The 56,985-nt window shown below is 31.2% G+C and overlaps 2 protein-coding genes and 3 pseudogenes across 3 annotated transcripts; 4 read left to right on the top strand and 1 right to left on the bottom strand.

The window, feature by feature from the left end:
* The first annotated feature begins 14,239 nt into the window (after positions 1-14,239).
* LOC114177078 (ethylene-responsive transcription factor ESR2-like) lies at positions 14,240-15,670 on the top strand. The gene has a single exon (XM_028062312.2). It carries the CDS (start codon positions 14,240-14,242, stop codon positions 15,338-15,340), a length of 1,101 nt encoding a protein of 366 aa, XP_027918113.1. The 3' UTR covers positions 15,341-15,670.
* A 2,357-nt stretch (positions 15,671-18,027) lies between these two features.
* On the top strand, positions 18,028-21,916 carry LOC146887873 (uncharacterized; annotated as a pseudogene).
* Positions 21,917-22,123: 207 nt separating this feature from the next.
* LOC114175423 (uncharacterized) lies at positions 22,124-23,180 on the top strand (annotated as a pseudogene).
* A 312-nt stretch (positions 23,181-23,492) lies between these two features.
* LOC146887872 (uncharacterized) lies at positions 23,493-24,593 on the top strand. Its single transcript, XM_085670447.1, has one exon. The coding sequence runs from the start codon at positions 23,493-23,495 to the stop codon at positions 24,591-24,593; it is 1,101 nt and encodes a 366-aa protein (XP_085526573.1).
* A 24,588-nt stretch (positions 24,594-49,181) lies between these two features.
* Positions 49,182-50,542, bottom strand: LOC114178866 (flavanone 3-dioxygenase 2-like; annotated as a pseudogene). The gene is made up of 3 exons (XR_014993657.1): positions 50,040-50,542; positions 49,618-49,945; positions 49,182-49,510 (listed from the first exon to the last, which is right to left on the bottom strand). The product of XR_014993657.1 is annotated as a flavanone 3-dioxygenase 2-like (transcript).
* Positions 50,543-56,985: the final 6,443 nt, after the last annotated feature.

The raw sequence follows: 56,985 nt of genomic DNA, 5'->3' as shown, positions 1-56,985 counted from the left end.
GTACTTTTGTAGTAATCTTTTGTTTTCTCTCATGGGTGTTATGAATGAAAACTTTAATGTTTCATACTCCTTGTTTATTTATTTTCTTTAACAGCAATAATAAATAAACTAAAGAGACAATACAAGTATCCCAATCCATATACAAAAGTCAAAAGAAGGAAAAAGAAAAGTTAAGAAAAAGAAAAAGAAGGTAAAAAAACCAACATTTTCATGGAAACCTTTCCTACAAAGTCAATAAAAATAAAATCCCGAGAGAGATATTGCCTGTATATACCTCCATAAGCAAATACAGAACCTAAATTCTGACAAACCTAACAAAATTATGAATACAATTAAATAAGATAATACGAAAATAAGTATGAAGGCGTTGTCTTAGTGTATCCTTTTCTCATCAAATATTCTTCCACTTCCACTAAAAGCCTGTAATAGGTGAACAATTGCATAAAGCAAAAAAAAAAGTGTTGTTTTGTGACAACCTATGAGTATTAGTGAAAACCAAAAAAAATAATTTGATAAAGCACCATAAGCTATGTTTTGCCTGTTTTAAATGCACAATATACATGAAAAAGGACATAAACACCAATTTGAATAAGAAAAAGTTATTGGGTAATTATTTGTGATCCAGCCTCATGTTCTAATATGGGCTAACATAAAATCCTTCTTTGTGCCAAAATAACATATTTTTGTGTGTCAAAATACCTAAAATGATAGCCACCTACATAGGATTATTACGTTAGTTACTAATCCTATTAAGTCAAAATTGCTAAAATGTATTTCTGCACTATTGTGATAAATAGATGATCGTCCTATCCATGAGTCACAAATATGCAAATGTGTGTTGCTGCCTTGCAATTAAAAAAGAGATGACTTGTAGGTTCAATAATATTATCACATAAAATACATGTATTACTTCCAAAGAGTATTTCCCTACTAAATAAATTATCTCTAGTGACCACTTTATTAATGAGTAGTTTGCACGCCGAAAACTAAGCAGATGGTAATGTTTTAGTTTTCCAACACTTCATATTTAAATTCACCAAGAACACAATTTTGAAAGTTTAGTTTTCTGTAAACCGATTTAACTGTGTATTCTTGTGTTTCAACATCCCTCCAAACCCAATCATCTTCCTTTCCTTTGCATAAATTTATCATTACAAACTCTTTTGTCAACTCAGTGACCATAGATTTCTCTCATTCAAATCACTCTCTTCTCTAAAGTATAGACCACTGCCACTGGTCATCTTTCCAAATACCAAAATCACCTAATGTGTCTTCCTTTAAGATTGTATTTGAATATAACCTTAGCTATTTCTCCTTTAACGCCATTTCACCTATCCACACATCTTTCGAAACCTTAGTTTATTACCTTCGCCTATGCTTAATTTCAAATTTCTACCAAACCAATTATCACTTTGTCCCCTCTCCCCCTCCCCAACACACACATATTCTCCTAATATATCTCCACCACCAAAACTCATGATTTGATTCCTTTATCTCTCATCTAAGACTCTCCAGGATCTATACTTTGAATCAAGAATTTCTTTCCATAACCCCCTATCATCCTTTCCAAGTCTCCACTTCCATTTCCCAATGCAACCATGTTAAACAATCTCAAATATTTTACTCCAAAACCACCCTCTTCCTTGGTTTTATAGCTAGAATCTCATTTCAACCATGCAATCTTCCTTCCTTCTTGACCCTATCGTCGTAAGAAGTCCTTTTTTATTTTCTTAATTGTTTTTTCCACACTAACAGGCAACTTGAACAAAGATAAGTAATGTAGTGGAATGGTAGATAAAACTGATTTCATGAGAATAACTCTACCAGTAAAAAATATATGCTTACCTATCCATAAAGATAGTCTCTTTCTAATTTTGGTGATGATATCTTGCCAAAAATCTATCCTTCTACGATTTGTCCCCTCAGGTAAACCCAAATATTTGAAGGCTACTTTCATTATACCACAATTCAAAATAATTTTGGATATTATTTTGTACATGGTCCCTACTAAAGATATTGGTTTGTACACTTCTAGGCCTTGTAGATTATCAACCTTAGGGATGAAATTAACAAAAGAAGCATTACATCCTTTTGGCCACCTTCCACAACTATGAAAATAATTTGTAATCATTAGTACATCAATTTTGATGACATCCAAAGATAAAACATGATATTTTAATTTTGTTAAAGACTTTGACACAATACCTTGTTTGACAAACTTCTAGGAGATTGAAGAATCACCAAGGAAAACACAAAAATCAGTGATTGATTTTCTAGTATCTAAACAATTTCCCCAGTCTCCATCAATATATGCTCAAAGATGAAGTTTGTTGTTGGCCAGGAAAAAAATCTCAGCCTAAAGTGGATTTCAAGTACTATAATAAGTGATGAACTACAACTAAATGAGTTGTTAATGGATTATGCATATATTAACTAAGCTTGTGAGTTGCAAAGGTAATGTTTAGTCTAGAACCGATTAAATACATAAGTCTTTCAATTAATCTTCTAGACGTAGAGGGATCATCAATAGGATTACCATCATTGAAGCTAAGTTTTAAATTGGCATCCATAAGTAATGTAGTTGGTTTGCTACCTAAAAAACCAACATCTCAAGCAAAATACCCTTGTTGGATTTGAAATTTTCAAAGCCTATGAAGCATTTAAGAGAACCAAGATTCTTTAGTCTAAATGAATAACTCAATGACAATTGTACCTTATCAGCATAAGAAGAATTGAAGCTTGCTAGGATGATGTTGTCACATAGACCAACAAAATGACCAATGCAGAATCACAACAATAAGTAAATAGAGAGCAATAAGATTAAAAAGAACTTACAAAATCATTGTTTAGAAACTTGTCTTAGTCCGTATATATAACTATTCAACTTTTAAACTAATCCTTTTGTTTTTGTTTTGTAATCCCGAGAATACTCATGTATACTTTTGTTTTAGTGACTTCCTTTTCTAATTTCCGTATAGCTTATGCTTACTCAAGTATGCCTTTATTTTGTCAACCCTCAAACTGATATTTTCATTAGTTAGCTTCAACAATTTAGGTCCTTGCAAAAACTTTTCTCCATCCATCATAGTGAAGTTATACAATTATGTCAATCTTCAAAAGCCATCAAGCCATTACTTACTTGATAATTGTTATTGTAGATATTATCTCATCCCAGCTTCCCCAATGGTCCAAAAGATATATAAGTTCTCAATAAATCTTCTAAACATTGAATAGTTCTTTTATATTGTTCATCAGTTTGGGATGATAAGTTAAACTAATTTTTATCTTAGTTCCCAACACTTACATATAACTAGGCCAACTTTTCCTTTTATATTATCATATTCATAAAGTGTGCACTCGTGGTCAATCTATCAATTATTACTCACATTGCATCATGCTCTTTCATAAATCTTGGTAAATGGATAAAAATATCCATATGGAAACACCATACCATTTCCATTCTGCCACTTCAACATACCATTTGGCTTCTCTTTCTAACAAGTTAAATATGATGTCACAAACTGAACTACAGTTATTCTCGTGCTAGGCTACCACTAAGTGTTTTAGATCATGATACATCTAATTCTTGCACGGATGAATATTAAACTTACTTATACGTCTTTCCTCTAAAATTGCCCTTTTTTTTATTTAAATGAATTAAAGTAATTTTAAATATAAAAGAAAATTAAGAATATAACATAAGTTGACTATGATAATAGTTTTATTATCACTTTTATAAAACATATTTAAGCCTTAAAATACATAGAAACAGAAAAGTTCACACATCTTATTAAAATGATGGGAATAAAAAGATAATAAATAATTTATAAACTATATTTTGACGAAGAAAGCATATCTTGAAAATAGATTCTAAATTTTTTTCCGGAAAAAAATATTCAAGAAATTAAACAAACTAGAAAGGTAAATTAGATGAAAAAAAATAGAAAACACAAACCAATTGATGAAAAAGAACTGATCATCACTTTTTAAAAATTACAATAAATCGTTAAATGTAAACTACTTTGGTAAGTTATTACCTTATGTAGTGATATTGTATTATACATTAGATATATAATATGATTAGAAATTTTGACGCTTTGTTAATTTGATATTATATATAGTTAAAGATGTTATTGAGAGATATCACGTATATAATGTATAAATAATTTTATGATTGATTCATTATGTATATACATGGTCTTTGCGATCATAATGTGTTAAAATGACGAATGTTTTAATTACCTCATTTTGATATGTATTTTTATTTGCGATGATCTAAAGAATATAAAAATAGACAATGTTGCATATAATAACGATAAAATACAATGAAAAAATGTTTTATATATTTAATTGAAATATATATTAATATTCGTTTGACAGAAATTCTCAAAAACATTAGAATAAAAGTTGTACTGTCACTCTTTTTGTTCTTGCTTACAGATTCAATTTTCTAATTTTTTGGTATTAAGAAAACTAGTCTATAACAAAAAATGTGTCATGAGACGTGAATTTTACCTAAAACAACGCACACTCCTAGTAATATGCATGAGATGGTGAATTATAATCCCAATTCGTCTATGGAAATGAAAAATCTTAACTATTATTTGAATACTTCATTATTCAATGAATTCCAGTAACTGTGTTGTGAAAAGAAAAACGTAATTATTTGATTTAATAATTTACGTTTGTATGGTAAATGTTGACGTAGAAGTTTAAAGGGTGAGGGTAATTAAAAATATACTTAGTTAAGAATGAAAAGTGAAATCGTATCTTTTATTCTTGAGCAATCAGCAAAAGGAAAGATGAAGCGGGATATGCTGCCTCTGTTACTTGTTACATGTCGTCAATGCCAAAGGCTTATGAAAGGAAAGATGTTGCAGATTTTCACAGAAAGGGTCAATCACTTAGCAGTCATGACATGCATCAGAAGAATGCACAGAGATTTTATTAAAAAGCTGATTCTTAGTCATGGAGATATATACTCATAGAGGTTACCCTCATCTTGCCCTTCGTGTAAACCTCTGCTCATACCATAGGAGAGAGAACAAAAAAACTGTTACGACATGACTCAATATTTCATTAACCAAACTCATTAATGATATTCTATCTTCAAAAGTTTGAAGATCTTTTATTTTTTTTTTCTCTTATGTATGGAAATAGTGAAAGAAGCTTAATTAGGAAAGAAAGGATGATTATGTTGTTATGTTAAAATTAGAGTTTAGGGATGTTGTTGTCTCCAGGTCTCGGAACCAAGCGGTTAAAAAGGTGGTTTGATATTGATGTTGTTGTCTCTGACTGAAGATTTGTTGTGTTGATAGAAATATCCTTGTTTCTGCTGCAACATCTGGTGTGTAGTACCAGATAACCGTCATTTTTAATTCCTTTTCCTGATCCGTTTTGATGGTGTTTTTGTGCGGAAAGGTTTCCATTGTCATGACAAGCAAGAAGCAGCAGCAAGCAACGTGATGGAGTTTCTGAGTCGCCATTCTTCGATACTGGTTTTATCATTGCACCTCTAAATGACCGGTTAATACCATTTCTTCAAATCTTTCACGCTCAAACTTTCGTATCAAATCATCCAATCAAACACACAAAACCACCTTTTTATCAAATTTCTTACGGAGGACTTTCATTCTCATCATGCATTCTTTATGTTGTTCATTACTACAACATAATCTATTCCCACTATTCATCATCATCAATCATTTTTAATAACATTCATTACCATTATGTCAACTCAATTTACAACTTGTTACTCTTTAGGGACAATATATTAATTTTAACTTTGACATCATTTGAAAACATATAACAATTTATAATTATACCATAATTAATTAATGAGAAGGATACACGAAAAAAAAATACCAAATGAAACAACCCCATCAGGATTAAATTGTTCAAATGTATCTAAACTACTTTTTATTTAAACTAAACATTGTAATCTCTTTATTTTCACTTTATTCCCATTTCTTTTTCCCTTCAATTAAATAATTTTGTTTCCTCTTTTTTTATCTTTAATCGATCTATCTACTCCCAATTCTGTTATTACCAAAAATCGTTCAAGCTTTAACATAACATTTATTCTCTTTAACACTGTTTTAATTAATTTGGATTTATTGCTGGTCTTTACTATTTTGTGAATGCTTAATTTTGATATTTAATATTTCAAAATGAAATCATTAAGATTCAGTAGTGATGTACTATCCAATTTCTAATGAAAAAATGTTGACATATTAATTAATAATAATGTTAATTAATTATTCACGTAGGATATTAACAAATAATGTTTAATAATATGTTTTAACATATCATCATTGAAAAAGTGTCAATATCTTTCAGATATATTCGGTGAGATATTAATGTTGAGAAAAAATATTGCTTAATTTTTTGAAAACTAAAGGATGAGATGTGTTATTAAAATTTTATAGGGATAAGAATTGCATATTAGAAACCGAAGGTAAATTTAGCCTTTCGTTATTGAATTGGATTTATATTAATTTGATTAGTTAATATAAGTTATTAAAAATGCTTTTAGAAAATTATAATTTAGTATTAGGGTGGTAATATTTGTGCAAATTGGGATGTACATTTTATGATAGTTGCTAGAAAACTAATGTGACAACAAACACTTTCTAGATAGTTTCTGAGCAGAATAATATAGAACATCCATACATGTAGATTAGTTATGTTGATAGTTGGTTTAAAGTTCTTTTTGTTAAATTTTAAATGTAACCAGTCTTGAATCTCCAACTTTTTTTTTTCGATCACAAACTGCCCAATATTTTTGTACTAGCTTCAATTTAACGAGAACGAAATCATTGAAAATGGTGTTATCTTCCTTTTTTTGACTTTGTTTTCTATCTAGAAGATGTTGAAATTGCGATGTTAGTAGTTGCTTTTCTATTTCGTTACTCTTTTCTGTGCTTTAAAGTAGTTTGCTATCACACACTTTTTTTTCATGGTTTTATGTTTTATCTATCATTTGTTGCTCTTCATGTTGTGATTACTTTTATGATCACTATAATTGTAATTTAGTTAGTTTGGCCATGTAACTTAACAAAAAAATAAAAACTTGTTACTTTTATGATCACTAATTGTAAATTTGGTGCTTAGTAATTAATAGCAGACAATAAAAATATAATTATATATAAATATAATATATTTATAATCCTCTAAGCTAATATATACGTCAAAACTTATTCAAATTAAAACTTAAACGAAGTGTGTTGGAAGGTTTACAAAATACAAAAATATACTCACATATTTTCAAATTAACTCGACAGCCTCATTGTTGCACTCGACTATCACCTGTATTATCCCCTATTATAGGTAGATAGCACAACTACAAAACACAGAGTAAATTAGTAAAAATTGAACAACACTATATATACGAACATCATCATTATTAAAATCGACAGTTTACTCAAACAAGCATAAGTACTTTACAAGCAACATCACCACGCCACCCATTTTATCAAACTCTCTGTCTGTGTCATAAATTAAATTTGATTAAAAATAAACAATCACTTTACGAAACAAACTCATCAATTTTAAATCAGCATTCAACAACAAAATAAAATGTCTATTATAATACAACTCACTCCTGCCTCTTAAATGTTATTGCTATCAATTTTACACAAATTTAATTTATGACACAAATAAATTCTTTGTATTTGTAAGGTTTAATTCTTTTCATATTGAAACTCTGGATCGGTCAATCTTTCTCAACTCTCATAAATAGATATATGATAATAGAGTGCAATAGTAACAATAGTAAGGTTGTTGAGTTATTTTGATGATATACGTGAGTAGATTGTATATATATATATGTGTATATTTATGAATTTTGTAAATCCTCCTGGACACTATATTTAGATTTTAATTCAAATATTTTTTTGGCATACTAGCTCAGAGGGTTGTAAATACACTGTACATATTTATAATTATATTTTTACTGTATATTATAAATTATGTGATAATGGAATCAGCACTATACTTCCTGGTAATTTGGTCATTTATGGCAGGTGAATATAATATGAGCATGAAATGTTGTGGCAAATGGTCTTCTAATTTGTTCATGATTGGTTAAAAAGTCAAAGTAGTTCAAGTTTCTCTCACATACTTCAAACCTATACATGAAAAGTTTATAATCCTTCAGGGATAAACTTTTTTGACTATGCAAAATGAACAGTTAAATAGAGGTAACAGTTTCACTGAACACAAATACTTGTGTTGAACAGACAGCAATAATAACACGCATCTATTTGGTGAAGTGAATATGGAAGAGAAAAAGTGTAGAAAATTAATGTAGAAATGTATTCTGGTTCTGATGAGTTGTAATGGTTTTAGTTGTGAGGGAAAGATTAGTTAAGGTGTGGTAGAAATTAGCAATGCGAAGTTTGAGGAAGGGTGTGTACATACATATACCCTAAACTCTTGGTTGTATTTGAGGTTCCCCACCCTTTTTTTCTCTGACTAAAAATAGTACAAAGTCCTAACAAGCTACATTAGCTTAGCACTTTCTAGCTTCGAACAGAACCTAATCTTTCACCCTCTTAAACTCACCCCTATATAATGAGACAAGTCCATGTGATCTTTAAATCCTTGGTTTTCACCCTCCACATCAGTTAAAAGCAACATAAACGAAATGCATAATCAAAATTAACTGAAAAGGAAAACCATCAGTGAAAAGTAGTGCCTACGAAACCAAAGTGGGAGGAACAATTTCTGAGCGCCGCCAGTGTAATCATTCAAAATGATAATCACAAGGGACCAGAATCTCTCCAACTTCCCATAAATTTCTACATTTTTTAAACTAAAACATGCTGCAACCTAAAAGCAGCTTTATCAACCCTCCTGCCGGGAGATCTTCCCTATTTATTACATGTTGGGTGGAGAACTATCCATCCAAAACCTTCATTTAAATCAATTTTATGTGCATTTCGACTTATCAGTTTTTTAGTATTTTCCGTTTCTTAAAATCCTCACCCAACACTGTACAAAATAGACCAAATAGGAACATGTGCAAAGATCCTAAACCCCTTTTTGACTTCCATCCAACTTCAATCATAACTTTTGCAAGAAACAAATTTAAATGTCTTTCTTCTTTATCAGGTTTGTAGTATTTTCCAAATTCTTAAAAATTCTCATGCAGGATTGTAAAAAGGAAACATGCAAAGATACTAAAAAACCCATTGTGACTTCAATCCATACTCATAAACTTTTTTACACAACTTTCGAACATTAAAGAAAAATAAAACTTTTCACAACCCAAAATTGGCAATGTTTAATTACCTTCTTTCTCCCACTATTGTATATATAATTTCTTGTGCACGTACTCTCGGAAATAGGCAAAGACAATTATTTCTACTGTCATGCGCTCAAGCAAGCTGTCACAAGTCACAACAGTAACACCTTCATTACTTCATTACTATATCAACAAGATTGACACAGACAGACAAAGATTAAAGTCCTTCATAAATGGTTTAACAAAAAAATTATGATTGATATTATATTTTCTCTGTGTACTTTACAAACCATTGTAGATGGTTAATTTGCATAAAATTGAAGTTATAAGCACTCCCATAACATGAAAATTTTGTTAACTTTTGTCAGTGTGGTTTTGGGGATTATAAGAAAATGTTAGATTAATTAAAAGGGACATAGAAAAGAAAAGTGTTTGTGGTGATAGGAGCATATATAGCTGCATGGTTTGTCTGGAAGGACTCTGCAGAAGCACCAAAGTTCATCGGTGGAAAGGTTTTTGAAAAGTCAGATCTATAAGAAAGTTAAGCTATGTATGTATGCGCATGTCCATGTCTGCTGTGTGGAGAAATGGATGAAGGACAGACAGAGAAGAGGTTATCATGATGCCATGCATGCACAGTGTTCAGGGTCGCTCCTCCAACTTGTAGTGTAAGTTTAGCATTGCCCATTTGTCCTACCTATCAGGGTAATTATCTAAAAAATAAAAAAACAGTTTCACTCGTGAGATATAACTTAACTTTGTCTATTTAGGAAAATGGATAAGTGGGAATGTATTTGCTTTTGGATTTTTTTTAGATTATTTTATCATCTAAAATTTTGTATTTTGTTCACTTTATAAGGAGTTATTTTATTTATAGGAGCTTTATTTACAATAAGTTTGTGTAAAGAATTATGTATTTGCCTCTTTTTTTTCTTTTCAATGAAGATGCATGCTGTTGAAAACCATGTATTTAATATGTGCAAACATGTTATATAAAAACTAAATATAGTTTTATAAGAAGTTACTGTTTACAAAAATTAATAAATACTATATTTTAGAATTTTGGTGTACAGAAAACAAAGATCTAGTACTAACTATATATCAAAGTTCTATTACATTACACCAGTGATCACCCATGTATAAGTGAAGTGAGCCCCAAAATAAATAAAAAAGTTGAAAAAATGACAAAGAGAAAAAAGAGAGTTAAATATGAGAATAACAAGAAAAATAAATAAATAAATATATATACATATAATATGTTTTACAACAGTGAAGAAAAATGTCACAACAATCTATATTATAGATATTTTAGTAATGCTTACATTATTTAATTCTTATATTTATAATTATATTTACTTATTATTATATTTATTATTATATTTATGAAAATTGTGTACGCAAATGTATGAATAACTTTTATGATAATGAAAAAAAAAATTATCATAATAAAAATATTATTAAAATTTACATTGAAGTTAAAAAAAATTATATAAAAGGTAATTCTAAAAATATTTTTATCATTTTTTATAATATTATAATCATATAATAGGAACACTATAAATTGAAATCATAATAAAAAATGAAATTATAATAAAATATGAATAGCAAATAGATATAAAAATGTTTTAATTTTTATTTAAATCATCATGATTATAATTATACAACGAAAAAAAAACTCTTTCCCTTTTTTGGTATTTTTTTAAATAATGAATACTAAATAATAAATATAAAGATATAAAAGGTAAAAGATATAAAAGAAATTGAACTCTAAAATGTTATAACAAAATTAAACTTCATTATTAAATGTTATAGAATAAACAATTAAAAAATAAAATGAATGATAAATACACATATATTACTTTTTACTTGTTTTGTAATTTTTTTTTAATTTAAATAGTCTTACCTTTTTACTGTCTTTTATTCTTCAACTTTATATAGTTTTATGATAATTTTTTTTAAAGTTCAAAAATACTATATTTTAGAGTTGAGGTGTACACAAAAAAAATAAAGAAAGAATCTTATGTGAAAGTTTTATGCATTTCAATTGCATTGCATTAGTTATCATTAAGTTTTTATTTAGACTAGGGAGTGAAAAGAAAGAGAAAGAAAAGTAAAGAAAAGGAGGAGAAGCTAAATAGAAAATAGAGTTATTTAAATTAAAGGAAAGAAAATAAGAATACAAATAAAATTTTAAAATAGATGTAAGAATAAAAACATATGATAATTTTAAAAATAATGAATTTAAAGTTAGTTTAGGGATAAATTCATTTGAATAAAAACTACCTGTAATTATAATAATAACAACAATAAATCATACAGACAATTAATTTATTTTTTAACCTTTGATACATTCTCCCCTTGTTCATATATAAATAGAATAAATATAAGACTGTAGTATAGAAAGAAAGAAATGTACTTTAAGTACTGTGAAAATTGAAATGGATTAAAAAAGAGAAATAAAAAATAAATAATCAAGACACTTCCATTCTCTTCTCACATCCCACGTGAATATATATATATTCAAAGGGTTGAATTTCTCATTTCTTTCAATAAAATGGCATATATGTAAGGTGCATTTAGGTAACAATATTGAAACCCACAAATACTTTTTCATTTTAAGTTAACTTTCTTCACAAAATATAAACACACTCACCTCTCTTATTTTGCATTATTTTGTAAAAAGAAACAAAGGAAGAAACACTATGAAATTGGTGCAAACACATTTTATCATGACATCTCATCCTATAAAAAATTATCTGCAACATATAAAGAGATTACATATAAAAGTATATAAAGAGAGTACATATGATTTGATATCCTCAAATATTTTATTAATAAGAAGTTAAATTATAAATAAAACTTTATTATAACGAGTCTCATTTTATAAAAATTATAAAAATAGTCATTTTTTTTTAAATATTTTTTCTAAACATTCTTTGTCATTTATCTAAGATTCGGATTCATCTTTCACGTCTTCAAAAATCTAACCATATTTTAGCATTTGTAAAGGATAATACAATTAACCGATAAATTTCATGAAAATAGTAACTTCACTTCTTGTGTTTCTTTTCTTGAGTCAATTCTGTTTTGTGTATGTAGTCACAAGAGGTTTTGCAGTAACCTTAAATAACTCTGAATCTTTATTTTTTTTGGTTATAAAGATATATTTAGATCGTTAATTTGAACTTTATTTTTTTAGTTAGAGATACTTGTGAAAGTTAAACTCTATGAAATCTTTGTAGGTGTAAACTTTTTTTTAGGTAAGAGAAACTATTGAATTAAAATGTTTAGATTGTGTTTATGGTTTGGAGTAGAGTGAATTTGATGAATTTTTTTATTTTACATGATAGACTTTAAAGTGTTTGTTTAAAGATTGATTTTTTAGTTTTTGAAAAGCTTGAAATGTGTAATGCTTGAATTTGATTTATAGGTAACTTGTTTAATTGACACTGTATAAAGATGTCTTGATTCATATTATACGTTAATGTTTGAAAAGAGTAAAATGAACTCAGATGGGTCAATGATTGAATAGGTTTTATTTGCTGATAAAAAAAGTTTTAAATTACACTTATTTGTATGTAAAAATATTTGGTGGGACACAATACAAGGGTTGTGGTTATATTTCGTGCTACTAAGGGTATAAATTATGTTAACGTATATGATTTTTCTTGAGTTTATTGAACAGTTGAATTGATGAAAATTACCTTTGTTATGAGATGATGATAAATGATTTGTACGAGTTATTATAATCGCACTAATTTATCTTATTTTTAGTTTGATTTATTTTATTTTATATTATTATCATGTGTTATTCGTGAATAAATGATAATGCAATTGAAAATATGAATAACAATACAATTATTGATGGAATGATGGGAGTTGTATATGTATGTTTACATAGTTATATTTTGTAAATATTTAAATGTTGAATTAATTTTACATTTTCAAAAGATAATTTATAATATATAATTGTATTTTTAGAAATATTTAAATGTTAACCTAATTTTATATTTTAAAAGATAATTTTAATATATTTTGAATATTATGGAATTCAAAGTATATGTCTGTGTCTCTTCATGTTTAATACTAAAACCGTAATATAATCATACTAAGATAAATATTATATAACCATTATTATATATATATATATATATATATATATATATATATATATATATATATATATATATATATATATATATATGTTATTTGAATGTGAGTATATATATTACTTTTCCACCATAAACAAAGTGAGTCATTAATTTGAAAGCAACTTTTTTAGAAAAAATTTAATTTGAATGTTTTATAAGAATAGAATTGAAGTATATTGGTTTCATTAAAAACTACCATATATCTTTGTTTTTATTGAGAAGAGAGAACGAATATATATATATATATATATATATATATATATATATATATATATATATATATATATATATATATATATATATATTACATGTTCTGATTTCTCAAATAAATCAATAAATAAGATTAAACTTTGAATCAATTCTAACAGTAAAAAATATAAATTTTCTCTGGTAATTCTTTAAAGAAATCATTAATAATATTTAGTATTAATAAATTTTGTGACTTTATGATGTGAAAAGAAAATATTTAAAGCTATAGTGGTCTTTCAAACTTAGTTTCATTTTCATGTCTTAAAATTAATAATATAACAGTGTAAGAAAATTAATAACAATGACACTGAAAATTCTAGAAAAGAGATATACTTTTACTAACTAAAATTAGTTAAAAACTGAAACTTAGAATGAAATTCTTAAGTTTAATTTATAGTAGTTGATATTGATTTTAGTAAGAGAGAGTGAGTTGATGTAATGTTCTAGTAACCAATGGTCAACTGTTTGTCAAAATAGTATAAATAAAGCTACCCACACGAGCAGATACACAGAACAAGCTCTCTCCAACTTCAAACTGAGAAGAAGAAAGCTATCACACGCTTCCTCTCTCATACTCAAATCCAATACAATCATGGAAGAAGCATTGCGTCGTCTTAACGGAGTCGCACCAACTCAAGAACCCGACGTCGTTTCAGACCCTCACCCCAAGAAGTGTGCTGCCAAGCGCACCTTGCGTGACACCGCCAACTCCGGCACCGCCATGCGTTACCGTGGAGTTCGCCGCCGCCCCTGGGGTCGCTACGCTGCTGAGATCCGTGACCCGCAATCTAAGGAGCGGCGCTGGTTGGGCACTTTTGACACGGCGGAGGAGGCTGCCTGTGCCTACGACTGCGCCGCCCGAGCCATGCGCGGTGTCAAGGCCCGCACCAACTTCGTCTACCCTGACGCGGCTGATCCCCACCTCTTCCATCCCTTTAACCTCCCCAAGCACTGCCACGTCAGCAGGTTTCCCCATAACACAAACTTGGGGAGTGACTTTCCTGCAACTTCCCACAACAGCTCTTCTTCCTCTACTTCCTCTCTCAACATGCTTCTCTTTCGTGACTTCCTTAACTCTTCTTCCAACCCCTGTCTGCTTTCTTCTGCTTCCAATCAGCAGTTTCATAACAGTAAATCTCCTACTTATGTCAACACTTCATCTTCAACTCTACCTCCTACTGCTACTAACTATCTCCACGGCTGTTGTGTCGGCAACGCTGATAACTACCAAAACACTGTTGGTGCCAATCATGGAGTTGAGGTAGCTGATGTTATTGATGAAGACTCCGACTTTTTCCCTCGTGAGTCTTCGGATTCTGGGCTGCTGGAAGAGATAGTTCACAAGTTCTTGCCCAAGTCGAAGCCAAAAGTTGAGACTTCGACTTTGAATCAGTCTCTTCCCGAGTCGGTTCCTCAACAGATATATGATCATGTGGTTGTTTCTGCTAGCAAGGGTTATGGTGATTCCAGGATGAGGGTTCTTCCCAAGGTCGAAGGTTTTGGTGTCTGTCATGATTCTCCCATGCAACAATTTGAAGCTCTTAGTGGCTTTAATGCCATGCAGGGTATGACCTCTTTCCAGAGAGACAACCAGTTTATGTTGAACCACATTCCAGGGTTCTCCAGCATTGAAGATTATCTTCAGTATCCCGAACTTTTGAATTCCTTTGCGACCAGGATGCAAAATGCTTAACTTCTGGAAATTATTGATGCGTTAATGGTTGTTAAATTTGGTAGCTTTAGTGATGGAGAAAAACAGGAAAAACATGTCCAGTCTGTTTTATGGTTCTTTTGTTTTAATCTATATCTGAATTAATCAGATCTCTGTGTTGTTGTTGTTGTTGATTACATTGTCGGGTGACGTTAATTCTCTCGCATTCACGGGGAATGTGGTTTTTTTAGGGTTTGGTTTTTTATGATTGGTAGGAGCATTAACTAGGTTTATGTGTCGAAAGTCTATATGTGTATTCTGGCCCCTACTATGGGTTGGTAAGTACTTGAAATTATCGATAATCCTGAAATCGTTGACAGTGCTGTGTTTAAGCATGCGGTTGCGCTTTTCAGTGCTTGTTTCGATTTTTTATGTTTGCATTAATTTTGTGTACTGGGAATTTAAGGGTTTCGTGAGAACGACATACTCGGAGTAAAGTGATTCTCTTGTTTTCAATTGCACGATAATGATAGCTTCTGCGTTGACCTTGGAACTAGCATCATTGGCGTCCGTTGTGGCACATTTTATAATTTTTATTTTTTTTTGCCCTTTCTTTCTGCTTTGTGTGTTTGTTATATCTGTTTATTCTTCGCTCTGTTCGGAGAACATCCTGGTCTGCATTGAACAATGGCGGGTTGAGATGTCGTTGTCGTGTTGCTTTTGTTGGTAGTGAAATTTATTTGTTGTAGTAATGAGAAGGGAAGTAAGTAAAACCCTAGTATTGGAGAGTGGAGTGTTCTAGGGGAAAGTGCAGCACTAAAGCTGCTCATTGATCGAAAACGAAAAGGTAGGTTTCCAGGGTGAGGATTTTCAGTAACTCCGCAGGAACATAATGGAGGATTGGAGATCGTAGAAGACCCCATAAATATACCATACCCACTTTCATTGCATGTTCATGAAATTTTTACCATGTGAAAGTCCCGAAGCAAATTTGTGCTATGATTAAGAACGTTAATTATTTAAATAAAGTGCATAACAAAACCCTCTACCACCTTCTTCAGCTGCCAACAAACTGCTACACGTATTTATGCTATAATTAAGCTTCTTGAAAGTGATATTTGCATTTATAATCAATAAAAAATCATGTGGTAGTGTTAGAATAGGGATGACTATGTTTATGAACGTAGAATTTGCTCGATCATAATAAAAATAGATTTTTAGTTGTTACTTCTAAAATTTGAAAATAATATAATCTTTTGTCGTTATATGTTTAATTACTCCCTCCCTTGGTATTCTTCTATTTATTCTTCGAAAATGATTTTTTGACATTCTATTTCTTCTTCCAAAATGATTCTTTCACTTGTATTGAAGTAAAGCGATTAACATAAAGAGAGCAAAGTCAGTTATAGTAATAAAGATAAAATCTTGACATATAAATATATATTGAAACAGAGATAAAAAAAAGGAAACAACTTCTTTAAAATTTCATTAAAAATATAAAATTTTAAGTATTGCTTTTAATTTTGGTAATGAAAATCTTATATAGCTTTTGTAAAGCAACAGATGGAGTTCTAATAAATTTTAGTTCTTAAATAGTTTTTCGTTAATCGTGTTTTCTTTTTCATTTTCGATGGTCCTTATTAGTATAGGATGCAAATTAAATGAGGTTGAATTTAGAGTTAGTGTATGATCTAATTTTATTTTATACTCAAAACATGTAACTTTTTGAGGATTTAATCCTAAATGCTAAGTTGGAAGGGTTTTTACGTAAACCTCTAAATCTGGGTTCCAGCTGTTCATTTTGAATTACATGTCATGCATTGGAACTTGACGGGTGATTGACAATATCTGTTCAGAAATTATGAGTAGCATGAATTTGTCAAACTTATTTTCGTATCAGAAAGAAAACATTTTAAGTCTTACGTATAACACTTTTAATGGTCGAAATGATTTACTATTTCAAGAGATAGGATTGATTTGAGATGACAAGTTAAAATTGTGTTTATTTGGTGCAGGATGATTTGCAGACAAAATTTTGAAACAGATAATAAAGTATGAAACGAGAAAAAAAGTAGTGAATTTTTATAATTTGTTTTGTAAGTAAAATTTAATATTTTTTATTTTAACATAATTATAGTTATTGTTTTTTTTTTTCTACTTTTCATAATTATTATTGAAAACTAATAAATAATATTTCAAATGATTCATATTATTAAAAAATAATTTATTTTCAGTTTTTCAACTATTTTTTTAAAATCAAAATAATGTTTATATTTAAAAATATATACATAAAAGTCATTTTATATTTACGTTAAAAATAACTTATACCTTAATTTTTGTTATTCTTTATTGTTGATAAAAAGAATATTTTCTGCAATTCAATTCAATTAATCACCTATATATAAGTAAACATTTTACTCAAATTTATCCATTAAATCAAACCACTTCACTTTTACATGATTTTCTCATTAAATAATTAATGCTTCACTTTCCACGTCGCTAATCGAATAAGAAGCATAAAAGTTTTTGTTCCATTTGAATTGTCATCCTACAAGATTACTAAAAGAATTTCTATTATGTATGAGAAAATAAAAGAAAACGATAATGAAAGCTTTAATTATCATGAAAGATAAATAATATTTCAAAACAAACATTTTTTTTTATAAATATTTAGGGCCTGTTCGTTTGTGAGGATGATACTGTTGAAACGAATTAGGGAGCGCGGATTCATGAATGGTACTGTGTTCCATTGTATGGATTCAAAACGATTACGGAGAGCGGATTTGAGGGATGTGTAGGTTTTTTCATCCACCCTGTGATGAGCAGATTAGAGAGTAAAGAGGATTTATTTCCCATTTTGCCCTCGTTTTTTCACTTCGCTCACATGCACTGCAGTTGCGGGAGGGCCGTCACCGATCTTGCGGGGTGGTGGAGTGAGTGGTGTTGGAGGTGGAGTGAGTGGTGATAATGCAGTGGTTGTGAGGGTGGTGAGGGGTGCCCTCGCAGCTGGAGTTTGTGAATGCACCGGTGTGGGCACCGGTTGCAGGGCAGCCGGTGTGGGCACCAGTTGCAGGACAGCCGGTGTGGGCACCGGTTGCAGGGCAGTCGGTGTTGGGGTGGTGAGTGGATGGCACAAGTGAAGGTGGTGAGTGAGGTGTTCTGTCGCGGTGGTGGTGAGGTGTTGTGGGGTTGGGGTTGGCACCGATGTTGTTGTGTTAGTGAGGAGTCATGGCACCAGTTACGTAACCGGTGCCTTGTTTTTACATGGGGCGACACCGGTTACGACACTGGTGTCGTTGATTTTTTTTTTTTACGTTTTCCTTAACTTCTTTTGACTTTTTTTTTAAATTTTTTAACTTTTTTTTTACATTCATAAAAATTTAATTTTTATTTTATTTTAAAATTTTATATAATTTTAATATTTTTTTAAATTCGTATTAATTAATGATAATTATTTTTATAACATCAAATTACAAAATCATTCTTTTTTTTACACAAGGGTATTATGGTAACTTAATAAATATATCTATTTTAACATATAATTTTATCTATCACATCAATCAAATCTTTCACTAACTTTCATAAAAATTATCTCCAAATCCACTTACTTTACCCTCTAAATCCACTAAAAAAAACACAAATATTCATCCACCTAAATCTACACAAATCCATCTTCACACTCTCCCCATATCCATCTACACAAAGGAACACAACCTTAAGGGCCTGTTCGTTTGTAGGGATATTACTGTTAAAATGAATTAGGGAGCGCGGATCGTAAAATATATCGTGTTCCATTGAACGAATTGAAGCTGATTTGAGAGCGACGATTTAAGGGATTTGTGGATTTTTCCATCCACGCTTTGAGGAGAAGATTAGCGAATAAAGATGGTGTTTTACCCATTTTACCCTTCATTTTTCAGTCGCTTTTCCCATGCGCGCATGGCAATATTCGTTTTGCAGAAATGATTCCTGAACCTGAAAAGATTCCTGAAGTTGCTGTTCCTAAAATATTCTTCTCCCACCACGATTTAAACTGGTGCACGAAGTCATGGAAGGATGTTTGGTTTGGCTGTTTGGTTTTGTGAAGAAGAGGTTCTGTGAAGCTCGGACAGGTGAGTTATTTGGGGTGTGGTGGTCGCAGGAGGGTGGTCAGCGGGGTGTTGGAGTGAGTGGTGATAATGGAAGACGGTGGTGAGGGAGGCACCGGTGCCCTCGCAGGTTGGAGTTTCTGAATGCACCGGTGTTGGCAGTGTTAGGGCAGCGTTGGGGTGGTGAGTGGATGGCACAGGTGAGGGTGGTGATTGAGGTTTTCTGTGGCGGTGCGGTTTGGTGGTGAGGTGTTCTGGTGTGGGGGTGGCACCGGTGGCACCGGTGTGGTGCTGTGTGCATGGGGTGATGGCACCGGTTACGTAACCGGTGCCTTGTTTCTTAAAGGGCGACACCGGTTACGACACCGGTGTTGAGGGGCATATATAAATTTTTTTTTTCATGTTTTGTGTTTTGCGCAGGTGGACGTGGTGGTGTTTGAAGTTGCCGGAGGCCGCGCCTGGCAGAGGAGCTGTCAGTGTGGAGGTGAAGGTGGGCGGCCGGACGTCCGTCGAGTTTGTTTGAAGGTGGAGGCGCCGGGAGTTGCGAGTTGCAGTGTGATAGAGGTGTTGGCCGGAGGTGAGGAGGCGCTGCGGGGAGTTCGCGTTCGCCAGTCAGTTTGTTGGTGATACAGTGTTGTTGGCCTGGAGTTGAGACACTGTTGGCCGGAGGTGAGGTGATAATTGTTGGCCGGAAAAATGACATATGATAGGGATTTATAGGGATGTGAAAATATAAGTAATTTTTTAGCCGAAAAAATTACATATTATAGGGATGTGAAAATATAAGTTATTTTTTATTGGTGATGGTTGATTTATATATAATGTTTGATTTGTATAATGTTTCACAGGCTTGGTATTGGCTTGTTATTCAGTTACTTGCTTTGAATTGCGGTGTGGTCCTCTTCATTTTCATTGTGTTACCACTTGAGGTTTTGTTGAGGTAATTTTTTTACAATAATGTCAAATATTATCAGCATAGTATTGATAGTATTGATGTTTTAGTTAGTAACATTGATAAGGAAGTAGTATTGATGTTTTACGAAAATTAGTTTAGCTAATTTTTTTTAGTTACGATGGTAGTAATTTAAATTTATTTTTATAATTGGGTAATTTAGATGGATGAAGAATTAGATATGAGTTACTTGGACAGTGAAGATATTGTGGATGATGTAATGGGTGTGGACTTTAATGTAGTTACACATTTACGTCGTCAATTACAACTGCGTTCCGCCTTAGCTGCATTAACAATGCTATGCATTGTTGCACATGCATTGTATATACTAAATATGGCCATAGAAACAAGTAGTATTCATGAGTGCTTGTTAAACAAAGATCGTCGTAGAGAGCAGCTAATGTCATACTTGGTGCATACTAATCGCTGTCGTGACATTATCCGCATGGGACCCGAGACATTTATTAACTTATGTAATCGTCTAAGATCAACCGGGTTAGTGAACGATGCGGTTAGGTCAACTGTGGAGGAATAAGTTGCCAAATTTCTCCACATTATCGGACATAATGTGAAGAATCGAAGTGTGAGATTCTTTTTCCATCGTTCTGGCTCGACAGTAAGTAGGCATTTTCACAATGTGTTGGATGCAATACTATCTTTGGAGTCTGAATTGTTAATTCAACCAAGTGGCGCTGAGGTTCATCCCCATGTTCAAGGCAGTAGTCGATTTTATCCATACTTTAAGGTAAATCTCTTCAAAGACGCATTCAATTCCAGCAATGAATCCATATTTAAACAATGTCTTAATATTTTGAATTTGTCAAATATTAGGATTGTTTAGGCGTAATTGACGGAACTCATGTTCGAGTCCGAGTCCCAAGAGCTGATGCTCCAAGGTTTCGAGGAAGAAAAGACTGGCCAACACAAAATGTCTTCGCGGCATGTGACTTTGATATGAAGTTCACGTATGTATTGGCTGGCTGGGAAGGAACAGCATCCGATTCAAGGATATTGAAAGATGCTCTCTCTAGAAATGATTCTTTAGTCATACCTGAAGGTTAGTCAATAATTTGTTTATTTTGACATGCAACATATTCAAGTCATAACCTATGTGTGCAAAATAATGTAGGAAAATATTACCTTGGGGATGCTGGGTTTATGGTTAAAAGATCAATTTTGACCCCCTACAGAGGTGTCAGATATCATCTTAAAGAGTACAGTCGGAGAGGACCACAAAATCCTCGAGAATTGTTCAATCATCGTCACTCGTCACTCAGAAATGTTATAGAAAGAACCTTTGGGTTGTTAAAAAAACGTTTCCCAATTATAGCCAGTGGAACCAAACCACATTACTCTCTTGAAACAATGACACATATTGTGTTGGCATGCTGCATCCTACACAACTTTCTGCGATCTGTCGATCATGATGCAAGCTTGCTTGATGAGGTAGATAGAAAGTTGGCTGCAGAACATCAAGATGGTGGCACCACACATCAAAGTGAGGATGATTATCGACTTGGATGTAATTTAAGGGATGAAATAGCTCATCGAATGTGGAATGATTATGACAACAATTAAGTTGATGTACTAATGTATGGTACTGCAATGCAAATATGAATGACTAATGTCTGTTATATAGTAATGGTTAGGTAATCTGTGAACTTAATTTTATGGATTAAATTTTATGTTTTAGTTTCCTTTGCTTGCAATAGGTACTAAATGAACAGGGGTAAAGGACTTGCTGTCTCTGTGGGCCGACGTGAATTCACTAAATGGACAGAGGACATGGACAACCGACTCCTGAATGCCATGTTAGATGAAGCTCGACTCGGTAACAGGGTGGATGGTAGTTGGACAACCCAAGCATACAATAACATGCTAAGCAATCTACATGAAGCAGGGTTTGTGAACCTTAACAAAAACAACGTTAAGAATAGACAAAAAGTGTTGAAGGAAAAGTCGCGTGAGGTGCATGACTTATTTTGTTCACTAAGTGGATTTGCGTGGAACAACATATCAAAGGTCTTTGAGGCTGAAGATGAAGTGTGGGCAGAGTTGTTGCAGGTAATGTGAAACGCTAAAAATATAATGTATGAATATCATGTTAACCGTGTAATGTATGAATATGTTTACATTTTCAGTCAAAGCCGCACGCAGCGAAGTGGCAAAGTACCCCTATAAGGCATTACGACCTGATGGAGGAATTATGGTCATCAGATCGTGCAACTGGTGAGGGGGTGAGAACTGCTTCACAAGCTAGTCGGATTCGCCAACAAAGGCGTTTAGAAGTTGATTTGAATGATGAAATGGAGTACACACCTGAGCCTCCAGGCTATGAACCACGCGAGAATGCTTACCCATCCTCACCACCATCCATGGATGAGTATAGCCCAGGCCCTACCCAAAGTGTTCCTTCTGTACCATCTGGTGGAACCTCATCATCTCGGGGATCTAAAAGAAAGCACCCATGATTGACATTGTTGATTCTCAATTCGACAAGCTCACAACCAAGCTGGATGGATTCATGGAGGTTATGGGTGCCGGAAACTCACACTTTGAGAAGATGTCAAACATTGCCGAGAGACAAGTCATTGCCATTGAGAAACGTAACGACATTCTAAACGAGTAAGTTGGGATGATGAAGTGGAGCTCGACTTTCCAATATACAGAAAGTGATATTTGGGAAATGCTTGCAGGGATGAATATCCAAGGGGAAAGCCTTATGGAACAGTGCTATGATTACCTCTACTCAAATCCGACTCATACGAAGCGACTAATGAGAATGCCACAACATCTAAGATTGAATAAGTTATATAGTATGATGGTTGGTCGTAGTGGATAGGATTTGTACACAATGTGCTTTACGTGTGTATGTTTTATATGACTTGTTACTTTGTTGATTTGCGTGGTTTTAATTACCATGTTTTTGTAATGTTAAGATGTTATGTTCCCTGTATTATAAAGTGTTGTATGAACTAAACCTCTCACTTCCATAAGGCTTAGGCTGACGCACATATTTATGTTGACCATTAGTAATTTGGGAATGCCATTTCTGTGCCTAATGATTTTCATTTTTTTGATACAAGTCTGCTTTCTCATGGCTTCATCATCATCAAAGTATAGACCTAAAGTTCGTAAGGATAAATCAACAGCGATGGAAGATGAAGCACCCCTACAAAAAGGGCCAACCGTGGAAGACGTACTAGATCAAAAACGATACTTCAGCACTGTCAAACAAATGGAAAATTATGGGAATCACTTTTACCATAGACGAATAATAGAGCCAAAGATTATGAACTTGGAGTCATTTATGGATTCTGGGCTTTACTTCCATCAACATCTTTTGTTCCAAGGCCTTTCAAATTACGTCACATTATCGTATTCGTACTTTCCGGATCTAATTAAGGTGTTCTATGCAAATCTACAGATCTCCGGTAATGGTTATTTGATGAGTGAGGTCAGCAAGAAGAAAATTAAACTGAAACCATCTGACTGGTTTCAAATATGTGGTATGAAATATCAAGGTCGAAAGTTATCATTACCAGAGGTGCCACCTGACATGAACTATAACCGGGACATGGCTTTAGCCTCCATGGTAAGACCAGGTGCCCGTTTTAAAGCAGTGAAGACGGTTGGTGTCCTACAGATAAATGATAGACTATTACAGTATGTTATAGTGTACTTTTTGACACCGAGGATGACTAATATCTCACATGTTTTACAAGACGACATTTTCATGATATGGGCTTTAAAGAATGACATCTTAATTAATTGGCCACATGTCATCATGCAAAACATGCTTAAGTGCAAGAGTACTGAGACAGGTCTTCCATATGGAATTTTGATAACTGCAATCATGCAATATGCTGGAGTGGATCTTTCGGTTGATACAACGACGACTGTATCTTTAAGACACCGCTTTTTAGTGCAGAATTTGAGGAAGATGAATATTGTTCATGTAAACGGTGAATGGCAACAACTTCGTGGTCGTTCTGATGATGCACCACAACGAAGAGAAGAAAGTCCCATGGATGAAGACAGTGATGACGGAGATAACAACCGTGAAGAAAATATGGTGGAACCTCCAACCCCAACAACAGAACAACTATTAACTCAAATATGGGGAGGAGTACAATCCATAGAAGCCAGGTTACAAACATTGACCATTGATGTTGACAGACGTTTCAATGAAGTCAATTCCACTGTCAACCAGATTTATGACCTTCTTAACGGGGATGAAGACTCAGATGAGTGACTTGTATTCTCCTATTCTTTCATGGAATTAAATTAATTCATTTATTTACTATTTAATATTTTATACAATAATTGTTATTCTTCACTGCTAACTCCAATTCATTATTGTGTGCTTAAGTAGATGGAACAGAGAATAATGGACCTCCTAGAGGAATCAAGTCAGCTTAATAGAAGAATGAATGTTGCAATAGATCGTCAAAGAGTTGCACTTCAAGTAAGAAACGACCTCATAACGGAATATAATCGTCTTACTCGTTCTCAGCCTGAATTTCAATATAGCAAAGAAGACATATTTCAGATGTTATCAGTATGAACATTGAAGATGTCAACCTATTCACACGGTGCTATGAATACCTTTGTTCCCACCCATTACATACAAGATGTATTATGGGCATGCCCATACGTTTCTGGATGAATAGGTTACTTCGTTATATGAATGAAGGGGTTTGAACATAATGTTTATTCTGTGATGTATTTTCTTGTTATGTATGAACTTCATTACATGTGACACTTTTTCCATGTAACTTTATTTCGATGTCGTTTGCCATGGACTAAATCGAATTTCCGTTATCACAATTTCTACTTTTTTTATCGAATTTGGAAATTGATTTCGTAACTTCAATGCTTTACGGTATTTGGTATTGTCAATATCAAATTAATTTATTTAAAAAAATAAATCTAACAAATAATTTCAATTTTGTTGTACTATTTTTTGACATAAATCAAAATTCTTTTTTTCTAAGCTTTAAAAAAATTGATTTATTTATTATGAAAAAAGATAACTCATTTCAAAATTTATTCAACAACATCATTTCAAAAATTAATCTTTTTTTACAAAAGGGTATTATGGTAAAGTAATAAATATATCAATTTTAACATATAATTTTATCTATCACATCAATCAAATCTTTCACTAACTTTCATAAAAATTATCTCTAAATCCACTCACTTTACCCTCCAAATCCACTCAAAAAAACGCAAATATCCATCCTCTTAAATCTACACAAATCCATCTTCACACTCTCCTCCATATCCATCCATAAAAAGGAACACACCCTAAAGATTAAAAAGAGATGGACGATAAAACTAGAGTGAATGATGAATTAAAAATTAAATTCAGAGCATGCTGGAGTAGAAATTGGTGTGACAGTATTAAGAGTGAATAAAGATAAAATAAGTGGAATGAAGGAGTTAGTGGGCTTAGGACCAAAAAATACAGTTGTGGAGTTAATGTTGTGTGGTCTTAATTCATTAAAAGAAAATTAATGGGTAACGGTTGATACTATTATTTGCTTACGTGGGGGTTCTATGACATTGATTACAAAGTTACAGCTTAATTTTGATACAACAATAATGAAAATTCATAACTGTGAAGAGTATTATTGTACATGGTTGGATCATAGCCCACAACCTAAACCAAATTCGAATGAGAAGAAGAGACCGTTGCAGAGATATCTTTTTTATTTAATACACCATATCTAAGGTAAATTTAGGGGCAAAAAAATCAGGAAAATACTGCTACTTTTTATTCTCAACCAATAAAAATAATTATCTGTAAATAAAAATTAAATAAAACTGTGTAAATGGAATGAATAACCCAAAATCATTTAACAACTAAAAGTAACAAATTTTAGAATTTATAACTCATTAGCTTTATATAATTAGTAAAAGAAATATTACAAACTTACGTATTCATAGTTTACTGATTTATTAATGTTTTTACTTTCAGTTCGTGGAGATAAAATTGTTAATATATATATATATATACAACATACATTACAATTCTCAAAGTCAACCATTTAAGGCTATCAATCCACTTGTCTCGTTCTCATGATAGGCTTTATCCACAATTTAAAAAATAAAAATAAACATTTTACTCTACTACTAGAATATTTGTGTATTGAATTAAATTCAAACATTCCCATGTGGCATGTAATTTTCCGCTCACTAAAGTCACATATAAAAAATTAAGTTCTCCTTAAGGTAAATTTCTATATCATTTGTGAGATACAATTCTTTTTTATATCATCCCTCTAAAATATATAAATCTTTATCAGCACTCACATCCTAATATCTTTGTATTTGTGGGTCCAATATTAGTAGAGTCTGTAAGTCTCTGTTTCTGCCCAAAAGGGGTTGGGTCTGGCCTTTTGTAGGCCTAGTGTCAGCTCCTTTGTAGGACCCCAATACCCCTTCCAGCTGACTCATTGTTCACTTGTCACCTTTTCAGAATCAACTCCTACCCCTCCCTCTCAAATCTCCAGCAAAGTGCTCTGCTAGGGCACAACTTTCGTTCATCTCCGAGCTAGCCAAATCCTTCTCACCTTCAAGTAAGTTAAACCTTAAGGTTTTGGGTCTGTTTTCCTCTTCTTTACACCGTTTAAGTGTGTTAGACCGGTTAGGGTTTTGTCTCATACCCTGGTTTGTCTTCATTCCATGTTTCAGCTCACTGCTCTAGCCCTTGGAGCTGACTTACTTCTTAGTTGCGGGTCTGTTGCGTTTTAGCATCTAAGCAAGGTAATGGAAGCTAGTTTATTTTTGTTTTTGGAGTATGTTTCCTGTTTCGCCACTGTTTTATGTTTAAAAAGGATTTGAAAATGTTTGGGCTTGTGTGAGATCAAGAATAAAATGTTTGGTCTGTTTGTTCTGGGTTGCATGTGCGGAACAGTGGGGAAGAACTGGTATTCTCGCCCAGGCGAGCTTGCCTCGCCTAGGCAAGAATAGTAGAAGCTCGACCAAGATTCTGCCTCGAGCGCTTGCCCAAGCGGCCAGTCACGTTTTGAGCGATGCCTTGTCTCGCTCAGGCGAGCCCTTCTCGCCTGAGCGAGAGCTCGTGAAATCTCCCAGGGGTCACTGTTGCATGTCTCGCCTAGGCGAGAGCCCGCAATTTTGAGCGAGGCAAGCACCTCGCCTGAGCGAGGTCCCTAGCTTGGGCGAGGTCAGTGCAGTGGTGAGTGCGGACACTGTTTTCTTGACTGTTTTGATGATTTGATGCATGTATTGTTTGAATTATTCTTCCTAAATATGATGCTCGTGAATATGCTTGGGTGTTTGGACTTATGAATGAAATTGGCATGCTTGGTATGAGGTTGATCATGGATTTATGGCTTTGTGATGTCTTAACATGAGAATTGGATGAAGGTAATAAGGGAAGTGGAATTGTATGAGAAAAATGATTCTGATTGTGTGATAGGCGTAATTTCATGAGTCTCGTGGGGAGATCTCATGGTGGTGAGTAGTGTATATGTTAGGATAAGGATTCAAGTAAGGATCGCATCCCGAAACTCTAAAGGGTCAGTGAGTCTCAAGTAGAGCAAACTGACCCAAGTGGTGAGAGTAGCGGGAGACCCTAGTCTTTGGCAGGATAATGGCCTTAGACGCTTAAAGGCTAACCTTGTGTGTGGTAGGGTGAAACCCATTGGCAATGGCTCTGCAGAGCAGTAGAGGGCACCACAAGTGCAAGCGTCCAGTGAATCCGATCCTAGTATATGTATCCGGATAATCGAGTCATAGAGTCTTGCTTACTTGTTATAATGTGATTCTTGTGCCTACTGTGTTGTATGTTTGGACTATTTCTAAATATTTCGCTGCAATAACATGCATAATTTCATTCACTCTAGCTTACCCTGCTATTTCTTTTGTGTGTGTGTCCTTGTTCTGATTTTCCCTTTTGCGATGATCACCATTGGTGGGAGCAGATGGAAATACTTCTGGAGGTAGAACTGATGGTGGTAGCGGTGCAGCTTAGTGGGCTCATTGATGTGGCCCTCGAAGGACTATTCTATGGCCCTAGTGCCTTTGTAATCCCTTGCTCTATGAACTTTTATTTTGCACAATTGTGAACTTTGTTGTTTTCTCTTTTTGGCTATGGCATGGTTATATGCCTAGAACCCCTTTCAAGTACATTCGTGGATGACTGTAACAGTTGGGATTCTCATGTATGTTGTTCCAAATCTGACTGCTCTTTATTATGACTGTGTGATGTTTTATTTAGTAGATTTTTATCTATTCAAATGGGATGTCACAGAGTCAGGATAACCTCATTATCAGAATTCTCATTTAATACATATCCTAAAACCACTCAATATAATAATTCCTCCATGAAAATAACTATATTCATATCAGTCTGATACATATCAAATATTATTTCACAATAGACTTTTGGCAAAACTATGGGTCTAGACTTAACACATACTTAGTACATTTTTGTCAAAACCGTAGTCTCTACTAGACCACACATACTCAGTAGATTTTTTGCAAAATTCCAAACTCTACTATACCAAACACTCATGCATTGTTATCTCGCAAAAATAATTCCATATCAATACAAAGAATTTTCTTCTCTCGCTCAACGAGCAGGTACACTCCCTTAATAAATGTATTGCCTGGCGAGTGTATCGTCCAACGAGTACTTGGTTCACTGAGTGTCTAGTTCTTTTTTTAGCTCTCTTGATTTTCATAGACGATCAAGAACAAAACTTCAACAAAATTCACCCAGCGAATCTGGACCTCGTTTTGTGACCCAACCACCTTAAGCTCTTTGGACTTTACAAAATAATGCCACTCGCCTAGCGACCTAAACCTTCAGAGCCACGTCCAATACACTCATCATAAATCAAAATAAATCCAGTATTTCAACATCAAATAAGCAACAACCAATTTCACTTAAAACATAAATAGTAGAAAACAAACTAACTTCCCTCACCTCGATTGAATCGTCTACTCAACTATGCTCCAAACATATAACTTTCAAAAGATGTTCTATTTACAAAAAAAAAAACTCAAATAAATGATATGGTCATATCTATTGACCATAGAAAGATAAAGATTTGTCTTGAACTCTTTGAAGCCACATGCATGTAAAACTTAAAATGATTCATGAACAAAGAAAAAATGAACTTATTGTAGCCACAAATATATTTGGATAGAACTGTTGTGTTCTGATACAAGACTCTAATGATAGTATTGGATCTTAAAGAGATGAGGAAGAAAGTCAAAAATCTACGATTAAGATAGTGAAAAGAAAAATAATAATTTTCTAGAGAGATGACAACTTTTGTAAAGTCAAATTCAGTAAATTGATTTTTATTTATAGTTTAATATGTTAACAATAAAATAATTTAGTACCATTTATAAAAGTCTACTTCTACTCTTTACTTATTTTTTAAATACTTACAAATAACATAATTACAAAAAATAATTCTTAAGATTTTTCTCAATCAGCATAACTTTATAAATATTTGAGAACGAATATAGGATATTTCATTCTTAATAAAAAATTATCTATAATTAGTTTATATGTTAAATTTTTATAAATTAAATGTTTATAAATATGTTTAAAAGAATAGATATTATTTGAAACAAAAAGGAGAAAAATATGTGTCTAAAATAAGGTATAAATTTAAAACATAAATATAAAAAAAAATAGTCAAAATACATAAAATAAATGTTACATGAAAAAGTAGGCAATAAGATTTCTAAAATTAATGATTGAAAGAAAAAAAAGAAGAAGAAAAGAAACAGTACAAGAAGTAATAAGTACTCATTTTTTCATAATTTTTATTAATCTTTATTGCCGATAGTCTTTATTTGATCTCCAAATGAGATTCAAATTTTTATTTCGAAAATCTTATCAGGAAACCATTTCAATAAATCAAAATAATATCAGTATTAACTGATTTTTTTTAAAAAAAAAAGAAGCGAGAAAAGAAACCCTCTTTAGCAAGACGGGTTTTAAAAAAATTGTTTGACTTCATCCCATTCAAGAATATAGGTGGTAGAATTGCACGTGGTTACTCCTTTAATTGCACTTCTATTTGGGTCTATTTATAGGTGAAGATGCTGAGGTGTTTCTTTTATCAGCAAAAACGAATATTATTTATAAATTATAGAAAAAGAAATATCAAAATTACAAAAGTTTACAACCAATATTTAGCACAATTGGACAAGATTTTCAGCTGCTATCATTAAAAAATGAAATAATTTTTAAATAGACTAAAATCAATGATCCAAAAACTTCTCTCGAGTATTATCTTTTTAAAAATAATTTATAAATGAAATTATTTAATATTTTCTTGATTATAGTGTGGTGTTTACATAATTAGGATTAGGATGTTATTATGTGTTTGTACATTGAAAAGCTTGTTCCCTCGTGCTCCCAAACAACTCATAAACGAGACAATAATGTTGTTGAGTGCAGTAGATATCTTTAGCCCTAATTATCGTAGGAAAGGTCCCATTGGGTACACAATTTTAATTAGGTGAATTATGTGATGAACGATGCTGGTACAATTTCTAAACCCCCCTAAGGTACATTGATCTTGAAAATTTCCAACATCGCCACGGAATTTGGACCAAATCTTTAGGGGTGTCAAATTAAATTTGTTATATATAAATTTTTTTTAGTTAGAAAAAAAAAGTTTTTCATTTTTTTTTCATTTTCCCTGTTTAAAACAAACACATAAAACAGTAGAATTTAACAAAATTCGCTATTATATCATGCTATTAAATCATGATACCAAACCATGAATATCATTTTAGATAAGTCATTCATACCTCATCAATTTGATTTGGTGGGTATTGTCAAATTTGATGACGCTTTTCCCGGATCGCGTTCTAAATAATTTTTAAATTCAGTATATATAACTCTAAAAACTTTAGAGATTTATTTTTCATTATCTTAAATTCTTAGTTCTCGTGAAATTTCTCATGAAAAGTTTAGTTAAGGTATATGTATTTTTTTCATCTTTATCACAAACCTTCTTCTTAAAAAAACGAATCAATTTTTTTACTCTTTATCATAATCTTTTTAATATAAATTTATCATATCTCACCTATTTAGAAAAAGATAAAATTTATATTCACAAATCACAATTATCATAATGCAAAACATAACAAAACTCATACCACTTTAATTAAATAAGCAACACGGTATAAATTCAAAACTTAAAAAAAAATTACCATAGGCAACAGAAAACACAAAATCCATAAATTTCATAATTAAGGGTTATAATAATTTTGAAAAAAGTATAATTACAGTTCATATCAATTTCACAAAAGAATCCCTAAAATCATAATTAGGTTTGTACTAATTTTGAATAAACTTAATTTGGAGAAACATTCTAAAATGAATCATAAATTTAACATACATAAATCATAATAAGATACTAACATTGATCTGTGAGAGATCATGCGAGAAGTATACTTCAATTTCAATCTATGTGTTCCCCAATCTTTGTTTCTCAATTTATCTCTTTGTATTTATTTTATTTCTCTTCACACACTTTCACGATAATTTACACGGTGAAAAAAATCTTATAGCCAAAAAAAATCCTAATCTCTTTTATAAATGAATGTCTCTATTAAATTTTTTATTATAATTTCCATAATATAAAATTAATATAAATAATTTTAAAAATCTTAATTTTTTATTATAATTAAATATATATATATATAATAAATTTCAAAAATAAAAAATTGGGGGAGCCGTGGCTCCCCTCTGTCATGGCATAGGTCCGCCACCGTCCATGATAGTGGTCAAATTTTAGAGAATGGTCAAATTTTAGAGAATGGAACTCTTTCCATGACAAACATATTTATTTTATTTGTTGGTGGTGATGATCCTATACAAATTTTTAATAATATATATATATATATATATATATATATATATATATATATATATATATATGATATTTTTAAAAATTTATATACATCTATATTTAAATATAAAGGAAAATTTCTCTTTTTTTGTCTATATTTGTTTTTCAACTTTACCATTTACATAATTTTTTTAAAATTTAAATAACTATTTTATTAATATTTTAAGTGACCAATTATTTAATTTAACTATTTTTTTTATTTGTCTGATTTTTTAACATAATCATAATAAATGAAAATTAATTATAATAAAATTATAAAAATTATTTATATTTAATTTTATAAATATAAGAATGATAATAAAAATAATTTTATTATTTAAAAAAAATTAAATATAATGATTTTATTTGTTTATACAAAAAATTATTTTGGCTTTAATTACTATTTTGTTTCCCATTTTCATTCCAAAATATTAAGTTGGTCTTCCAGTATTGTTTAGTTTTAATTTGCACCCTATTTTTAAAAAATTAACACAATTTGAATTTTTTTGTTAAATTTCTTAAAACGGATCAATGTTTTTCCATGAAAATTGAAGTTGTGAATAAGAGTGATTTGCTTTTTTTGTGTAATTAACATAATTATAGTGTCAATTTAAAGAAAAATTCTTAATCCACTTAAAAAAATTTAATGAAAATGACCAAATTACATCAATTTTAAAAAATTAGAACCAAATTAAGATTAAAAAAAAAACTAGAGAACTAACTTATTTTCAAATAAAAATATGGATAAAAAAAGTAATTTAACCAAAAGTTTGACACTCGAAATATAGATTGAAGATCCATCATTGATTTAAACAATATTAAACTCTCCTTTTTTTTCTTTTATCACAAAACAAGAAGCAAGTTAAGAAAGAAAGAGAAAGTGATACCCCTATACACATATATAAACTTTGAAAATATATGTATAATCATAAGTAACATTTTATATTTGAAATGTAATTATTAAAAACAATCTAAACATAATAAATCTTTGAAATAATTATTTAAAAATATGTATCATGATTCAAATCATTTTATTTTTTTATCTTAGTTAAATAAACTTTAAAAGTTAGTTGTTTAAACGCTATTTTTGTTTTTTAGCATATAAAAATTACTTAAGAAGAATAAAAAAAAATTATATTTATATTTAGTATTTAATTATCTAAAAATCATCCGGACATTGTTAACATACAATTTACATTATTTTTGTTTGTTATACAATTTGTAAACACAATATTAGACCGAGTATATTATATCATCATGAACGATATAAATTATAAAAATACATAATCTCACTAAAATATAAAATAATATTGAAACTTTAAAATCGTCATTTGATTGAATAAGGCACTAAGGTAAAATTTATTACAAATTTTGTTTTTTTAATATCCACTTCTTTTCATAATTTTCCATTTAAACTCAAAAGATTGACTAATCTTCCTTGTAATTTTATGAACTTCACTTTTGGGAGGATATCCAAATGGATAAGAAAACACTTTCCTCATGTCATTTGTAAAGTTATCAACTTTTGAATACTCCAATATTTTGAACTTTAACTTAATATCCCGCAAACTCATTATCTTTTTTGTTTTGATCATTCTTCTTAAAAACCCATGCATATCTTCTCACCATCAAATGCTTCATTATTGTCCAACACTGCATCTTTTTGTAATTGTCCAATCTCATTGCATCTTTTATCTTTTGCTTGTTATCTCTTTTCTTCCACTCTTTCTTCAACATTTTCGTATCTTTTCTCTTATCGCATTTCTCGTACCTAATTTTTTGATCACTCTCACAAGATTTTGATGTATTTTTCACATCAACCCATATTGTTTTTGCATAATATTTCATTTTATTCTTTAATTCGCATACTCCTTCACGATTCTCAGGACATGAAGAATAAATTTTTATGATGAGTTTTTTCAATATTGTTATGTTTCTTCCATGAAGAGATTTGGTATAGAAAATGAATAAAAAAAGTATGAAGAGTACTAAAAATGTTGAAAATTATGAGTGAAACAAATATAATTGTACTTTGCATTATTATATATAGAGAACTAGAGATATGAAAATATTTACAAAATCGTATTAACTACTTATATTATATATTTAAATCTATTTTAATTAATGATGACAGTGAACTAAACGGTTAAATCATTCATCATATCTAATCTAATATAATTTAATTAGATATTGTGATATTTAGTTATATTATATTCCATCAATTATCTTATCTAATATACTAGCGTAAACACATATGTGTATTCATTTTTTTAATATACATGATATTGTAATGTTATCAAGTTAATAAACAAAATAAAATTATATTTATCAAAAATAAAGTAAAATGTATGGAGAAAATATGAGAAAATAACTGTTGATGAATAGAAAAAAAAAGAAAAATGAGATAAGTAAATAGTTTTATAAAAACTTATAAAAGTAATCGTTAATTTTTAAAAATTTAACAAATAATTATATTGTAAAGGGTAAAGTTGGAATTATAAGATGTGGACACAAAAGAGGCCTCTTTATATATAGTTATAGATGAAAAACTTAATTAAATGGTATTCAAATAATAATTGAGTGTAACGAAATCTAGTTTAGTTGGATATAATAATAATAATTAACCATATCTTTTTTAGGTAATATCTTATTAAATAATGTAAATGCAGTAACACGTGTAATTAGTTATATTATCTAATCAAATCTAATTTAAAAAAATAGATTAAGTAATTATCTTTCAGATCAAAATTATTTGTTTTCGTGATAATTAATGTTGGTAGGGGGAGCTACTTCAGCTATGAATGAAGAATGGTTTTCATGATGTCTACTGGATTAAAATAGAACATAGATTTGGTCTAGTTAAGTTATGCATTAGGCTAATAGTTTTTCTTTATCAGATGTAAATTAGGCATGCTTTATGCTGCAATGGACCATTACACTCTTACTTGTGCAAACATGCTTGGCTAGCTGTTTAACTAATGGATTAACTGTGAGTATTACACTAAGGCAGTGAAAATACACTCACGATAATCAATTAGGTAAATTGCTAATCCATTAATGACAGCAGAGAAAGCTGTATAAAAGCTGGTTTTAAAATCTGTTTTAAGTCTGGAGAAAATTGATAGATTACAACAGTTTCCTTCTGAGAGAGAGCCTTCTGAGAGTCACAGAGATATTGAGCATTCTGGAAGATCATTCAAGTGCAGATCCAAGAAGATTGATAGTTGATTCTACCATGATGGGTCTTGCTTGAATCAAGGAGCATATTGTCAAATCTGCACAACATAGGTGTATTCGTTTCTTGATTTTGTTTATTGTATTTCTGATTACAATTGCTTCAGTGTGTGAAGTGTAGGCCTAGGTGCAATTGTGTGGATGCATTGCTCCTAGGGGGAGTTCTTGATTGGCAAATCAAGTTCTTGGGTTTTAGGGTCTAGAATTATATAGGTGTGCTTGTAATTCTTTGATCCTATCCATGTTAGTGGAATCCTCCTAAGTGAGTTACTTAGGAGAAGACTGGATGTAGATTCATCCTGAGTCAAACCAGTATAAATTCTTGTGTTTTGTTTCTTTCTCTTCTCTCATAATCTTTCTTGATTGAATTAAAACAGTCCATTAATCCAGAACTGTGAAATTGATTAATTGAGCTTTAAAACTTAAAGATTTCTTCAAGATTCACCTTAAAACAGAAGAAAAGCTTGTTAATCAATTCAGATCCCCTCGTGGTTAAGATAATTAGACAGATCTGTTATTAACAATTGGCACCAGAACTGGTTAATCGCACGCTAATCGATTAGAAAGATCTTGTTATGTCTAATACATCTCAAACCTTTGCTAAAGGGGCATCCATTAACAGACCCCCTCTGTTTGCTGGGGAAAATTATCCTTTCTGGAAAATTCGAATGAAAATCTTTCTTGAATTAGTAGACAAAGGGGTATGGGATGCAGTGGTAAATGGACCTTTTAAACCAATTAAAATAGTGGATGGAGAGACTTTTCCTAAAGAATTCTCACAATGGACCCCTGATGAGAATAAGAGGGCACATTATGATGTTAGAGCCAAGAATATTATATCTTCTGCACTAACATTGGATGAATTTTACAAGGTCTCTGTGTGTGAATCAGCCAAAGAGATGTGGGATGTTTTGGAAGTCACCCATGAGGGCACGGATGAGGTTAAAAGAGCTAGGAAAAATACTCTTATTCAAGAGTATGAAATGTTCAGAATGAAGACTGGGGAAAGCATATGTGATGTACATAAGAAATTTACACATATAGTAAATCACCTCCTAGCTCTTGGCAAGACCTTTGACAAGGAAGAGCTCAACATCAAGACCTTGAAGAGTTTAAATAGGACATGGCAACCCAAAGTTACTGCTATTTCAGAATCGAAAGACCTCACTAGCATGAACATAGCCACACTCTTTGGGAAGTTGAGAGAACACGAACTAGAACTTGGAAGACTCAAGGCAGAAGAGGATGGAGAAAAAAGGCACACAATAGCTTTGAAGAGTGCTGTAAAATCTGCAACAAAACAGAAGAAAAAAGATTCTGCATATGACTCCAATGATGGAAACTCTAACAGTGAAGCCTTGAGCTTAATGGTGAAAAAGTTCTCAAAATTTTTAAAGTATAAGAATAAAACTAATAACGGTCATGTAGGAAACAAGAAGCAGTCCATATCTGGAACTCAAACCTGCTATGAGTGTGGCAAGACAAGACACATCAAGGCAGATTGCCATGTGCTGAAGATGAAGCAGAAACTGGAAGAGAAAAATGAGGCAGAGAAGCCCCTAAAGAAAAAGAAAGCCTACATTGCCTGGGAAGAAAATGATTCTAGCATTCCAGTGAATCTAATGACAGCACTGAAGAGGAAAATAATTTGTGTCTGATGGCTAAAGCAGAATCATCCAAAAGCAGTGTGAGTAGTTTCACATCTGAACATGAGGAAAATAATTACTATGAACTGCTTGATGCATTTAATGAACTACATAAGGAAGCTACAAAACTGCAAATAGCAAGCGTAAAGGAGAGATTAAATGGCTTGAGGGTAGGATAAAACAGTTAGAAGAGGAAAATGAGAATCTAATAACTTGCTTGGAGAAATTAGAAAAATCTGAAAAGCATCCTAGGTCCAGATGTGAGCACTGCTAAGGACAGCTAGAAAAGATAGAGTATTTGATGAAAACTCTCTCAAAATTTACCCTAGGAAGATCCAACCTAGATGCCAACTATTGGTCATGTTACAAGAGGTGATAATAACAAAGGTCAAATTTTAGGCATTGCCAAGGTGAAAAGTTCCTCTTCTATTGTGATCAAGTATAATTGTTGGTTGAAGTACCCTCATATTTTGAATTTACTGCATGTTTGTTCACTAAAAAGGAAGTAAAATGTGCATTTTTTTTTCATATTTCTGCATAAATTAATCCATTAGGTAATTCTCTAATGGATTATCGTTTTCCTGCTATGGCTAATTTGTTTCTGAACATTACATAATTCATTAGATTAGTCATCTGCTAGTACTATAATCCTTAACTTCCTGTATGCACTCTGATATTCCTGCTGTTGGATATGTTTATCCATCCCACTGGTCTTGGTTTTTATTTACTCTATACTTCCATAAATTTCTGCACTACTGATTTAAACTGATATTGCAATACTTAATTGCTGATTTGATTTATGGCTGTCTGCACTCTGATGTTAACCTGTGCTACTGATTTCACCTACTGTGTTGTTAGTATTGTCATACTTTGTATTGTTACTCTGTGATGTTCATGGTATGTGCTGGTTTGGTTGTGTTACACATCCCCTCATCTTTTAGCTAATGTCCAAAAAGGGGGAGATTGGTATATTGTTGGTAGGGGGAGTATGTTAATGGTATATGGTATGTGCTGTTGTTGTTGTTTGCTTTGTTGCTGTTGTTGTTTGCTTTATGTGTTGCAGGCAGGCCTATCACAGTCCAAAGTTTTGGACATCATCAAAAAGGGGGAGATTGTTGGTAGGGGGAGCTACTTCACCTATGAATGAAGAATGGTTTTGATGATGTCTACTGGATTAAAATAGAACATAGATTTGGTCTAGTTAGGTTATGCATTAGGCTAATAGTTTTTCTTTATCAGATGTAAATTAGGCCTGCTTTATGCTGCAATGGACCATTACACTCTTGCTTGTGCAAACATGAATAGCTAGCTATTTAACTAATGGATTAGCTGTGAGTATTACACTAAGGCAGTGAAAATATACTCACGATAATCAATTAGGTAAATTGCTAATCCATTAATGACAGCAAAGAAAGCTGTATAAAAGCTGGTTTTAAAATCTGTTTTAAGTCTAGAGAAAATTGATAGATTACAACAGTTTCCTTCTGAGAGAGAGCCTTCTGAGAGTAATAGAGATATTGAGCATTCTGGAAGATCATTCAAGTGCAGATCCAAGAAGATTGATAGTTGATTCTACCATGATGGGTCTTGCTTGAATCAAGGAGCATATTGTCAAATCTGCACAACATAGGTGTATTCGTTTCTTGATTTTGTTTATTGTATTTCTGATTACAATTGCTTCAGTGTGTGAAGTGTAGGCCTAGGTGCAATTGTGTGGATGCATTGCTCCTAGGGGGAGTTCTTGATTGGCAAATCAAGTTCTTGGGTTTTAGGGTCTAGAATTATATAGGTGTGCTTGTAATTCTTTGATCCTATCCATGTTAGTGGAATCCTCCTAAGTGAGTTACTTAGGAGAAGACTGGATGTAGATTCATCCTGAGTCGAACCAGTATAAATTCTTGTGTTTTGTTTCTTTCTCTTCTCTCATAATCTTTCTTGATTGAATTAAAACAGTCCATTAATCCAGAACTGTGAAATTGATTAATTGAGCTTTAAAACTTAAAGATTTCTTCAAGATTCACCTTAAAACAGAAGAAAAGCCTATTAATCAATTCAGATCCCTTTGTGGTTAAGATAATTAGATAGATCTGTTTTAACAATTAAGTCATATTAAAAATATTATTTCATCTATTTAAATCTAATTTAATAAGATATCGTGATAATTAGTTAAATTATCTTGTGAATTTAATTAAATTGTATTTAATTTATTCACATGTTTTGAAAAATTTATAAGTTTACACAAGACTAATATTTTTATTTGTTTTTAATAACATTGTAACTTTTTTAATTTTTATTAAAATTGTTTTAACTTTTTAAATATATATTCTCTAAATTTACTCTCTAATTAACTGTTTTCATCAATTTCTTCTGACAAAAATTTGTTCTCATTTATTTTGAGTGATGAAAACTTTTTCACGCATAAAAAATTATTTAGCTACTTTATATTTGAGTGTTGATAAAAAGAATACCATTTTTATAAATTTTATTTCGTGAAGGTGATTTGTTTTTTATTCTTTTTGTAAACCTCCGTTTTTATTTTCTCTTAAAGATTTGATTCCAAATCTATGATTCCAAATCTAATTTATCTTTAAGTAACTTAATTAGGTTTGAATTTTTTTTTAGTATAGTGTTGGTATGTCGGTGTTGTTGAATTTTAATATTATTGAATTTTATTTGAGGTTAGAATCTAGAATTAAGTTTGTGGTCTATTTTATTTGGTGTAGTGATGGGATGTCGAGCAAAGATTTATTTATGTTTGATATTTGTCCTGTTTGTTATCGAAACAAAAACCTTTTTTTTGTTGGAAATGATAAGATATAATTATTTGACTAATTGATTCATGGTAAAAATATATAATTGCAATTCTGATTGATGGAAAAGTTCAAGAACTTACTTAGATTTATTATAAAATATCTTTTTGAGTGTGATTGATATTTTCTCTTTAGTTCCATCCTTGAATAGTCTTATCGAGGACGTAAAAAATGTCGTTAGAATATTCTCTTCTAACAAGTCTCTTGATTTTGTTTAAAGATCGAAAAACTTTCATTTAATAACGACTTCTAAATGAGAAAAGATCATTGTGTTCTTTTAAAACTTTAATAAAAAATTATAATTCATTCTTTTAAAACTTTATTACAAATTATAATGCCCTTAATAAAATTAGAATTAATAAAATTAGAAGAAAAGAAACTAATTTAATATCTTTAAAATATTTTTTATATCTTTACTATATCTATATAATCTAATAGTTATCTTATTGAAAACCTTTTACATTAAACCAATATTAAATTAAAATAATCTAAAAAATAATAATTCTAATTATAATACATGTACATAATTTTATTATGTTGTTTAAATTGTATCTTGATTCTTTTTAATATTATTTTAGAAATAATAATACTAGTTATCTTAAATTGAGAATTTTAAAACAGTATTGTATTTTTAGATGACTTTGATAATTGTACATATATGGTTAAGTACGTGCCTACAACTTAAAGGTCGACATAAGATGAAAGGGGAGACACATATGTTATCGCTATAGTATGGATCCACCTAGTCAAAAGGACAAGTCACAGAGAAATTAAGGGTAAGTAAACATGTTAAGCTAAATCTTAAGATGACCTAATCCTGCATAATCTAGGCCCAACAATCTTGGCTTATCCAGGTAGTATAAATAGCACTATTCATGCGGTAAGAGTCTGATCACATTTATTGCAACAATAATATTTACTGTAGTAACTAACTTGAGTGTTAGAGTGTCCTTGTAGTCACCCTTGCCGCCCAGGACTTTACACTTTTATCGGAAGAGGATATCTCGACATAAGAAGTAAAGATGACTAGTGACTTATAGATAAAATTGAAGATTGGACTCAAGTGCCGACCTAAGACATCTCAACATCGATAAAAGATTTATCCTTTTACAAACATTTTGGTCCCTACAAGAACAAAAATGACTTTTATTTTTTCATATTGTTACAAATTTATTTTTATTTTATTGAATAATAATGTATTAAATTCACTAATTAAGAAACTAAAATGTAACTAATATATGTGTATTCTTATCACGTTTAAACCAAAGACGGAAGTATATATTGACAGATGGGCATTGTCCTCCCAAATTCTTTATATTTATATAATTTTATATATGATTTCAAATATTTTCTTTTTTAAATTTAATATATTTTTAATATATTTTATATATTTGATATTTGTAATATATATAAAGGAAAATTTCTTTCTTTTTTTTCTATATTTTGTTTTCCAAATTTATCTTTTAAATAAAACTTTTAAAATTTAAGTAATTATTTTATTAATCTTTTAAGTGACCATTTGTTTAATTTACCTATTTTTTCTCAATTTGAGTAATTTTTTAAACATAATCATAATAAATGAGAATTAATTACAGTAAAATTATAAAATTTATTTATATTTAAATTTATAATTATAAGAATGATAATAATAATAATTTTATTATTTTTTATTATCATAAAAAAATTAAATATAATGATTTTATTTTTTTATACAAAAATTATATTGGACTTAATTACTATTATGGTTGTTATTTTCGTTCAAAAATATCAAGTTGGTCTTTCAATTTTGTTTTGTTTCAATTTGGTCTAGATTTTTGAAAAATTGATACAATTTGATTTTTTTTTGTTAAATTTCTTGAAACATATAAAAAAATTTTCTTCAAAATTGAACCTGTGAATAAGAATGATTTGCTTTGTTCTTGTAATTAACATAGTTCTAATGTAAATTTTGATAAAAAATTCTTGATACATGATAAACCTTTGGTCGGACAAAAGTTTAATCAAAACTCAATGTCCTCATTTAAAGCATATTAATGTAGCAATGATGGATAACCGAGGATCAATCAAAGAGATAGACAAAGACAAATGAAAGATTTGTTGAAATTGATTTGTGAAAAGAGAGGAAATCTAATAACTTCTACTCAAATTAAAACTCAAACAAGTGTATAATGCTATGAAAATGCAAAAATGCAAATTGTTCGATGAAATGCCTAAATGAAATCTAATGCACCTAAGGTGTTTGATAAAGAGTTAACACTAAGCTATATGTGCCAATGCATGAATATGCAATGCAGCGTGCCTAAATTCCACCTAACTATGCATGACACTTCTAATACCTAATTAGAGCTTGACTCAACCTCTGAAAATAATTTACAACTTGAAAGTGCAAAAATCACATTTCTGCAAAATTCCCGAGAGCGTTTATCATGTGTGGATATAGGGCACTATCGAATCTTGAACCTCAGTGCATGGAATGCAAATGTAATAATGTGAAATGATCATAAATGGTCTCTATTGAAGAATCGAACAGGAATCATGCAAAAATGTAAATAAAAGTCAAAATCGCAATTTTAGAACCCTAATTAACTAAAATAGCGAACAGATGCATAAGCGAGCAATTGGATGCAACAAATGATGAAATGAGTGTGGAAATGGTTCAAAAACATCACATATAACATCATGAATCAATAATTTGCAACACAAAACCAACATAATCGAACATGAGCTGCAAATGGAACAATGAAACTTCGGTAGAGTTGCAATTCATGGCTTAAGGGGCATGATTTATGTCTGATTGGCCTTAAATAAAATGACATTTGATATAAAAGTAAGATGACAATGCACCTTTTGAAATTTAGAAAGACTTCATCCTAAATTTAGTGTTGAATTTGGCAAATATCACTCAATAAAACACTCTTAAACCATGGTAGCAATCCAGCATAAAAGAGAAAGGAAATTCAACACAATTAAAGGGTGAAAATGTAAAGACATAATGACTTGCTGCTACTGGCTAAACCAGGTTCATTCCCTTTGATTCATTGCTAGCTTGGACTTCATGACTTGCTACAACATGTGATTGAAGCCAATTGGCTCAAAGCAACTTTAGCTTTCTCTTTTCAAGTGTTCACATGTTAAGCTCTTCTCCACTCCTTGTCCATTTAATTACGGTCCACACCATTTAGCAGTCCTCCTTGGTTAGAATCAGCTCCAACATATCTCTTTCTGCATTTTAGGACTCAAGAAACGAATTAGAACCTACCAAACAATGCTATGCTACAATTATAAGCACCTAAGAGGACTAAACATGTGAAAATGAGTTTCTTTTAGAGTGTCATGCAACTAGGAACCACTTTTCAGCCATCTTAGAGTTAGAAAATGTGTATTTTGATGTGCTAAAACTTTTCCCACAAGTTCCAACCCATTTGGAATTGAATCTCAAAAAGTCAACTCAAAGTCAACGATTTGGTCAACAATTCCAAGAAAAGTCAATTATGCCATTTTGGGGTAACTTGGCTGATTTAGAATTTCTCCGCTGGCCTTCTTGAACTCTAAAATGATGTTTTTGGCCTTCCTTCTACATTCCACTCAAAAACCTCTAAAAAGGATGTTAGTCACACCAACTATTCCTAAACCTCTAAAGCTAGACCAACTCTACTTCTATGCTTTTACACTTAGACCATGACCAAACTAAAATGCTATTACCTAATTATGCGCCTATCCTATATGCTAGACTGAGCCAAAATAACAATGCTCCTAAAGATTGCACTAGAAATGCATAAAAACACTTAATTACACTACTTTTATAAAACTAGACTTGGAGTCCTTTTAGACAAAATCTATGCTAAAAAATCCTATTTAACCACTTAATCTTCCTAAAACAATGCAAAAAGACTAAGAAAAACTCATTAGACATGGGACTTAACAATCCACTTCAAAAAATTTAATGAGAATGACCAAATTGCATCAATTTTAAAAAAATCATGGCCAAATTAAGACTAAAAAAAACCAGAGGACCAACTTAACATTTTTAGATAATAATTGGGAAAAAAAAGTAATTTAACCAAAATTTTGGCACCCCCAAAATATTGGTCAAGGATTCGTCACTGTGTATGTGTGTCTATATGTCTGTGTGATTGTTGAATTGTTATGCATGTGATGTGTGAAGTGTTTCCAAGGAGGAAATGCTATGTTTGAGTGGTTTAGGAGGTGTATTGAATAAGGATTCTTTGATGAGATTTTCCAAACTACACTAAATATACAGGCTCATAAAAAAAAGTTTTTTTTTGATAAGAGCCGATAGAGGTTCTTATAACATGAATTTGGTAAGAAAGAAAATCATTTCAACATGTTATAAGAATTAAATGTGTTATAAGTATTAAGTGTGAGGAGGACTTAGTTCCTAATATATATGACCAAGTAGAATGAGGACATGATGCCATAACTGTAGTATGATATAGATTAAAAATCAATACACTAGTCTTTCAGAAGTAATAGATTCATTAGGTCATTAGATGATTCTATGTAATGATGTGTGTGAACTTGTTGATAATTTATTTTTGTTAGGGCTTCTATCTCTTTTATATATATGCTATAGCTTACTTTGATTTGTAGTTGTATTTTTCATGTCCTATGATCATGCATTATATGGGAGTAGAAGATAGTATATGTGGAGAGGTTGAGAATTTTTCTTTTTGTACGTGTATAATTCTTCATATCCCTCTAGACAATATAATTTATAAATTTATTTTAAATTTTTTATTGAGAATTATTGTAAACATATTTATACTGGTAAATAATTTATACAAATATAAAATACTTAGTAGACAATTAGTTATAATGCTGTTACAAAACTGAAATCAATTACTAATTGTGAACCTTTATTCAAAATTGTCAACTTGATGATATTGAGGTAAGTATACTTTCAATATAGGTGATATCTTAAACCTTCTATTTTATACTTCAAATACTCTAATTTTTATGTTTAATTCTATCATATTTTTAGGTAACAACTATTTATACTCTATTTATGTTATTTTAAAAAAAAAGTATAAATATAATAAAATAAAATAATGAAAACGTTAATTTTTCTTTATTTTAATATTGAGATTTATTTATAATATTTTCCAACTATAGTTACTATTTCTAAAATGGATAGATCCAAAAGCTTATGGATTAAGTCGAAATAAACCCACTTGACTTTGAATGTAAAAGGATTGGGCAACAAATAGTCTAATATCATTTAAGCCACAATGCTAGGACCAGTCTATTTTAGGGACTATCCATTCCAAACTATTTTAATAATTATCGATATAAGTAGGGTTACACTTTCCAATATATTATCTATTGGATATCCATTTAACTTTCAATTCTTAATTGAAGATTTATTTAGTCATACAATTAAGATTAATTCTAGAGTAATAAATAAATTATATTTAGACATCTTTAAACATAATTATACTAGTAAACATTTTCTACAAATATAAAATGCTTAGTACACGATTAGTTAGAATGTGACTCCAAACGATGGGTGTTATAAAACTGAAATAAATTATAAATCGTGAATCTTGTATTCAGAATTGTCAACTTTGATGGTATGAGGTAAGTATAGTTTTCAAAAGGAGGTATATGTAAAATTCTTAAAAAAAAAAATAATAATACATTTTTTTAAAATAACAAAAGCAGTCCAACTCTTAGTTTCATACACATAAATCTTTTTGTTGTGAAATAAATTTTCCTCCTTATCTCAATTTTCGTTCTCCAATTTTTCACTTTCACTTCATCTTCTTTGTGATCAAAGGTAGGAGTTTTGATCGTGACGGAGCTGTCTTCGAGTCAACCCGATCAATTGCGTTTTTGTTTCGCGTTGTGATCTTTTTTGGATTTTATTTATCTTTTTAGGGTTTTGGTTTAAGTTCTCTACTAATTCGTGTTTCATTCCTTCGGTCCAATCGCTCGTGCATTGTCTTTAGGTTGAAGAAGAGTTTTCGTGACTCGAAGGGTTTGGTGGGTTTCGTAAAGTTGTTTCGGGTTGTCTTTCAAGATAAGATAAGCTAATGATTGTCTCTTAGTATGTTTTTTCGATTTAGTTATGGTACTATATGTTTGTTCTTGTTTCAAATTTGGGAATTTTGTTTTTAGCAAATTTGGAGATTTTTGTTAATTGATAGTTTAATTCCATGTATTAATAAGAAAAGTTGAGTTTTCAAAATGTTATTTGTTACAAAATGGATGCATCTCTTCAAAGATATTGTGGTTGTCTATTTTATGAGAAACATATTGAATTTAGTGGGTTATAGTGACATGTTGAAAGTTGATGTGAGGTTAAGTTGTGGATTTTAGAGAAATATGGTTCTTGAGTTGAATGGAAATAAAATTGTATTATTTTTGCAGGTTACGTAAAATGTGGTATAAGGTTGGATTTTGGGGTTGTAACCATGTTTGAATTGAGAGTTTCATATTACTTAGCTAAGGTCTTCCTTTTACTCACATATGGATTTGGCAAATGTAGAATATAGGTAGTTTAGAATTAAATTGGAATGGGAGATCTTGATTGTTGCAATTGTTCAGTTTGGTATCATTTACAAACCACTTTAAAATGAGTTTGAGAAGAGAAAAGTGCAAGATACCAAATTATACTGTAAAACAAGTCAAAATCTCACAACCAAGAAACATATTGTGTGGCACTACCCAGTTTCCTGTACTACAACCTATTTGTAGAATGAAATTTTAACAGCTGATCCTAGACACATAATTCTTGACTTTGACTAGTCAGATCTTGAATTAGAAGTCTGTAGTGAGAGCAATTTTTATCGTAAGGTCCTCGTAGATTAGGTTATTGACAATCTTGACCTTTGTTGCTTATTCGGTGCATAACTTTCTCTATAGCTATTCAATTAGGTTGATTTTTTTTTTTGCATTTGGTTCTTGATTCAATCATCTTTAATTTGAATGTAAATATAAATTTTTTTGGAGCTTTACACTAACTGCAATTTCATTTCTAAAGTCCCAAACAATTTGTACAATGTGTTGTTAAATTGGATTGGATAGAAATGATAAGAATTAGTTATTTCCAAGAGAGACATATGTCGTACGGTTTCTAATATTTGTTTTCAAATGCCTGTGTGAGAATGTAGCTGATTCCATGGGGGAAATCCTATTTGACGTAATTAGCAGTGTGTGCATTGATGTAAGGAGATAGTGCTAGAGGTTTATCTTGATACTCTAATCCTCATTCAAGACTCATGTAGAGTAGAATGGGATATGTGTGAGAGAGGCAGAAGGTCTTGTTATTAAGAACGACCCAAGGGTTCTTATGATGATTAAAGGGACTAACCATTTTTGTGGTATGGTGAAACACATTGACAATGATTCTACAGGTAGTAGAGGTCATCACAAGTGCAAAAAACACCAGGAATCATACATCAATGTTTAGATCCAAATAATTGAGTCTAGAGTGTCATTATGTGTGATGGGTTACTTGATATTGCTTAGTTTGTTGTATTTGGCGCATTGTTTTGCAATTCTATAGTGTTGTATATATGTGTCTTTTGTTTTGTTTGCAATTAGTTTACCTTTTTATGTGTTTGTGTACTTGTGTTATTCTCTCCTTTTGCAATAGTCACCATTATTTAGTCTCAGCAGATGAGGATTTAGGTTTTGTCTCCCCTGACGATGATGATGATAATGCAACTGTTTATATTTTAGTTAGCATTTTAGTACTCGTTATCTTTTGAAAAATTTTGTAGTTACCATCCTTTTTAACTTATGTTTTTCGGCTAAATTTAAATTTATTTTAATTATAATTTTACCTTTATGGATGATTATAAATAATGTAATTTATATATTTTATGTATACTTTTTGAATAGTAATTATATAAGATCATATCAAGTAGTTCTAGATTATTCTTTTTGAGGTGTTATAATATCTTGAACCTTCTCTTTATACTTAAACACTCTAATTTTTAAGTTTAGTTATATCCTATTTTTAGGTAACAATTATTTATGCTCTATTTATGTTTTTTTTAAAAGGTATAAATATAATAAAATAAAATAATAAAACGTTAATTTTTCATAATCGTAATATCGTGACTTATTTATAATCTTTTAAAACTATAATTACAATTTCTAAAATTGATAGATTCAAAAGCTTATGGATTAAGTCGAACTATACATACTTGACTTTTTAATGTAAAAAGATTAGGCAACAAATAGTCTAATATAATTTATGTCACAATGCTAGGACCAACTTATTTTAGGGACTATCCTTTCCAAACCATTTTACTAATTACTGATATAAGTAGGGTTACACTTTCCAATGTAGTATCTATTGGGTATCCATTTAACTTTCCATTCTTATTTGAAGGTTTATTTAGTTATACAATTAAGATTAATGGTAGAATAATAAATTAATTATATTTAGACATCTTTAAACTTTGCATAAAAATAATTAGTTAATTAAAATTGTCAAGAAATTGGGACTAAAGTAATCAAGATTAATTTATGATAGAAGAAATTTTTTTATAATTAAGTGATGACACATACTTTAAATATAAATTGAATTTGATTATGAGAGGTGATTAATCTTACTTCTCGACTACAACTCATAACGTCACACTCTACTGGTCAAGTGCTCAATAATATGTAAATAACTTTTACTTGAATATATATTTTATTTAGAATTTCATTAAAAACTCGACTATTTTCTCTTAATTTAAATAAATACTTAAACTATTATTTTATGATGCCATTGTGTTAATTACTTTAACTTAAATTATTTTATTACTAATAGACTTGCTTCACACATTGGAACAAATAACTTGATTGATTTCTTAATTTCCACCTACATTCTCTCTTTCTTACTTCTTTCTCCGAAGCCAAACAAATCTAAAACAGAGTAAGAGATTAGAAATTATGACAGTAGAAAACAGCATTGTTCTTTTCAAAATGAGAGTCGGCAGTTGCTAAATGTAACTTCAGGGGTATGATTGTGTAATATACAATCTAGAATCTTTGACTTAAGGTATTCAAGCCACTACCTTTGACTCAGAGGTGAGAAACTTAATCACTTTGTATTAAAACAATTAAACTGTACTTCTTTCTCATTTTCAAAAGATAGGGTTAATTATTTATTTGGTTATCAAATTTTTATAATCTTTTTCTAATTCTTAAAAAGAATAAAACTTTAATATTTATAGATTTTATTATTGAATAATATAAGCTAAAAACTGTTAACAGAGGAAAAATATGCAGAGAAAAATCATGAAGAAAGTTGTTTAGAAATTAAAAATGAAACTAAAAGACAAGTTAACCTTTATTAATTACTTCATATTAACTTCAAGGTTGGCGTTGCAGCATAAAAGCTTCCTTGAGCCTCTTCTTTTTCCCCTGTTGTCGATAGAATTCTTGCATATATTCCTTGTACCTGTAGTTTCTGTAGATCGGAGGGTGCTCCTCATCTGTCATCTCCTCCATGGGGCCAATAAGTGTTTCATCATTCGGTGCGTAAAACATAGCCAGCGACAACCGTGGTAGCATCTTGTTAGTAACTGCTCTGTGAACTGGACTCTTGTACCTCCCATTACTCAGTAACTGATGTTTATCAGTGTCCAAACAATAACCATAACTGTAACAACATCGATTCATGACCTTATCTCTAATAGTGTTATCTTGAATCACGATCAAAGTATAGTACATACCTGGATCTGATCAGCTAAAATGATGACGAAGGCACCGGGGAGAGGGTCAACCGCCACCCAATTCTCATCATACTTAACTTGCAAGTCAGGGACTCCATTGAACTGGTGCAGTAGAGTGAGTCCAGTGATGTCGGCGTGCTCATTCAATCCCATGGTGAGGTCCGGTTGAGGACATGGTGGATAGTAATTTGCTTGTGAATAAAAGTTAGGGTTCTCACCTAACCTTCTCACCAAGGCATTCTCCTCTAGACCCAGTCCTTTCGACATCAAACTCAAAACCCTATTCATCACACTGCCTATCTCCCTTGCATATGCACTCAACACATCTCTGTATCCAATCCCACAAATTAAAAAAATTTAAATCATTGCTTTCACAACCAACAAAAAATTGAAAATCTCACGAGATTATTCGTGGTTGATACCAATACTCCGGTGGTTTTGTTGGCAAGTGATGGGTGAAATCCTCCGATGGATGCCAAGGGTGAGAGAAAGTTTCGCTCCACATCGTAACCTTCGTTTGCTCATCATCATCACTCTTCAAATAGTAGTTGAAGATTTTTATTCGTCGAGAGTGATCTTTCGTTTCGTAAATGGCTCTTTCTTCTGCAGGCAGCTGAAAGAATTTGCTTACAGCAACAGAAACGCCGTGGCATAAATCTGGTGGAACTCCATGGTTGATGACCTGAAACATTCCCACTCCTCTGCATGCCTCTGACACAGTTTTCACCAAACCATTTTCGCACTCATCATAGCCTTTCAGGTCAACGATGGGAACCACATTCACATCGGAAACCTCTGAAAGACATGGCCGTTGCTCCTCTGGGAGAATGAACTCCGGCGAAAGCCTCAAAACAGTGTTATTTGCTAAGCGATATGGTTTCTTCACTTCCATCTCTCTGAATTGCTTTTTCAGAATAAGTTTCATCCATTAAAAACCATGAATCAGATTACTATTCTGCTAATAATTTTTTTACTTTTTTCGATAAACATTGCGTAGCGTGCACACAATGAAATACATCCAAAATCAGCATCTTGCCTAGATAGACTTGATTACAAAACTGTTTAGTTTCCTTGTTGTATCGTCACTCACAATGTTAAGTTTTAGTTTAATGTGTATTTTATAATTAATTCTTTATTTGTTTAGGTTTAAGTGTGGATACAATATTTACAAGATAGAAAATAAATTTTTATTTTCATATATAATTTAAGATTTTATTTTAAATAATATCGTATAACATTAAGATGATACAACACGTGAAAGTTTTATTTTTACTCTCTTCATATGGTTACGCTTTAAATCACTTTTTTTAGAGAATGATATTACAATTTTTATGTTTTGACTTTTATTATTTATTTTTGAGGGTCATTAATTAATATATTATATTTTTTTCTTTAAAAAAATTAATAACTTACACTCAACCACCTTAGAAAGTAAAAAAGTGAGTAGAAAAATAGAAGTTAAATTATAAATTTCCTTCTTCTAATATGAAACGTATTTGATATAAACTATGCATTGTGTTGTTTATTAAATAAACCAAGTGCACAAGCTGAACCAATGACTTTGACTTGGCATAACAACATATCAAATTGCCACACTTTTTTATTCTAATTGCAGAGTGCCCCTTTTGTTTATTTAGACTAAACCCTTTACCGTTAAGAAATTGCGATGCATCTTAAAACCTTATTTTTTATTAAATTGTGTTGTCGACTTATTTGATTTTCGTTTAATCTCAACCCCTTTGATTAATGATGGATTATATGATATCGTCACTACTACAATTTCTTCCCTGAAACACTATCTAATCTCTAACTTTTAAAATACTCTGTATGGTTGCAAACAACAGAACCCCCCACTTTTTTTCTCAAAGAAAAATCCATCAAGGTTATTTCCCCCTGCACCGCTTTTTTTTTTTTTCTTTTTCTTCCTCCACCACCGTAAAATTCATAATCTCAAATTATCCTTCATTAAACTACAATGAAAAGGTAAAAGTTACAGCTTATCTCATTTTTTTAATTGTGCAATCCAAAATATATTTTCAAATCTAGAAATAGGTTTCAAAATATGTGTTTTGAAATACATTCAAATAATATATTTGAAAATGTATGTTCTAAATTTTCATATTTAAAAGATATAATATAACAATTCATAATACATTTTAAAAAAAGTATTCCAAATTTTATAAGAATACATTTAGAAAATACATACAGTTTCAATTGTGTAATTTGATAGATATTTTCAAATCTAAAAATGCATTTTAAATTGTATAATTTAAAATGCATTTAAAAATTAAAAAACTTCTGAAGTAGGTGTTCTGAAAAATATTTCCTCTTTACTCCTTGTTCTTCTTCTTCCGTACTTCTTCTACTTTCTCTCCCATTTTCTTTGACTTTGTCAAGTCAGAAATAAATATTGTAGATATATTTATCAAATGGTTGATGCATCAATAAGTATTTGAGTCATCGAGGGGAATGAGACTATAGCCCATAAATTAGTTGTAATAATGGACACTCATCTTCACATGAATGACAATCCCATGGAATGGAGTTCAATGGGTAACAATAAAGTTGTTGTTGACTAAAGTACACCAACTAATTTGATTAAATTTTATGTCTAATTCCTTTGACGATGTGTACTATAAATTGTGACAATAATTAGGTTGAGATATATTCATTATTAAGGTTTTTTTTAAAAAAAATACTTCTTAGTAAACCCAATGACAATTTATTGTAGGGGTGTGAGTCACAAACCACCTTTTGATAGTTTACCTAGTGAGTGTGATGGTGGGGCCGCCATTGTCAGACATGAGGAAGTCTCTAGGTGACACTCATGAAACAAGATACATGCACAAGGCCGTAATGTGCACCCACTGATTAGAACCTAAAATGAACACTGATATTGTACGTATTATTTACTAAAAATCAGTCACAGGGGATGTAGCTCAAGACAATTAAGTCTCTGCATCTTCTCGGGTGGAAGTTTATAAACACTAGGTGTAAGGCTCAAATCCAGAAGGTTCCTTATGTTGAACTACAATATTTTGTTTTAAAAGATAATATATTTTCTTTTATTTTATTTTTTAAATTATGTGGGGATTGATGGAAATATTTTAATATAATTTAAAAAATAAATAATTAAAATAAAAATTCTACTGTTACTAAAGTTTTCATGAACTTTTAATCTTAGTTAATGTTATTTATGACTAACAGCTATATTTTTATTACAATTTACTCTTATGTCTCCCTTTTCTACCTATAAATAACACTTAGGTGCATGAAAACAGATACAACAATATACAAAAAATACTAGAGTTTTCTCAGGAGTGTTATTCTTCATCTTTTTTTCTCTATACTATCTCTTAAAACAGTAGTGTTATAAGGTTCGGAGATCCTCTGCTGCACTCAATCGAGGTTGTTGTATTTTGGGAGAGAAACACATATGATTTTTTTTTTGTCATGTGCAGTAGGACGTTTTCTCTCCAAAGATAGCGTTATGCGTGTCCCTCAACCCAGACTATTTCTACTCTTTATCTCATTTATTTAATATTTATTATTTATTATTGTTATAAGACTTATAGGATCTCTAATTAATATTATTTGATTCATTTATATGTCAATATTATTATTGCTCTAATAATAATAATAATTATTATTATTATTATTATTTTATTATTAATAGTATTGTTTGTTTAATATTTTTCTAACACTATACACAAAAGAAGAAAGTGAGGGTAAAAATGTCATTTCATCATTGTTATGTAGTGCAAAGAAGCATTAGGAAGTTGGTTTTTTAATCGAAAATACATGAAGGGTCTCCATGGTGAGAAGAAGACGTCCAGTTCAGTGAGAGTATTATCATTTGTGGTTTGGTGCACTACAAAGAAAAAATTTGCAACAATAAAGGTTTCTATGAGTGCAGTTGAAGTCCAACCAAAGCTATAACAGATTTTGGCTTTTTTTTTGTATTTTAGGGTCCCTTTGACCAAAAAATTGTAAAATGGGGTCCGTTGATTTTTTTTTTTTAAATTGGGTCAAGTCGTTAACTGGGAAGACGACTTCCGGGATGAAATTGTCCTCTACAAGGCTTGTTTCATTTTTTTTTTAAATTAAGGTCGTTGCGTCAGATAACGACTTCTATTTAATAAAAAGTGAAGTCGTCCTGTAACATGACGACCTCACTTTTCATTTTTTTTTACTTTTCAGTTTTTCAGTTTTAATTATTTATTATTTTTTTCCTTATTTTATTTTTTAAATATTTTATATATTTTTTAATTTAACTGTTTTGCTTATTTTATTATTTTCCAGTTTTGATAAATTTTTTTATAATTTTTCAGTTTTCATTATTTGTTTTTTTTAAACGGATGAGTTTTCAATATATTTTGAATTTTTAATTTTTTTTTCAAATTTTGTTAGATAAAAAAATTATATTGATTGTATTTGTAATTAATTTTATTCCTACAATAAATTAACTTCATAAAATAGATTAGATAATATAAACTTACATAATAAAAATAAACTAAAATTGGATAAAACAATAAATTACTGACGATAAAGACAATTTCCTCTATGATGTCCTTCATTCTTACAATATGAACATTTACTTCGTCTGTTGGGATTTGGTTGATCCATTTCATTATGGATTCTATTAGTTGGTGGTCTTCCCCATACCCTACGACGCATGTTTGGGTCTGGAATGAAATTTAGTGTGGTGTATGTGGATCAATATTATTTATTCTTAACCGGATGAAATTGTATTTCATATGCTTTGTTGATGTTGTAGAGGCTATAAACTGGATGGATATATGAGGTTAGATCTACATGGGAGAAAGAGCACACAACTATTACATGATGACAAGGCAGTCGAAGAGCTTGAAAGTGACCACAATCACACCACCAATAATTTAATCTAATTGTAAAAGACATTGGTAGGCGGTGATCATGTGGAGAAAACATCTCTTGAACTTCAAATTCATTATTTTCTCTTGAGTATCGACGGACTTGACACATTCTCGCTTGTTTTTGATTTTTTCTAATAATAGCAATAATTTCCTCGGGATACTAGTGGCCTGCTCGTAACATAGAGTCTACCTTAACCTCTCTCTCAACAAACCATGTTGCGGTCCTTTCAAATGTTGCTTTAATTAAAGCACAAATTGGTAATGAACGAGTTCTTTCTAAAACAGAATTCATACATTATGCTAGATTTGTTGTCATGTGTCTAAATCCACTACCCCCATCGTAGGCCTGAGTCCACTTTTGTAGTGGTATCCTATCAATCCAAGTTGTCACTTCGGGTGAATGGGATTTCAATGCCGCCAATTTTGCATCCAATAAAGGTTGTTTGACTTCGTAAGCTGTTAAAATGCAATTATATTAGTTAGTTTAATTTAGGAATACCATTTTTGATGAAGAGATAATATGGTGAATGAAAAAAAAAATTATTACCCATATTCTTTAACCGACTTTTCAACTCGTGATTCTTGAACTTTTTGTTGAAGTTTGAAGCAATATGGTGTATGCAGTATACTGATTGCAGACCATTTGCTTCCCATTCTACTTATTCATATTGTAGTGCTGCCAATATGCCTTTCCCCCTATTCGTTATCAAACAGAGGTTTGATTGTGGTGTCACGTACTCCCTTAGGAGTTGAAAAAACCATATTAAGGCCTCCTTTGTTTCTCCTTCCACTATCGCGAAGGCCAAAGGGAATATATTACGTGACTCATCTTGAGCGATTGTTGTTAGCAATGTCCCTTGATATCTACCTGTGAGAATGTCACATCTACTTGGACAAAAGGCTTGCAATAATTAAATCCTTGGATGCATGGTCCAAAAGACCAAAATACTCGCCATAATATAGCAAGAAGGGTCAGGTTCGTCATTGACAACTACAGGAGGTCCTGTGCATTGAATTATTGTGTCGGGGTTACTTTCTTGTACAACTTGATACCATCGTGGAAGTTCATTGTAAGACTCTTCCCAATATCCAAACCCCTTAGCAAGGGCCTTTTGGTTACCATTCCAAGCTTTGTCGTATGAAATCGAATATCCGAAACGATTTTTTATTTCGGCTATCAAACTTTTGATAGGTACGGAAGGGTTTTCCTTTACAGAGTTCATGACTTCATGACAATAGAACCAATTTGGTTGGAATCAAGATTGACATGATCTGCAGGTTGCATGGTTGACAAACATGTGTGTGAACCGTCAATCTTCCTTATTTCCCACTTGAAACTGCGCTTGTTATAAGAAGCCCGTAAACGCCATGGGCAACCCTTTTCGTAGTCGATACATTGACATATATATTTATCATATTCGCTCTCAAGAACCACAAATCTAAAACCATTATCAATATGGTCTTGCTTTATATATGACATTGTCGACTCCTTTGTGTCAAAACACATGACGATACTTAGTTGTTGTTCACTCGCTGGAATTGAAGTTTGAAAGGAAGTGTGACTTGAGGAGCCGCTTTGACTTGATGATCCCCAAACCATTGTAGGGACTGTGTACTGGTTTGGCAGTTAGGCCCACTGTGAGTATTGACAATTATTTGGAGTTGGTTCACCTATGGTATCCATCTCATCCTCACTAAACTCAAAAAGAATATCAGGATACTGATTACACGAATCAACCATTGTATGAAAATTTCACCACCAGAGAAATAATAGAAATTATGGCTAAAAAAGTGTTGTGCACGAATAACTTTTCACACATAAGTACACGTTTGAAATGGGTATGCATCAGAAACCCTAATTTACTGAAACCGTAATTAATGTCAACGACTTCCTCATTTAATTTACTGAAATCGTAATTAATGTCAACGACTTCCTCATTTAATTTACTGAAACCGTAATTAATGACAACGACTTCCTCATTTAATTAACTGAAGTCGTCATCAATGAAAACGAGTGCTTTAATTTTGTCTGAAGAAACCATATTAAATGAACTGGGTGCTTTAATTTTGTTTAAAGAAAACATATTAAATGAACTGAAATGTAATAACTCGCTATAATGAAGCCGCTGACCACAACCACGACATTAATTATCATACTAATGGGAAACCGGTCCAGTAGAGGACGATTTTGGTTTCATTTAATAGAAATCGGTCCTAGCAAGCACGGTTTCATTACACAGAAACTAGTGTTGCTGCGCACGGTTTCTCTCTGCTCATGTGTTGATTCACGTTCACGGGACCTGCCTCTTTCACGGGACCTGCCTCTTTCACGGGTTTGCTTCCAACAGTGCACTGCACAGATTCCTTCCTGTTCAATTTGCATGCAATGGTCTACTACGACAGCTTTTCAACAATTATTTTGATGCTTTCAGAACCTCATTCATTGTTAATTTGAATGCAGGGTACAATAATT

Source organism: Vigna unguiculata, chromosome 3 (genome assembly GCF_037176805.1).
Source record: "Vigna unguiculata cultivar grain cowpea cultivar isolate G323 ecotype 2 chromosome 3, ASM3717680v1, whole genome shotgun sequence".
Classification (NCBI taxonomy): domain Eukaryota; kingdom Viridiplantae; phylum Streptophyta; class Magnoliopsida; order Fabales; family Fabaceae; genus Vigna; species Vigna unguiculata.
Note: the sequence above shows the minus strand (reverse complement) of the source record. Positions and strands in the feature narration are given on the sequence as shown.

What these genes read in the sequence shown, in the direction of transcription:
- LOC114177078 (XM_028062312.2), top strand. Translation starts at nt 14,240, where the DNA reads ATGGAAGAAGCATTGCGTCGTCTTAACGGAGTCGCACCAACTCAAGAA.
- LOC146887872 (XM_085670447.1), top strand. Translation starts at nt 23,493, where the DNA reads ATGGAAGATGAAGCACCCCTACAAAAAGGGCCAACCGTGGAAGACGTA.